Raw genomic sequence first — 68865 nt, forward strand, 5'->3', positions numbered from 1 at the left:
GTGTGAAGATTAACATGGTTAGTTTTGTGAACTAGCAACAACCAAAGCAAATACATTTTAAAATCGATCAAAGATGTGACAGCAGAATACCCAACAAATTACTGTTTCTTATTGAACTGGTCTCGTCTCTTAGTTTAAAATTATAATTCATAAAAAGAAATACAGTTGTCCTTCTAATTCAGTGGTTCTTAACCTGGGTTCCATCCAACCCTAGGGGTTCGTTGAGTCCATGGGCAATCCTGATCATTTGAATCAGGTGTGTTGCAGCAGGGAGACCTATAAAACAGGCCCTCGAGGACCAGAATTGCCCACCCCTGATGTAAGGGGTTCGGCAGAACACTCGCTGTGGAGGTCACCTGATTTATGATGTAAATTTGTGATGATGCATATCTAAACTGGTCTCAAGGAAACAGCACAAGTCACACTGATTTGCAGGTATGTAATTTGTTGTGAGTTCATTTAATGTGAGGGTTTTGTTGTTTGAACAAGGTGATGTTCATGCACGGCTCATTTTGTGCACCAGTAAAAAAAAATATATATATATATTGTCTTGAATTTGAAAACAATCATTTTATTTTTCAATTAACAGGTATTAGGTGAATCTGCATATGAAACTAGTGGGGTTCGGTACATCCAACAAGGTTAAGAACCACTGTTCTAATTACTGTAGTTAAAATGTTAAGGCTGTAACAAACTGGGTTAAAATGAATTTACTTAGGTGAGTCAATGGTGTTAAGCAATAGGCCTACTCATTTATGAGTGCAGTATACCAACCCAAGTGATTCATGAACAAAGATCAGAAACTATTCAGACCAAATCTTCTGGAGATCTTTTATTCAGGAGAAGCATAGCAAAAATTAGCATAATTTAAAGGGGCACAACCATGTGTTATTCCAGTTTATATATTCAAAAATATTTTCCTCTGGGAGCGATTTTATTCTTACTTAGTAGCAGAGTTCAAAGAGATCATGTGACGTCAGGTGAGTCACGTGATGTTTATAGCTGCAACGCCTTTTCCTGTCAAACAACTTGGGGAGATAAATTCACCATCTTGAAAGCCGCATTTGCGATTGTGACCACTGGTGACCTTCGGGTGAGTTAAATACTGACCAGACTTTCTTTAGTTTCGTTAGCGTTTCCCACAAATATTGAACTCGTTAGAATGCCGCCCGCAAACCTGAATGTTAGTTGGTGTTTTGCTAGCTGAAGGCTACTAAAGCAAGTTTACACTGAATAGGCAGTTCCGAAGAAATATTTCTACGTCACACTGTGATCAATACATATAAGCCAATATATTGATATACAATATATTGTGTACGTTTTCCCTCGGGGTTGATAAACGAGTTAAATCTGCAGTGTTCACATCACTTCTTAGCTAGCAAGTCACAGTAAGTTTTATAGCTTTGGGCGCGTTCGGAAATTACACTGCAGCGACCATTGTGTCATCCGACCATACGGAAACTGAATGCGTTGCTCAAATTTGCCGAACGGAAATTCACAATGCATAAAAAACGGTTTGCCGGTGTGCGCACTTGGCGCACCGACTGGCAACATGGTGCGCAATGCTGGCCGCGTTCGGAAATGAACTGGACCGGAACGCTGCATTCAGTTTCGTCACAAGCTTTAGAATTTTTCAACGTGCCCTTTGTATGGTCACGTAGGTTTTGTCTTAGTCAAGTACGTGGTACTTTTTTGTCCATAATCGTCAGGAAATTCCGTCTACGCTTTATTAGATTCACTCTATGTATCATATTAACTACTCAAATAAAAAAATGACAACGAATGTATCGCTCTGAATCGAACGAAGACTGAATTACATCATTCAGTCGGATCATTTCTGAGATTTGACATACCCAAATTGCAGTGTTTCCTGTTTTTTTTTTTTTTAACAGTTCTGGGAGGAATTTTTATAGTGGTCTTCCATACAATCAAACCCAATTGGAGCCCCCAGTTAAACAAAAAATCACAAACATCTTGCTTCTAAAACGGGTAATGTATTTTTCCTAATCCTTTTGTGAGTTAACATGTTGTAATACTGTGCTAATATTCATTGCTTATTTGATTTGACCAGATATTTGCCCATGCTGGTCCTGATCCAGTCATGGACATCTCCTTGTTTCTGGTTTTGGGCTATCTTGGCCTTGTCATGATTGCTCAAGGTGAGTGGTAGATCGCATTGAGGATTGTCAACATGAGCATTGTTCTCATTTTTTGTTTTCATGCAATTACAGCTAAAGATTGTTCCAGGCCTACATTAAGCAGCAACACAAACCTCAACGATGACGACTTGCTTAAAGATACATTTCCAGATGGGAGCAAAGCTAATCTTGTCTGCGCTTTGGGTTACCAGTGGAAGGGGGGGCTTCAATATGTCACATGTACAGATGGTGTGTGGAGTCCTGTGACCATAAAATGCGACAGTGAGTTTGAATTAATTATAAATGATATGAACGGAGACCATATTTGTCTATTAAGAATCCTGCATCCAAATTAGGGTTGCACATCTCTTCAATAGAAGACAATTTTATCTAAATCGATGGGATTCAAAAGCGATTCTTAAAGTTGAAAGATTTGATTCAGTGCAATTAGTTCAATTTTATATGGTACCACTCATTTCGAGATTGTATGTATGTGATGCTGAATTTCTCATTGTCATTTTATGACAAACATTTGAGCTGGGTTCAATTCGAGGTACACATCTTTAAAACGATTTGTATGATTCAAATGTTTTTTCCCTTTTACACCCCTAATATAATATATCAATACTTTATTGTTATATAATACTTGAATGGTTTTTGGGTTTTTTTAGAAATTTCCTGTGGTGCTGCAGAGGAAGTAGAGCATGGGATTGTTGGTTATCCAAATGGTGTTGACTTTGGTGCCCAATTATCCATCACTTGTAATAGAGGGTAAGAAAAATGACAAATCGTTCTAAACTTTGTGGCCTATCTTGCATTAATTGCTGTTTCATTGAATAGAGAAGCATTAGGTTTATACTGATACTGACTGATACTTTTTTGAGTAATTTGTGCTTGTGCTTAAGCGACTGTTTCTTTTAAATGTGATAGGCCGGGCATTTGTTTGCGTTTATCTGAAGTTGTCATACTTACAGTTACATATTGGTTGGTGCCGCTCAACGCACTTGTTTGTCGGATGGATCCTGGAGTAACCACCCACCCCGCTGTATTGGTAGTTGACTTGAGTTTCTTCACCTATCAAGACTGGTGCACGTGACAGTTTTTACTAGTTATCATTTTTCACTTGCAGCGGTGACCTGTGATCCTCCACCAAAAGTGGCTCAAGGCAATTTCAACCCTCTTATGGACGTCTACCAGTATGACGACATTGTACAATACTCCTGTGACCAAGGTTATGTTCTCAATGGATCCAAACTTCGACATTGTTCCGATGATGGACAATTCAAACCTGGTCCACCTGTTTGTGTCGGTGAGTGTTGCTTTGGTACCCACCCACTCCTTTCCCAAGATCATCAATAATCTGATGAGTTCTTCTTTCCCGCAGAGGTTAACTGTCGTGAGCTGGAGATTATAAATGCCGAGATGGTTTCAGGCGCTCGACCCCCGTACGGGTACATGGCGTCCGTGACGTTTGAGTGCATATCTGGATACGAGATGGTTGGCTCTTCCACCGTGACGTGTGACATCAACAGCCGCTGGTTACCGAAACTTCCAAGTTGTAAGCGTAAGTCATTTCCTGACCTCTTGGTGTGAAAGGAATCACACACTGAAATTCTTGAATGCAGTCTGTCGGACCAACTGTGTTTTGTTAACTCAGTTCAGTGTTTATAGTCGATAGATTGTTGCACTACCGCACCGTGTGAACTTTTACTGACACAAGAAAATCCCATTGTTGTCGCGTGACTTAAGTATACTGTTGAGTAAAAGATTTAAAAAGGAGGGCTGACCGTGTTGCTAAGGCAACAGTCAGTCTTTGACAGTCTTTTTCTTTGCTTCTAAAGGAAAAGAAAGTCCTAAACCGACTACGACGGTTACAACGGTTACAACCCCCAAGACCAAAATGACGCCAACAGGTATATGTTTGAATAGGATTCAAAAAGAGTCCTGATTGCTCTCCTGGCCAACTTTCTTGTACTTTCTTTAAACTTGGACCTCAATTGTAGACATTGTAGTAATCTCGCGACTTGTGTTCCCTCTCGCGGCGTTTTTCCAATATGAATGCGTTTTGAATTGGTTACTATTTGTCCGCCGCAGGAGGCTCACAGTTAGGAGGGTACCGGTTCGATTCCACCTCCGGCCCTCCCTATGTGGAAATTGCATGTTCTCCCCATTCCTGCGTGGGTTTTCTGCGGCCACTCCGGGGTTTCCTCCCACATCCCAAAAACGCGCTTGGCAGGCCAATTGAGCACTCCAAATTGTCCCTAGGTGCGAGTGCGACTGGTTGTTCGTGTCTGTGTGCCCTGCGTTTGGCTGGCAACCAGTCCAGGGTGTCCCCTGCCTACTGCTCGATGACTGCTGAGATAGGCTCCAGCGCACCCGCGACCCCCGTGGTTTGGAAAATGGATGGATTAATTTGTTCACCGCTAGATGGCACTAAATATCATACGTTGTTTCTTTTAAGTTTACAAACCTTGGCTTGAACATCTACCAAACATTTGAGTCAACAGAATTTTTTGGGGATATCTTGATTCAACCTGTATTTTATCATTTCAGCCTCTTCTGAACCAGATCCTGAAACGGGAAACAGTAAGTAGAGATAATGTCTTCTGAATTAAATTCTTCAAGTAGAGTAGACTACGTTTCTGGTAATCTGCTGGTTCGAACCTTTCTGACTTTTTTTTTTTTTTCTTCCCCCCCGCCTTCTAGAAAATGATGGTAGTCATTTGGGGATGTCTCTGGGTATTGCTTTTGCAGGTGAGTTTCAATCAGTGTAATAGCCACAACACTGTATTCTGTTATTCCATTAACTATCATATTTATATTGTGACTTTGCGAGTATAAAACATGTTATGCTTAATTCATGCAGAAACCAAGTACAGTAATTCCCTCGCGTTCACATACTTATTCTTGCAACTGGGAAGAGGTTTTGCAGTTCAAATGATGTACCGTGTATATATTTGTGATTTGTTGGATTGGTCATTGAGTCCGATCTGTTTTTCTTTCTTGGTCCTCAGTCATCATTGGATTAGCTATCGCCATTATCATTGGATGCTATTACTTTGGATGCCTTGCATTTATCAACAAAAAGAGCAAAAATGGGTAAACTGTCCTTTTGTAGACTCCAAACCTATCTGCAGGTGTGAGTGTAAGTGGTTGTTTGTCTATTTGTGCTATTTGGCTGGCGACCAGTTTGGGGTGTACCCCGCCTCTCGCCCAAAGACAGCTGGGATGGGCTCCAGCATGTCCGCAACCCTCGTGAGGAGAAGCATGAATGAATGAATTAATGTTCTTTTCTATAACCAAATATGCAGACTAACCACTTTATGGCTCTGGTCTTTTTGTGCAATTACAGGCTTTTGCTATTACGCTCTTTATACTGCCTTTCCTTTTTTTTTTTAGCTACTGTTTTTTAATGTAGGTTTTTGGTCTTGTGTGCCTTTCTGAATGGGCATAGAGGGCATCAGAGGGTGAATGGGTGATTTGGACCCCTTCTGTTAGTGACACAAGTGCTGAATGGCTCTTACCCGAAGTAGGCTGAATATGAAATAGAAGCTGCTGATGTTTTTTTTTTTTTTTTTTTTTAATATAAACAATACATTATGTAAAGTCAATGAAATGTTATAATCCCAGCCTAGAGGCAGTTGCTGGTAACGGTCGCAAAATATAAAAATGTAAAAAAAAATTTACATTTTGCATTAAGTTTGATGCAAACTTAAACTCGATCTGATTTGAGCTTAGTGTTTTCGAGGCACTCGAAGACACTTGGGTCACTGCTGTGGTTGCATTCTTTCTCTGAGCTTGAATACATTTCTCTGGGAGCCCTTTTCCCTCCGCCAACTTTTGCCAGCCCTTTTTATTTTTTCTGCACATGCACATATCTGTTGACTGCTCATTACTGGATTGCAGCTATCGGAAAGGCCACTCCGACCATGAGGCTACCACAGATGTGGAGGGAATGGTGCTCTCGGTAAGACACTAGGTGATGCTGAGGGCTTGGTTCCAAATTCGTCATTTTTTTTTTATTGTTTTACAGTATACTGAAAACAATTGTCTTTCACATTAAAATGTGAATATAAAGTTGAGAATTTCAATGGTTTAGGATGAAATTGTAAATGTATCGGCACCGTTTGAGTTGAGATTGTGTTACTTTAAAATGTACCAGTTGTTCCTGTTTCACATGGCTGCAGGCTGTTATTCCGCATGGTCTAATTTACCTGGTTCTATTCTTCACAGTGATGGCAGGACTCCTGCTGGCACAACATTGCTAGAAATGGGAAGAGGACTGTAACTGATGTCCGTGTCGAGTGGACGGCGAATTAGTTTCTCATGACAGATCAGTAACACGTTCCAGTTAGCACTATGCTCGAGTTTTGGTTTTTGTCAGCGCATTTGTGAAAACAATAATATACGTAAGAGTTCCCTTCACTTTTACTTCTAATTTTCCACTTACATTGTAATGCAGGCAGTGCATCATAGGTATGCCTAAATGGAAAATGAACTTCCCACGATCAGTACAATTTGACTCGGTGGTCGAAAGCGAATGTGCTCTTTGCTTCAAGCGTGTCAGATGTTCCCCAATAATCCCAATGGGATCTCTAAGATGGAAGGAGGAAGAAGTTTATTATTTATGTCTTTGTGCACTTCAAGTCTATTAATTTTGGCAATTATGACTGCCAAAGATTTGCATTGTCATAAACCTGCTGTGTGACAGCTGTGAGAGGTTTTGTTATGGCTAAAAAAAAAATGAATGTATTGTAAATTGCCACTAGTTAAACGTTACCTTTAAGCACTGTTTAATTTGTTTGCTCTGATTTAAAATAAGCTTTGATTTATAACTTATGTATTATGACTGCCAAAGATTTGTATTGTCATAAACCCGCTCATGAGAGGTTTTTGTCTTGGCTGAAAAAAAAAAAATGTAAATTGCCACTAGTTACCTTTTAAGCACTGTTCAATTTGTTGGGTTTTCCCCTATTTAAAATGTTTTAGAAGGTAAATTAAATAAAGTGTAAGAATAGCCATCATGTTTCTGGTGTTAATGTATGTTTTAAACTGGCCTGACTCTTGTCAAGACTTGGTTATATAGCTTGTGAATTATTTACAGTTAATATGAAACACAAAAACAGCAGAATACTATTGGCAAATTCATAATTGCAATGATTCTTAAGTGTGGCATTCAGAATGTGATTAAAAATTTAGACGCCACTTAGATTGTAATGCAATCTAATACCTGGGGTGATTTAACTATTGACCACAGTGCCACCTTGTGGACTAATACTTAACTGCTTGTTTCTTGGTCAATTTATCACAAACCAAATTACAGACGTCACTGGCAAACATAACTTTATTACTGTTTACACATTTGTTCAAATTGATTGTAGGAATAGCAGATTGGGTCGAATGAAGATTTAAAACATTGCTGAATCCAGTTTTCAATTATATTATTGGAGTCGTCCACGTCATTTGTGTGGATGAAGTTAACTTGGTCTGAATCAGTTAACAGAGTAATGACGTTTCCATTGGTTCAAGGTGCGACGAGATGTGTCCTTCACTGTAACCGATTTCAAATGGTGCTAGAAACGAGAGCAGACTCTGAGCGCCAGAAGAAACCGGTCAACCTTGGAGAAAGGACAAAGGGCTCCGGCTGCCAAAACATCACTGGCCATTTGATGCTGATTGAGTGGAACTTTTCCCGGCACTGCTGACTTTTCCTGGCAGGTGACTCACCTCCCACCCTAAGAACACTGATTTCAAATGGTGCTAGATGGATGACAATACTCTAAGCCACCATCTGAAGCCAGCTTCCAAGGGGGGCATTTCAGACAAGGAACATCCTAGAATGTGGTGAAAACAGTCACTCTTGAACCTTGAATTACAACAATGACAAAATAGCCAACTAACACCAAAAAGATTTATTTGCTTTATCGGACACACTTAAAGAGCAAACTAACAACCCTCTCAGCGGGAGGTGGTCTGTGTAAACCAAATAAATTCCCGCAGGCACCAGAAAGTGCAACTTTGAAGCTTTTTGTTAACCACCTATGGCTGTTTTCACAACAGATATATTTAAATGGGAGCTGCAGATGGACACTAGTGGCAAGAAATAGTAATAATACCATGATCTACCTCTTCAGTCCAGCCCAAAAGTATTGGAACAGCAAGGTAAATTCCTGTCTTATTTGTATAAGCTCAAAATTCCAGCTACTATTTACAAATTGAAATAAATGTTAAAAATAAAAGATGGATTTCTGAACCTAATATTTATGTTTTGATCTAAAATAGAAACTGACATTTTAGGGGGGGGGGGGTAGTCTGTGATTCCTTCCATTTGGGATGGGAGTCAACTTTACCTATAATCACAGAATTGCGACAGAGCAGGATAAAAAGTGAGAGCAGACGGGAGTGGGATCCTCAAGAAGGCAAATCAAGAAAATTAATGAGTGAAGCTTTCCAGTCTCTGCGATCACAAGGAAGTACAAATCAGTGGTTGGCAACAGGAGCCATGAGGCACACTCAATAACATAGTGAGAGAAGGCGGGGCCAGCCCAGGTATCGTCTGCACACCGAGTGGCTTGAAAATGCAAATCAACTCACCTCTTTCTAAAAGGACTACTGATAAACAATCCCTTCTGAAAACACACACCTACAAGCACTCTGTCTATTTTGTGTGCGTCCAGCGACGACTCCCTCAAATAGCTCTCGGTTTAAACACCGCTCAAAGTCAAACAAAGGAAGTAAAGCAAGTCAACCTAAAAAACATCCCCTATTTATTTTCACAGTAAGATGAAAGACAAAAGGTTACTTATCACGCATCAGATGGAACAGGCCAAGCCTTTTTCTTTTTGAGTTGTTTGCAAGGTCATATACACTATGCGTGTGTTTACATAATTGCCGCACAGATAACAATGTATATGTAAGGTGACCGGCTTCTTCGCCTGGCTGACTGTACACGACTATCACGCTCCGTTGTGCCTGCTTGATGTTTGTGTGCGACTGGACCTGTTGTGTAACGCTTATAAAACATTTAAAGAGACAGCAGGCCTTCGTAGCAAGGCCGGCGGTCAAAATTGGACCGTGGCAAATGCAAAATCCAGTTTATACAAATGCGTACCTAGTTCAAAGTTTAGAGTCGACTCTACTTTCTGGCCTTCTAGTTATGTATGACCACAATGACTTTGCAAACACAACTCAGCTGCCTAGATCTCATTCAAGTCAGGATTTAAACAAGGATACAAGAAACTGAAAGACAAACAATAGGTTTAAAATGTAGTATCATAAATTAGCAGGTTAACCCAAAAGCACATGACAATGATACCACCAGGGGCGGAGCTACATGGTGGCCAGGGCCAGCACCACATCCAGTAGAAGCTTTTGACACCTGTGATGGCGTGAAATAATGCAATAACGCAAGCAAAAACAGACCAGAGTTCAAAGCAATGTTTACAATTGTCAATATTTAAGCCATTTTAAAGTCATTGTGCTTTCTAGACATGATTTGAATGAATGAGACATTAACTGTAGTATGCAAAATGTTGTCGGCCATCAGTGACAATTGACGAGTGAATCAGTGTATGAGATAAGGTAGACTATAAGTAAAGCAGTGGCAAAGAAAATGGCATTATTTAATAATTTAATGTCAACAAAATGTTGCTTTTGTCTCTGCTTGTATTTTGAGCATGTTGGGCAAGATTCTGCATACGTGGGCACTTGATTTCATGAGACCTTCCCTGTGGATGGTATGCTCCTGACTTTTCAGTTCCAAAGGTGGTTATAAAAATGCAAACGGTATGGCCACTCAGGCCACCCCAGAGAAACATTCTCTGACTACGCCCCTGGACCACAGGCAAGCGTCTCTCAAACTTCAAAACCTGTCATTGAAAGAAGTGATTCTGGATCAATTGATGGCTGAACTCCATCAGGCACCCAATTGTGCTGCGCTACGCACCTCGGACAGCCAGCATGGCGACTCGGATCCAACAAGAGCGCCGTTTGGCACCGCGGCGTGTGATGCGGCAACGATTTTAGGAATTGAACAGGAGTGAAACCAAAGCAGAGTCAACAGGACAGCAGGGTAAACAGCTTCCCTTGCTTTCTCCGATTAGCTCCAGCGCTTTCTCTCCCTCATCCTGAGATGTGACATTTAGCCCCTCCCACGACTCCTCTCCATGATAGAGCGAGAGAGAGAGAGAGAGAGACAGAGAGAGAGGAAGAGAGAGCGAGCCAAACGAGGTGACGAGAAGTCCAGCCCAGAAAGAACTGCGTCACCACCGCCGCCTCGTCTAACTACGCAGGGGCGAATGCGTCTTAGAAAGAATTTCAGCAAATCCCAGCAGCCCTGCGAGGTGAAAACATGTCACATGACCACAGACACCAATCTGTTATCTAATTGCAGAGCGGGACCTCGACCGGTTTTTCATCCATGCTTGACTCCTTCCGCCTCTCCACTCGAGCGCTACCAACTTTGTCCTTCTTGTCAGACACACCCACGCGACGAAGGCGTGAACAAATATGGCGTCACCTGAGGCCGTACGAGAACAGATGTGACTGTAGTCACCTTCCAGATCATGTGGCAAAAAAAACAAAACCATGCTCCCACAGCCCGACAGTTCTCGATCAAACATCCCCGACCATGCTCGACCATTGTAGCTTCCAGAAGAGCGTGCCGTTTAACCCTTGGGTCGGCCCGATTTCAGTTGGAGCCGCATCCTATCAAAACAATTGTGGTACATCTTCAGCATCCATGTTGAAACTCGTGTGGCCGGCTCGCTGGAGCTACACAGCACGCACAAACACAAACACACATGCAGGCACATTTAGTAGCTGGTGACGGGAAGAACACATCACAACTACCAAGGAGAAGGAAGATGAGGAAGCCTCGTCTGGCCGAAACCACAACGTCCACTCCAGGTGGAAAACTCCATGACCGTGGGCTCCTGTTAACACAGCTTTTTGTTTTGTCCGGACATGAAAAAAAGTGACGTAGCAACTAATCCAAAAAAAAAAAAGCGATTTCTCTCTCCTGTGTCTGACTCGCTTGCCCTCGCTCCCTCCCTCGCAGCATCTCGCTGGCTTTATTTTCATCTGCTCACAACAGCCCGACTACAATTAGCCTGCCACTTTCAGCACAAATACACACAAAGTGATCAGACTCCACACAGATGCGTGCGCGCGTGCGCACAGCCTCGCTCGCGCACGCTCGCGCCGTTCCTCTTTCCGAGTGTGACGCAGCATTTAATTCTCAGTGCTTCTGTATCACTGTTAGCTGCTCCATCACACTGAGACAAAATCGCTAGCTGAGCAAGAGTACAAGATCTTTAAAGGGACCAAAACAGCACATTTTCCTGCTCTCTTCTCCATGACTTTGCTGTCCTTGTTCCCCCCTTTATCACCTCTTTGGATTGTCTCACTCTCTTTCTCTCTCTTTGCAAGAGACACATTCTGACGCTTCACTCTAAAGTAAGGCCGAGCCTCTTCCATCACCTGACAGCACCCGGCTTTTAAAGGGACATCACCAGCTTGGACAACAACAATAATAGATGTGGGCCCTTTAAATGTGGGATGTTGCTAATCGGTCACAGAAAATGTTGCCGTGTGACGCTTATCGAACGTATTCATTATTATCTTGTGTAATCATTGAAAGAAATTTCTGTTAGTCCTTCCGAACAATATAGAACAAATTAAATCAGAAATAAATTTCCATATACAACTTTAAATTTACATCATATATCCTATGTATACTTAGATTTGAAGTAAAGTTCTCATGGTATGAATTTCATCATATACGTCTTGTGCCAGTGCCACTTTTCAAAGCTCTTGGAAAGATGCCTATTTCACTGATACGCAAAAAGAAACAAAAGAAGGTAAACAAACAAACAAACAAACAAACAAACAAACAAACAAACAAACAAACAAACAAACAAACAAACAAACAAACAAGCATACATGCCTGTTTACCTGATCCTGTGTTAAATTCAAACCTCGTCTCATCTGTTGTCACCAGCTCCTGTCCCAAATATGCACACTGTCAATGAAAACAACAAGTATTAGCGACCCCCCCCCCCTCTACATACACCTCCTCATCCCCCCACTCCCTTTGCAGATTCCAGAGGAAAACGTGTTATTATTCCAAGACACGTCAAACAGTGCGCGGTGGATTTCAACACTTCCTCTGAGCACAGCACACTGCGGCCTCAAAGTCTTGAACTGGCCAAAATGACCCTTGTCCAGAAACAATGGCAGGTTCTGACGCACTTGTAAATTCTGGTGTTTTTATTTTAATGTCAGCAACTACTGCTAACTTTAAATGCTTAATGTTGAGAGAATCTCATAGTGACAAGCTTGTCTTGTTGTTATTATCCTACATATTTACCTTCTCAAGCAACAATGCATACGTATGATGGTTATAAAGTTTGTATGATGTTTATGTGATATTTCTACTGTATTTTTACATTTTATGTTCTTATGAAGCGCTTTGTTATGGCGAAAGCGCTATAAAAATAAAGTCCTATTACTATTCCTATCCCTTCTTTTGCTGTTTAGCTTTAATAATGCAATAGCTACTTTTGTTGTATTTTTACTGTGTTAAGTCGTTATTATTGGGCTATGACGTCACGTACTTTTTTTTAAACTGATGCCCAGTATTAAATGACGGCGCGCTCAAACAAATAAAATGATCCGATTCCCTTCATGCAAATTTGGGCTTGGTAAACGATATGAAGCAAACAGTGCCCCTTGGTGTTCGTTAAGCAAACTACACCCAGAAAGCTTTGTTTACGTCGGGAATAAAAAGTGCGTATGACATAGAAACCTCTGGATGGATGGAGTTGATCCAGGGCCTGTGCACTGCAGCATTTTGGTTCATCAATTCCTAAAATCGTATCTGAAATTCCAAAATTAATGATAAAATAATAAATCTGGAGGTAATTTATTAAAGTGTTTTTTTTAATCAAGCATTACATACCATACATTTGCTCAAAGCCTATTTAATGGTACGACAAGTAACTTTCTTTTGTCATATGCTCGTGTTGCGTATTTAGATAGAATGCAAACACGGCGCAAGTGCGATCAAATCAATATTGAACGTCAGGATCTGGTAACTTCTAACCGAGTCAATTAGTCAAGTCATATTTATACAGCAATTAATCATAAAGGTCTCGTGGGGCGTTAAAAAGTCACAATTGACAAATTTCATCTGTTGTTGTTGTTTTTAAATTCCAAACATATTAACCAAAGTAAATTGTGATAATAGTCGAGCATCAGTTCAGTCATTACGCAGTGCAGCGGTTCACCAACCTCTCACTCGTGAAGTAAATAGAAGTGCGCAACATCCTCCGGCAGCAAGCATCCGTCCAGCACCTCGTCATCTCAACCTGGAACGCGCTGTGCTTGCACACGTTGTGAAGGAAACAGCTGAGCGCCAATATATCGGCCTTGCTTTCCGGGTAAGGTAAGAAAAAAACACGCTGCCTACGACGCACTTCGTATTAGGCCATGCCTCATTTGGGTTGTTGCTTTCATAACACAGAAGGGCCATTCGAAGTCAATCATAAGTGAAACTACAATGACGTCATATTAATAGGGGAATGTACTGAACAGTAAATGCAAATTTTTTTTTACATTTGCTTCCTGCGCCGAACAAGTTTACATTTAGGAATTTGGGTTGGAATTACACAGCGGAAGGTAAAAAAAAAATCCTTATTTTAAAGGAGGTCACTTACCGAGAGCGCATCTTTCGCAATGGCGCCTCAAGAGTTACGACACCGCTTCCAGAATCTCCCATCCAGCTCCGGGTTGCCATTGAGGCCACCGTGGCTTGTCAAATAAACTCTACGCAACGACATTTTCACGGCAACACAAACAGGTCACGCCCATAGGAACACACCTCCGCTTTCTGATTGGACATTGCATCGAAATGCGTCGCACTCGTCACGTGCTTGTGACGTATGTGTTTACAAACAGGCAAAGAGCGGGCTGGATTTCACAAAGATGAAAAAGGGAGAGTATTCCTCACCTACTTCCGCTTTTGCTATGGCTTCGTTTCCGGCTTTCCATTTGGGTCAAAGAGAGCGCAAGTGTACATCATCTTCTCTCACTTATTTCCCCAGAATATGAAGGTAAACAACGATTTAAAATATTTTCTTCCTCTTGATAATAGCTTAGCACGTTTCTTTCATATTTCACTTGGTCATTCATGATTTTTTTTGTCTCTCACACACACGCGCGCACGCACCACACGACCCTCTGCACTGTCAGGCACCGCCCTTATCTATAACCTCCCTCATACAATTAAATTTAATTACTTTATTAGCGCGTAAGATACTTCCGACTTAGTTGTTGTAGATCAAGTGACTTGACCACTTTGTTGTTGTTTTTATATTCTATTTTTGTCACGTCTCGTCCCCAGTTTTGCTATGTGTCTAGGTTGCCATAGTTTCTGTTCGCGTCGCCCCTCCCCTCCTGTGTCACCTGTAATCGCGGTCACCTGTGTCGTGTTTCGTGTTTTGTATTTAAGTCCTGTCTGCGTGTCACTCCCGGTCGGGTCATTGTTGTTGTCGTACTGTCTTGCTGTCGGCATGTACTGCTGTTGTTTTGTTTCACGTCCCGGTCAGTAAATCAAGTTATTGTTTGTCAAGTCATGCCAGTTTGCCTTTTGAGTTCCTTTCAGTTAACCCTGGTCCAAGCTGCATTTGGTCGCCCTGCTCCATCCGGTCCATGACAAGTTTGTCTAAATATAAGAGGTAGCCGTTTGAACCATTTGAGTTTATTCTTGCATTTTCACGTGAGAGCGTGAAATGTATTTATTTTTAGTTGGACCCTTCATGAACAGCAGGGAGCGCCCTAACCTCACGTTCAAAGGTTACGTTCCTTCATTAGCATTTGGGTAAATGTGAATTGTTTTTAGTAATCAATCCATCCATTTTCTTTACTGTTTGCCTTAATTCAGGTGGTGAGCTTTGGGCCAGAGGCAGGACTGGACTGATTACCAACCAACCAACCCCGGGGCATATAAAAACAAATAATCCATCATCCTCACATTCACGCGATTACACCTATGTACAATGTTGTGTCTTCAATTAACGTGATATGGCTTTTTCCCCCCCTCAAACTAGGAGAAAAGTGACAAAAGCGCATGAAGAAGTTGCAAACTGAAGGTGAGACACTCAAACCCTTAACTTCAATATGAGGCATTGTGCTTGTGGGGTTTAGGAGCATTTTTCTATTTATTTTATGAAGGAGATGAATCAGCTTGTGTCATAGATTTGTGTTCCCAGAGCACCACATATTCAAAGGACACTCAATCACAGATTTGGTCAAAAGATGTGGTGATTGGCGCTATTCTCAAATAGCACTCAGCAGCCACTCCGCCAACTCTCGTATGTTCATATTGTTGCTGTAATTTTTCATTGTATATTTGTTGTGTGAGTATACAATTGTGTGCTGTGGAGAAACCAAATTTTGTAAATGATCACGATTGTGAGTCCAGCTGAATGAAGTCCAGGTTGTGCTGTGTTGGACAGCTTGGAATGGCTGGGAAAAAGACACATTGCCTTCCAAATTGTTTCCCCCTGCAGATGTTTGGAAACGCACAATGGCGGCATGCAGCAATGTGCAGGAAACAGATGTAATATCAACCAGAGTTTGTTGTTTATTAAAACTTTGGTGTCCGTGGAAACAAAGTAATAGTTGTTGGATTTTTGACTCTTAATCAGTTTATTTGTAAAACAATTTCCCTCAGGATTAAATACTGCAAAGGATTACACAACAGAGAATCATGAATCTCATTAATCCAGGGTGCACACAATAATCAATAATTTAGTCAATTTGGTGTCACATAAGATACCATATTGGTGTAGCATGCGTCAGTAGCTTTGCACATTTTTGGTAAAGCATGGTCCCTGATGAACAATTTATAAAGACAAGAAATGAACCCTAAAGTTAAAAAAGAAATGGCAAAGTGCAGAAGTTGTCATTGAGATTTAAAGGGGAAAAGCAGACTTCATTATGCGATCACATTTTCCTCAACAGCAGGAAATGATGGAAGAAACGCAGGACAGCAAATGGTTTTCATTTAATATTGCAACTCATTTGTTCCTAAATGCCAACATTTTAGGCTTATACTAAGTGACATGCGTGCAGCCTTTGCATGAACTGGAAGAGGCTCACAAAGGCGGCCGCGCCTTCCAACCTCAGGGTCTTGTTCCAACCTTATTTCCCTAATGTTATCTTAACGTAGAGGAGTTGAGAAGGGGCCTTCTTTGGCAAACAGAAACAAAACATGACGTATTTGGCAGCTGTTGCTACGCCGGGAGGAGGGACAGGACACAAAAAAGAACCAGCTGAGCTTTGTTGATAATCTGAGATTCCAATCCACATGTGCTAGGCCTAGTTGGATGAAGGACTGTAGGAGGGAAGAATGAGCAGGGAGGAGGCTGAAGGGTGGACTGAGCTCTGGGACCTTTGTGACGTTTCAAAAAAACATTTAAAGTGAGCAGATTTGGGGGGTTTTTCTATGTCCAGTGTTGTTTCCATCCATCCATCCCTTCATGAGCATGGCTCCACTGGTGTAGGAAAATATCTCTTCTATCGGATTGTTGCAATGGGAACAAAGAGATTGATCCCTAAATGCAGACTGCTTGAAGACAGTGATTGGCCAGACTCCATTAGAGAGTAATGTCACAAATATGAGTACGCAGAGCCAATGGAATGAGACACAAACGCTGACATGGGCGGAGTCGGGCCGCTGGAGACGACCTCATCTTGCACAGTTCAAGGTTGCATGTACTGCACATTCTTTCATGTTCACGGGGGATTTACACCTTTCAAATGTGTCCCATGTGGCGTCTGATCTGCTGTAAACAGGTGATGCATATACTGTATTCATACAAACGTGCTTCTCGGTCTGGTGGTTCAGCTCTGGCGTGAGGTGGGAGGGTGTTGGAGTTGGCTGACTTGAAATTCACTTGGGATATGAAAGAAATAAGTCAGACGCCTGCGACACTGGCAGAACAAGACTTGCAAGTGAGTGTGTATATATGAGGCAAGTTGGGAAACTAAGGATTGAGGTACTGTATATTGTGTGTGTATGTGTGTGTGTAGGGGGGGGGGGGGGGGGGGTCAGCTGGTGGAGTTTGTCACTGCCCCGCCTAAACAAATGTGTGAAGTGATGTCATCACTTATACAAGCCCACTGGTAATCCTATGGGCTTCAAGATTGTAAATACCAAGCATGTTAGAGAACTGATGTAAGTTTAGGCTTTGACAACTTCTTAGTGGCCTATGTGCCTTTACGAGGTTTTGTTCTTGTTTGTTCATTTGAGGGAATCATAATGATAATTATTTGGCAGGAGATGAATCAAGATGTAAAAAAAAATAATTTATAATCAGTGTGTAGTGAATGTTTCATCCAGTTTTACTCATCTCAACAGGCAATCTTCAAGCTTCAATGAAAAGAGTGCCTTCGCACACGAAGAAAAACAAGCACATCATAAAAAAAACATTTATTTGATTGTTTTGATCTAATTTAAAAAGTCTGCTTGTGAAACAAAAAAGACTGGAATGTGAGTAATAACACGATACAAAATTAAATCAGGTCAAATTGTTTTCCAGTTTAACATTCAAAACAGTAGTTTTCTTCTGTGTTGAAGCTCTTGCAACTAAAATGTAAGAAAAAAAAAAGTCACCCACGCGCACCACCATGTAATTTGTTTTCCTTGTTAAATGAGCCACGGCGTTCGTGTTTTCCAACAGCTTTCAAACCAAAACTAGCACGTTGAAACAAAACAACAGACTTGCTCATAGCATAAAAAAAAATTGCATCACACCGCTCATAAGAATACTGATTAAAAAAAAAAAAAACAGTATACACAATACAGTATAATGAATCGAAAATAACACTGATGAGTAGCTTTGCCAAGTTAGACATTTATACAGTCAGTTCGTCTTGTGAATTTCAACCTGTCTCTTAAGGCACATTGGCAACGTGACTCGTGATGAAAAATGATGAGGTTGAACTTCAGCGGAACAATATCTTTTGTACACGTTTACATTAGAATGGAAACTAGATCACATGAAGTCATGCATGCATACAGTTAGCCAAAGAAGCCAGCATGGGGTCGGGATGATACTCACACACTTTCACACATCTACATGCTCAATAATTCAAGGGAGTAAAGCTTCATCACTGACTGAGGCACATGTGTGTATGTGTCATATGTGGGGAGGGTGGAGGGCCCAACACGCCAGCTGATGGGTGTCGGCAGTGTGAAGCTGCCGCGGCTCTCACGGGACCCGGTGGAGGGTGAGTCATGCTAAAATGCATTCCGGCCCCGCCTGAAAGCGCTCGTCTCAAAACTCTAGCTCAAGTGCCGTCAACAAGTCAGGAAGTGAGCCGTCGTTAACGTCCACCACTGCCACTTTCATCATTATCCGACTAGTTTTCCTGATGCTTGTTGCAGGACCTCGCCAAAGAAGGGAAGATAGGAGGACATAGATGTCCTGATGACTACATAGTTGGTTCTGAATTGCGTTTTGGATTCTGTGTGTGTGCGTGTGTGAGGTTAAAGAGGGCTTCACATCTCAGTGTCTGCAGTCTTGGCGGCGGAGTGGCCGTTGGTGGGAGGAGACTCGGTCTTGGCGGCTTCGAGAGACTCCCCGTTCACGTTGGGTTTCTCTTGGGTTTCTGCCGGGGGGCTAAGCGGAGCCACGGACACGAGGGTGTTCCCCTGGTTCTCCTGATCCACTGGATAAGCCTCCTCTGCCTGCTAAGAGAGCAAAGAACATTAAACATTCCAAATTCATACGGTCATAGATTATTGTCAATATGATAAGTGTCTCTTTAATTGTGACACCACTAAAATATCAAACGGCTTTCGTCATGAATTAAGTATGCAAACTTCCACTTCACCACACTTGTCAAAGTTGGCGGAGGTGCATGCCGCCGCAGTCTCACTCATCAAACTACTCACCAACTTGACTCCCTTGGCGCCAGTCCGACGTTGACATTTGCAGTAACCAGCAATAATGGCGGCGGCAACCAGCAGACCGGTGATCAGAATCCCCACAAATACTGAGCGGCCTGATGAGGATGATGATGAGGACGTTGGTTGCTCCAAATTTGTTACTCCCAGCTGCGAATATAGAAGTGAATATTGCATATGAGACATTTGGATAGTTTTGGTGTGTCCAATGAGGAACACAAGCGGCAAGGTAAATCTGTTGACCAAGAACCACAATGGAACCTAGGAGCAATTATGAAGTCTCGGTTAGTCTTATCGCCAAGCATTTTGTTCTCGCTTACCTGTTCTTTCAATTCCCCGTGGAGTGCTGCAACCAGAGTGGCTGATTGGCCTTCACATGGAGAGGGAAAGCAGATTTTAGCCAACACATAGCAGAATTACAAAAATGAAGTCTCTGCTAATTCATCCCATAAATAGGCTACCCACCATCACTCCTGACCATTTGTATGTTATGTCCCTCTTGGTGGAGTTTGATATGACAATTTTCAATGAAGCACTGGAGTTTGCTTTGTTCGAGGATGTGCTTCGTCTCGACCTGAAAATGGAGAAATAAAATTGCAGATAAATTTCTGATTTGGATATTGGTTGAAGACTTCACAGATTTTTTGAGGTCCCTTGTTTGTGCGAATATCTTAAAGAATATTCACATTTGTTCCCCAGGGTGGATTTTGGGGCCAAAAGACAAATTCCCGGAATGTTCTCAGAGCACGAAGGCTCTTGTGTGCGTCACAAAAGTTGACCGCAGCTGTATGGAATACTTGCTGACTTTCCTCCGCCTAGTCCTGAATGATGATATCACCTCATTACGCAATCAAAACTTGGGATCACTCTTCATTTTCTATAATGTGATCCAGCCGTCTCTCTCTGCTCCCAGGGGACGCTTGTGAGCAAACCCCGACTCGCAACTAATTGGGACGGAGCCTGCAGCTGCACAATCCAGATTTTGTGAGGCATGGAGGAGAAAAACGAATGAGGGCTGAATTTGTGATCACTCCCATGGAAGCCACGCTCTTCTCCATCTGTCTGTGTCACATGTGGAGGATCACGTGTCTCTTGCACTCAGTTTGGCCTTGTGTGGCCTACTGGACTCTCGGTTTATGAGGAATTTGAAGTTCAGAAGGATGCAGTAGCCACTGATGCAATGCTCCACACCAGGAGGTTACAACTGGACCACCATTATAACCAAGAAGCAACTCGGGGTCCACTGCTTTGGCGAAATATTATTTTGTTTTGCACTGAAGGAGGATGGACCTACACAGGCTGCATGTCTACTTGGGGAATCTCAGCTACATTTGACATAATTTGGATGGGTAAATCAAGTCAAGTCAAATCAAGTTTATTTGTATAGCCCTAAATCACAAACAGTCTCAAAGGGCTTCACATAGCCAAAATTGACAATTATTCTCAAATGATTCACATAATTAGCTGGAAAATGATTAAAGTCTAGATGATAAATCTATTATATTTTTTTAAATGTTACAATTGTTTTCCTTTTCCAATTTTGCGGACCACCTACATTACCGCCACGGATCAGCAGAGGGCCGCGAACCACCAGTTGACAATATCTGCTCTACGCCTGTGATTTATGGTTTAGCAGTTTTTTAGAGAAATCGTTCCTGGAGTAAACTCATTCATCTGCTCTTCTATTACATGCTTCATGACCAAACCATTCTTTGGCAGCTTAGTCCATGTTTAGCTTTAAGTTGAATGCAGCAGATGAGTTCTTCAGCTGAGCATGTCCAGCCTTGTGAATGTTTCAGTAAAGAAGCCAAATGGGGGTCAACCGTTCACGTCTATGCAGCTAGATGCACATCGGAAAAGTGCCGTTCATCCTGAATAGCTTATTATTTTGCTGTGTCATATGACTGGATTCCATTGAAAATGTCATATGGGATCAAGCAATAACCTGTGATCAAATATTACGTCTATTTTTGCTTATAATGTGCCCTGTGCCTTGTCTATAAATCATCCGAATGTTTCGAAGAATCAACTGTTTATCAGATTCACCCCAGAACATGACATCACATGCTGTGACCTTTTCATTTGTTGGCATGTAATGAGGCTGAGTCAGACCGCTTTCTCTCCTCCTCAGTAAATAAAACAATAAACAAAAAAAAAGCATTGTAATCCTAAATTCAAAGAAGCTTGGGAAAAGTTAAGAACTAAAAAAGAACCGCACCCGTGTACCTCCTCCTTTTGCCTTATGGACACCAGACCAAGACAGGAAATATTAGTCCTTTTTCAGGTTAATGATTTACAATGCCTGAGGAATTTCCAAGAAATGCCTTGCAAAGGCTTCCGTTTTATAAGTGTCGCTGCATGAAACGAAAAGGGTTGATATGGTTGATAGCAAACCCTCATCTGATGTCTCAAATGATTATTTAATTCGTATTGTGAAAGAAATGAGTGCAGTGTACCCACACAGTCAGAATAGGCGACCATAGCCTTGACAGCTTTACTCTCGTCAATATCCTCCTTCCCGACACACATCACCATGGGCTGTAGAGACAAGAAGTGACATGAGATGACATCATCCACAAAAGTTTTAAACACATCTCAGATATGCGTTCACCTTTGCTGTAATGCGGTCAGACAAATCGTACGACCCCACGACTGCTGTGTCATCATCGCCAGGAGTGCTAACTGTGGTGCCCGAGGCGCCACCTTCTTGGTTGTCAGCAGTCTCTGAGGAAGGCGTATTTGCAGCAGCTGCCTCGGGGTCTCCTTCCGCCACCGGAACGGCACCTGAATCTGGAGCAGCAGTGGTCCCTGGTTGGGCATCCGAGTCCATTGCCATAGTCGTGACTGAGAGAACATGGATAAGTTAATTCATGCAGGCAAATGCATTTTTCCATCTAGTTTTGCTGCTTGTTCAGTGTCACTAGTGAGTTGAAATTTCAACTGCACAGTAGTTCATATTTGTAGTTATCATAACGCTTTACTCAGTCTTACTGGTTCCATTACAGTACCATATGAAATCTGGAACCAATAGAGCAGCAAAAGACAAAAACATGCTCATATAAATTTGTTTCAAAAGGACACATCAGACCCCTACCGACACTGTTATCTGCAGCCGGATCGGTTGCCGGTCCGTCTGTTGCGACATCATCTTGGCCCACTACATCATCTGCAAATTTAGAGAAAGAACAGCAGCTTTAAAATTTGGTGTGACTGACAAATTTGAGGCACAATCTTCAGACATTGTTGCTGCTGTAAACACTGGATTGCTCGTGGAATGTGGAGTGATGGTATAATCTGTGTGTCGTGGTAAACCAAAATTCTGGCGTGAGTGTCCTCAAACTAATCGGAAGACACATATAGACCTCTGTACCTGTGTAAACAAACAGTCAAAAGGTCATAACCTATTTGTTTGGGCATCGTTTGAAACAGCACTGGGATTAAGTTGGATGATCCAAAGACAGTGTGGAAGGAGCTGTTTTTTTCCCCTCCATAGGACAAATAGTATCTTTGCCAAATTATTTTCTCATCATTACTGCCACACTGAAGCCATATAAAAATGCAAGTAGTTTGTGTCTACCCTCACAGACCTTCCAGTTGTCACATGGAAGCCTGAAATCTATCCCATCTGATTGTGAGCACCAGGATTCCCCCTGGCCTGATCACCAGTCCATCATAGGCACGACACACACAGATTCACATTCAGATTCACATTCACACCCATATACATGTTCTACTAAGATAAATGCAGTCACTGGTGGAACTGAGGGGGGAGCAGGGAGGCACTACCCATCCCTTAAAATATGCTTTGACCTCCCAGGAGCCAGGTCAGATAATTGACTTTTGTCAGGAAACAAAAATCCTATCTCCACCAGTGAATATAGTACTTGGTATGATGCAGACCACACACACGATGGTCACTACTGGCAACATGAAGTAGATTTCCCGAGCTACGTGAAGCTCCCAGCCTGCCTTTTTTGATGTGGCATGCCACCAACCATAAGTAGAAGAGAGGATGGAGTGTAGACCCATGATAGCGTGTGGAAGCTTCCATGCAACCATTTTTTTTTTGTCTTGACAAAATAATAATGGAGTGATGGTACATTTGTCATAGGAGAACCAGGGTTTTGCTTTTACACTAACCCAAATGGTGTGTGGCAGTGGGATAAATACAGCAGGGTTCAGTGCAACAGGACTAAACAACGCTGGTGTGTGTGTGTGTGTGTGTGTGTGGGCCCTACCTCACAAACACGCCCTTCTGCACTTTTCAGCTCCTCAATACCTTTTTTTCATCCCAAATAACCAAATCTAACAGTGAATGATTAAAAGACACCCTTTCGGAAAAAAAAAATGGTCGAAGTACTGTAAAATAGTCCTACATGTGGGGCCCATGGTGGTTTTTGGGACATACATCAGGTTTAAAGCAGGGGTGTCAAACTCATTTTTTTCGCATTGTAGTCATAGCTTCTTTCGGAGGGCCATTATAACTGTCACCCCAAATAAATGTATGAACACCTCATATTATATACAATATAAGCTATGAAACAAACTCACAAATAACTCGTTTTCAAATTAGACTAGTAAAAACTGTTCAAATATTTAAAAAAAGATGAATTTAAAAAGTGACCACAATTTGCAATTTTACTAAAGAAAGAATTTGATGCACAATTTGTCCGCGGGCCACATAAAATGATGTGGCGGGCCGTATCTGACCCCCGGGGCCTTGAGTTTGATACTTGTGGTTTAAAGGTCTTTTTCAAAGAGCTGATACTTGATATTACTCAAGTGTAAGCTGATGTCACACTAAAATCATTTTGTTCCTATTAGTAATAATATTAGTAAAAGCACTATGGTTTGAAATAATGGTGACCTGTGACTTTGGTATGCTAACGCCCATGACACATCACAGCTTGTTTGACATTCCCAAGATGTACTTTACGTCAACCACATAAACAAAAAGAAAACCTAACGTGACTCCCACATGGATATTACTTATTGTATAAGACGACGATGCCCAGATCTTTCTATTCATCATCCAATGTGGAACCCGTGCGGTCCTTACCATTTCTACTACCCTCACACAAATATCCAAGGTGGGGAACCTCATGGAAATTCCCACAAAAACAAATACTGTCACACTCGATTAAAGGGCTGCTCTGAAAGACTATAGGGGACACCATCGGCATTTTGCACGTGGTGTCAAGAGAGAAAGCCAACTTCCTCTCTGAGGGCATTGGGTCGGGCAGTTTAGACTTGGGGTGGGAAAGGTGAGGCAGCAGAAAACTGAGAAAACTCTGACTTCATCCACAAGGGAGAAGCGTGAGCAGCTTTAAGGATTTTGGATTTGACCTCCACCCAGACAATATCGAGACAATGCCCTGGCTCTCTTTTCTGTGCCACACCCCGTGTTGCTTCCAGATGTCCAGAGAAGACCCTTGAGACGACCTTCCATGTCGGCTTGTAAATACTTCCTCAACTATACTAAGTCAGGAATCAATTATATATAACCATCAAGGTCATGTTGGTCAGTTTTTCATTTGGGCTCCTTCAAGTATCAAATAACCAAAACGGGTGAATCAAGTGAAGCCCACAGTAGCATCTTCACATCCTCTTTTGAATGACCAATCGGTCAGAAATCAAAGAGTTTTTGTGTTACACGATAAATCAAATAGAACCCATAATTCATCCCGTTTTAGAGGCTGCAACCACTACAAGTTTGGCTCTTTTTGAACTCGCCTCTCAAATAAAGCTGCCAGTCTCTAAAATGATTGTTGGTTAGCTTTACTTAGAAAGACAATATGTTTGACCATAACATGGGAATCCCGGCCGGGTTCCTAACAATTATCGTTTACTGCAAGTGGTTGTCTGCTTGATGTGTCTGCCTAGCAACTAAAAAGGCCAAAAATGATGTGAATTTTTCAGAGCGGATCTCTGCCAAGGCCTAACAACTGTCCTGTACGGGTCACAGTGATAAATGACCTCATCACACATTACCAAAATGATGGGGTTTTTTTTGGTCTATTTTACAGTTTTGAGAAGTATTTGTAGAACAAAATGTTTCCTACAAATGACAAATTTAACAATCTTTTTCAAGATTAGTATAGAAAAAACTATTTTCCAAGATAGGAAACCATTTCTAGAGTTATGCTATTATCATGAACAGCAGTATGACTTTTGTGATAATCTAATAAAATGCTGTGTGAGTACTGATGGTTAAACCAAGAAATACCAGAGCACATTTTTAGGGTGCTCATTGCAGCCCCATTACTGAACTTGTCACTACCCAACATCTTGGCACACTATGAAAAAAAGACACCCATAAAGATTCCTTAAATACTCGAACACCATTTGAATCCATGAATTGACAACTGTTTTTGTTCCGATACAGAAGGTTGGTAAAAGTTGACTTTTCCACCCAGTCCACACCCCTGGTGTTTTTAAACCAAACATAAGACCGTTTGGAGTTGGGGGAGTGGTGGGGGGCGAATGAAAGGAATTAACAACAACAGGTTTTGGAATGTATCCATGCACATCCTTGGGCAGGATGTGTCTGTCACAGCACTCCCACAGCCATGGGGTGACCTGCCGAGGCGAACACTGTGTGGGCAACAGATAACGCTCACTCATATTCAGAAATACAATTTCATGGCCTTGAAAATTATTTGTGTGTTGATTTTCCGTATTTGAGAATGTTCCTACAGACCCGCTTGACTGTAATCATAGCAATAGAATTTTGTTTAAAAAAAAAATTTCTTGGTTCTACAACATTAAGCTTCTAAAGTCCAAAGTCAGACCGAACCCCTAAGAAAGATATAAAAGTAAAGTTTTTTATTTTTTTTAAACTTATTCAACCCCCATACTTCACTCATTAAAATATCGCATGAAATTCAAAACCAGTGTCTGCCCACTTTGTAAGAGGACAAGAAGGTGGAAATGCCAGCTGTGTCAGAGTCGGCAGATGTGTGTGTGGACTGCTCCGTTCCAGCTGCTGCTCTTACATGAAACTAAGTTGGCGGGGGTGGTGAAGGTTGTAAAAAGACTCACAGACCCATAACGCCGAACGATCAGGTTGGGGATATGATTGTGGCTCTCAAGCTATTATAAGGAAAGGGGAGCGGGGACTACAGAAGAAAAACTTTCTAAAGCACATATGGAGGTCATACAGTGAGTATTTATAAGCTGGTAACCAATCTGAGCACCTTGTGTCGTCTTGGGGAAGAAGAAAAAAAAAAGTGCTTGGCCAGTCTCATTAAAAACTTTCCTCCCCTGAGGTAAGCCATCTTTGCTTTGCAAAGATAACCCTGCCCCAGCCAATATTAAGTGGAGATGACAGACTTCCTTTTCGTTGCTTCGCTGACTGACTGTAAGCTCAGTCATGGTGTTGGCTGTCCCACCAAATTGTCCCCCCAAAGTTGAGGTGAAACACGAGAAAAGAACGTTGTGTTGCTCTTTATTTGTCTTTACACTGCTTAAATCATGTGGTTGTGCTGCAGGGTGCTTGGGGAACAAAGAACAATAAGGCTCACCAGGACTGCAGTAATTGGAACAGGAAAGTTTAACCTTTATCGCAAAGTCTGCTATTCATTAGGCTTGTTTGACTGGGTAAATGTTGTTATTAGATGATTTACTTCTCCAAGTCAGACCCTTTTCCTGAATGACCATTGAGCTGGCTGTGATGGAGGATTTTTTGGGGGGATGGTAAATACATTTTGAGCTGGCATCACATGAACAAAGGAGATTGTCATATCTGCAAAGGCTGACGGATGAGGTAACAGAATGGACACTGATGGCTGGCACCATTTGTTTTATTGGGTTTGAGTTTTAACATGTTTAGCTCGCCGCAAGCAATGGCTTTCAGATAATTGGCACATTAACGGCGCACAGACTCCACGTTTAATTACTTTGCTGGATCAGGCTGGAACTTTGGATCCAAGCAAATCCACACCCCTGGCCTGACTTAAGATTGACTTATAACATAACAGACCCACGCCCTTCTGCATCTGACGCAAAGTTAACAATCAAAACAATTGAGCCAAAAGAATGTTGGTTAAGAGCAATGGCCTCATAAAATCAATAGTAATAATGTTTTAGAAATTCACTGAATGACACTCGACACTTTTTCACATTTGACTCGATGGTGTCATGATAAAATGATGATGGGACGATAAATGCGTTGAGAAATAAATACATGCCGGTGCTATAGTTGAAAGCGAATTGAGAGTCATATTTTCTCTTATATATTATTGTTTACAGCTTCATTTTGAAAGGCAAATACAACTACCAATTTCATTCAGTTTTGTGTCATCTGATTGTCCGTGGCTTACACCATCTTGCATGGTCACATGATACGCATTCACAGCACAAAGGACATACTGATCACTGGCAAGGGTATGCTAAAAGAATCACATGTGCTGCACACTTTGGAAACTCCCAACCCTCAGCCAATATCTTGGAACGGCGTGGTTCATTTAAATACTGATTGTCACCCCTTGCCTTCGACCTTGACTTCATTATAAAAGAGCGAGCTGTGGAAGATGATCAGCAGAACATGGTTCACCCCCACATCCTTCAACAGTTTGGGTTTTCCCCCTAAAACAAATGTAACGCTAAAGGAGGGGTCGAATGACATCATCCAAAACTGCCTTCAATTCTCCTACAAACTGCATAACTATGGAATGAGAGTTGTGCGATCCGCCCATCTGTGTGTTGGAGTCATGTTTGCGTGAGTAAACACAATCACGCTCAGCAATCAAGTTTACTACAATGTCCGCCAACTGAAGATGTGGCGGACATTGCAAGCTACTTGGAGTTGTTTGTTCTTGTGTGATTTTGTTTTCTGAGTGTACTTTGTGGTCGAGTCAGTCCGAGAGATGCATGCTCGCTGCTTCTTTGTGTGAACACAACAAAGTGATGTTCAAAATGAGTCGGTCAGCTGCCTCGCCCTTGAGGAGCTGATGACATCACCGCTACTAAATTTAATGTGGATTCAATTAAACCTCCTGATCCGCAGCAGATTAGCGGCAAAGAAGTCGCTTAACTTCAATTTAGACTGTGACCTCAAACACCAAGCCTTTGTAGCACTCTTGATGATACCAAAAAAATTATTTTGACTTTTCTTTCCGTGTCACATGCGCTTGCCTGTTGGCATGTTCACACTGGGCTGCCGAATAAAGCGCAGTGACAACAACGTTTCAGGTCTGTGTGATGGGAGCGACAGCAAAGACTGGAGGCTGGAATGGAGGCTTGAGGAGAGGCAGAGCGTAACTGGATTTTCATGTACTGGTATCTGTAAATTGAATTCTGATAAGCGGCTGATGTAGACCGTAAAAGTCATTATTCACCAAACGAGCAGCATGTTCAACCATCTCATAATCTTTTTGCTCTTCAAAGTTGACCCTGAGCTATTTTCATTACTCTGGCAGACTGGTCAAGAACACACCAGATTTTACGCAGTCTTTGAACTTAGACACGTTGAAATTTGGAGAGGCATGAAAGCCATGTAGTCATCACTATGCAATTAGTATTAAGCCCCTCACACACATGCCGCAAGCATGTGCACGCAAGGGCACCACAGGAGACAACGTATAATTATTCTCCTGAGCAGACTCTTTGTGTCCGGGGCCACCATTCTGCCAAACATCTTCACCAACCATACAATGTTTTCCAAAAAACATTTTACAAACAATTTAATTACTTCAGTCGATCCTCTTTACTCACTGTAACTGTGTTACAAACCATATCTCCTTAGAGGTTAAGTGCCTTACTCATGAAAGCAAACAAAATCCAGAATTCAGTTTAAACAAATTAAACCTGCCTGGTCGCCAAGGCAACAGAATGACCTGCCGCTTTGACTTATGTGAACCAAAGTAAAGATAACATAAACCCAAAATCCACATGCGTGAATGACAAGAGAAACAGAAGAAAGTGACATTCATGTAAGTATAATCCCAAAGCTACATTTTAAAATGAAATATTGTAATGAGTAACTTACTGCATAGCAGTACTGTGCAGAGCACCAGGACGATAGAGATGCCGTTCATCCTCCACATGGTCAGAGTGGGACGGGAGCACACGCAGGAGGTGATATTCTGAGTGAGCGAATGGGCAGGGAGATGGGTGTTTGCTGTGAGGTCTGAGGAAGCGGGACAGACTAGAAGATGAAGTTTGCCTTGTGGTGTCGCTCTTTATATGCCCTCTCTCTCTCTCTCTCTCTCTCTCTCTCTCTCTCTCTCTCTCTCTCTCTCTTCTACAATCGTGTGCTCTGTCCACACCCTTATTCAGTTGGGCTATTTCCCGTCAGTTCAACCGTCCCTGCTTCCGCCGGTGAACCCGCGAGATATTGTGTATATGTCCCAGATGAGCTTCAGACATAAATTAAGTTTGGTCAGAACCTCAAAATTCTTTATGAACAGAACATCCCCAGTGGTGCATCTGTAGAGCTATGGACGTATCAATAATGGTGTGGTTGATCCTAGCAGCTAGGCAGTTAATGCAAAATTGTGGCACCCTCTATCATTGAAGTTGCCCATCCCTGATCTAGAACCTGCAGATTCTTTTTAGGCTTTCAGAGTCACACAGGAAAAAAACCAGCATGTTGTTGCAACCAGGACTAAACTTATAGTACCACCAGAGGTGTAGCCAGATATATTTTTCTTTAAATATGCATGAACTCTAAATTAATTGTGGTTGAGTATTAAGGTGTCTAAGAATATCGCATCCATATAAAATTGGTAAAAAAGTTACAGGTGTCAAAGTCTTGCCCTCGGTGAGGGAGTGGCCAGAGTGACAATGGGTGGCCATGGCCACCACATAGCTCCGCCCCTGTACCACTAAGTTGGCAAAATCGGAATGTGCCAAGTCTTATGATTTATACAATAATCAATGTGTTGGGTTTTTTAAAGATTGAGAAGCAAAAAGTTAAGGACATCATGAGTATTTTTTTAAAGAATTAAAAAAAAATTACATCAAGTTAGTATGTGTAGAATTTTGAGGATTTTTTTATTGCATTTTGTAATAACAAAATGACGAAAATGGTTTTTAAATATCTTTTTCTGTACTTCATGCTTATTCAGTACCAGCTGTGTCGCCTCCTTTTTTTTCTTGGTGTTTTCACCATCCGCTTGTCTTCTAATTTGTCAGAGTACATTTAAGTCTTTGTTCATTCCTAGTTGGGTTCTCATCAGTTGCTGTGGGGTATGTGGAGTACATGCTTGTTCTTGTTGTTGTTCTTTTTTTTTTTAAAACTTGTGACCATCCACAATTTGTTGCTGCCCTTGTTGTTGTTTTACACACTAAAAGTTCTTCCTGTCATTAGACCTGGCTCCAGTTCCTGCAGATGGGTCCACCTTTTTATCACTTCCACCACACCATGCATCCTGACAAAATAGCTACAACTCCTGTTTCCAAACAAGTTATTTTTGGGTGGCAACACATTAGCATTAGCTGGCTACGTACAGAGTTTGCATAAAAGTGATTTTAGAGCCAATGAAAATTTCAGCAAATGGCGTCATTGGACAGTGATGGCTCCCTAAGCAACAAGACAGCAATGTTGGGAACACACCCCAAAATCTTATTTTGTTTCAAGGCCGCTTCAGCTTATATGTGGACACTTTTTAAATACTGTCAGAAAAAGTTCAGCGCTCATATGTAAATAGAAGCACAAAAAAACTTGGCATGTAAAAGCTCATACCGTCTCACACAACACTCGCCTTGGATTTTACTGACAGCAGTTAGATGAATTACAGTTTATGGTGAGTCACCCATTGAGTGTACGTTACAATTACTATGGCAGTATAGACACGCTTTGCTAATGCATGCACACAAACAAAGAATCACACTTATTACATGATTGCGCCACATCAGCAGCTAGCATGTGACAAAAGTTGACGTGTGCTCTGCTGCAGGCATGGGATGCAGGGTGTTCACCATTCATGTTCGCACAGATGTTTTGTTCCTGATATTCTGGCAGACCACATCTGGAAGTACTGCAAGCGCCCCCATACCCCCCCCCCCCCCCCCTCCACACACCCCGCCGCCTTTTTTTAAGAACAGCCTAGAGTCTAACAAAGCAACCATATGAGTCCCATCAAACTGGTGTCTGGAAACCAAACCCTGATTTTAAATGCTTTACGCATAATTTGAAAAGGTTTACATTTTGATAAAACATGAATGTAACTTGACTTGTTAGTTCAAATATAACACTTTGCTGATACTTTGCGGAGAACATGAGTGTGAGGGTACAAAGAATTCCATTCAGGGGTTTCTTGTGGATGAGGTCTTTTCTTCAATGTAGTACCAATGCTAACAACTCACTGCAGTATTAGTTAAAAATTATACTTGACTGGTTCTTCATCCGTCAATAATGTCAGTAACGAAATATGACTTATGCTTATAGTTGTTAAATGAGAGGTGACTTGAAAACCAGACCTCATGCAAACTGGACTGAAGGGAGAACACTACCATCCAAATATGGACTGGACTGTCAAAGATAAAAAATTAATATAAACCAGTTCAGGGCAGAAAGTTTTTTCCTAAAAACAGCATTTTTACAGTCTTAATAAAATGACTACTTGAGATGTTAATGAATATATATTTATCATGATACATTGCAAATAACTGTGAACACTTTGAACACTACAACAAAATAATTTTGTCTCGATTTAACAGACCTCAAACTGCATTGTGTGCCGAGTGTTCCGCACCCGAGGGAAAGCTGTGTGTGTGTGCATTGGGCGGTACTAGCTTGGATGGCGCCAAACCGAGTTGTGTCCTAATTTTATTTGAAGAGACTTGTTATTGTTGTTGTTCAAAACACTTGAGAACACCTTTAAATAAATGAGCAGGTCACCTTACTTTAATATGTATTGAATGGCCCTTGACTCATGCTATTTTATGTTACTCTAATTAATGTTAATTTCTCTCTAAAACATTCATCGTCTTTTTAAATAATTATTTTGAAAATTTACATCTAGAAAAAAAATCAAATAGGAGAAGCATGCAAAGATTTTAGAATTAGGTTTTCTTTTTACAGGATACCACAATTGTGAAATTACAGTTTTAGGTGACTCTACATTTTTCAAGTAGCTTGGCCAACACGGCAAACTTGTTTCGTTTATAGGCATCCCCACATCAAAACAATATCAATATTTATTCAATACAACTATTGTCACATCATTAACCACTATGATTGAAATATCCACAATGCCTACAGCTGACATCCCCTAAGTACGTAGATATAAAAAGGAAAGCTTGCATTCACTCACACGGGGCAATCTGGGTGGGGTCATCTTATTAACTCCCTCCTCCTCCCATATCCTAGGGTCATCATGCCTGGAGAGCTTGGGTCACACACCACATTCTTATCCACCAAGAAATGTTGCAGCTCTCAACTTCACTTCCACAATTTTAAAAATTGTCCGCACCACAATGGAAGCTATTTTGAACATGTTCCTATGAGTAATCCCTTCTGTTGCAGTGCCACGATGACAAAACTTCCTGTCCGATTATCATCGTGCTCGGTTTCATTCAGTCTAATGCGGTGACAAGTTTTAATGAGTAATGTGCATTTTCCCAGCAGGGGTCTCAGTGACCATTTGACTGAAGGAGAGATAAAGACGTTTGATACACTTCTACATGAGGTCCTCCTCCTCCTCCCCACCCTCATCATCCTGTTGACTTAGCCATCGATCACCACTCCTGCATCCAGTTCCTCTTCTGTTTCCTGCTTTTCTCCTCCAGTGTGACACATCTACGCAGAAAGGCCTCGCTGTGACCCCCAAGTCCCTGGAAGGCAAACATGGAAATGTATTTACATTCCTCGTTGACCTTGTGGCTGGAGCTGCGGCCGTGTGAAGTGCCAGTGTCCCACTATGGCCACGCTCTGCATTTGCGAGAGGTGTGTGGAAAGAGTTGTTGTTGAATCCGGAATATGTGCGGAAAAATCTGATTACGAGAACCATCCTGTTATGTTTTCTTATTAATCATTTCCTACTGAAAATGACCCCTCTGCTTTGTTGAAATGGATTTATGCATTAGGTGTGGTTTCATATGGGGGAAATTAAATAAGAAAATATGTGTTGACGTAAACAGTATACTTAAAACTATACTTGACTATTGATCAATTGTGTATATTGGGCTAACGTGTTTTCACATCGAAGGGCATTAGACTGTTTTAGTGAGAAAAAAAACTAAACTACAATTTAGCAATATCACTGACCGATGTGCTCACCAACTTTTGATTCCGTTATTGGCTCTGTCGTTATTTTCCAAAGTCAAAACACATGTTCACAAATGTCTTATTTTGATCAAACACAAATGATCAGCAATCAACTTTTATGAAGGACTGCAAAAATCTGAGAACAATAATTGTTGAAAGTCTGAAATCAGAGGATCTTGACAATTTTAAATTAAACAATGGCTAGAAACAATTACTCAATAATAAAATAGTTGATTAAATTGATAATAATTGGTTGTTGATGAATCAAACCTCGAATTAAAACGTTTTACCCTTTCCCAATCTAAAATGACTAATTGAGGACAAAAATGACAATTTTGACATAAAACCGCATAAACTAAGTCGACTAGTCATGTGGCTCTTAAATTCCGGGATATTTGCAAAAGTAATCACAGGACCAAGTTGCTTGGAGATATTCGACCTTAAGTCTATGATTTTCTTTCTAATCTCTCCTTCGCTGGTTCACGTTTGGTGTGCTTCAAGGCGTTCTGACAGTCACAAAAGAAATACAACACAATAAATCAGCGCGGTACTTTCATTCCAACTTCTTAAATACGGGAGGGAGAAAAAAGTATCCACAAACACTCTTTTTTATTGACTCAGAGACATGTTTTTAAAACAACACCCAAAATTCCTTTTGCATCTTCAGAGACTTCCCTTCTTAAGGGACAATACTGCGCATAAAACATCCAATCTGTCAAGGGACACAAATGATTGCAAAGTCACCTAAAATCGTTTTGGAGTGCTTTGTACACAAATTGGTTCTGATTAGTTAGAGGTTGCACACGTTGAAGTGATTCATGCTCAAAGATAAAATGGCTATAAAGTGGTGACGAATTCTCAACCACAATCCGCAGATGTTATAAATCCCTTACACCGATTTCGTCACAGGCCGTATTGATGTATTGACGCTGACGTGCAGAGGATCAGAACAAAGCAAGACAAATTCAAATGAAAATTTGTTACAAATTTGTCTATCTTGCAAAGCATTACATTGTCGTTTAGGTATATAGAGCTTGTGGTTTGCAGCTGTAAATCTTCCCTTGCGTGCTTATTCTCGACAGTAGTCTAAAATAAACGAATGAACACGAGATGGCGATGTCAAGTCAGACTTTTGAAACTCCCTACCTCTTGGAAAATTTCTACGTGACACAACTCTGCCCTCTTGTGGCGAGAAAAAAAAACAATCAGTGGCAAAAGGATGAAATCAAACCATGAACAGAAATACTAAGTCCAAATCATGTTGAGTTGACATGAACACGAAAAAACAATAGCAAGCAGTACATGGTGAAATAAATTAATAATAAACAATGTAAATTCAATAAACCGATAAAAACTCTGATTTAAAAATCACACATTTTTTCACAATTTAAGAAATTAAAATCTTGAGTAAGTGGATAGAAAGTGTTTCATGAAAACATTAAGAAATACTCAAATGCGATCACATATTTTGTGCATGTGTTACACTATTCATGCTTACGAAAAGCACGCTTAACATTTGAATTCGGTCTCTGCTGGCTCATACTTGAGCAATAAATAAAATAAACGTTGATGGCAGATTGCACCTTCACTTGGGAACCAGCCCACGGGATTGTGGGTAAATTGGAGATGTAAGATTGTGAGGGCTGCAAGAAGCAGTGTGAGTGCCCGACTGCTTGCTTGATCTTGGTCGACTAAAGGACGAAAGTCATGAGAAACAGTTAAATGAATTAACTAGCATGGCCATGCCAAAGCAAGTAAGCAAATGGCGAAGTGTGTTTCTTTGACCTACCCAGACTTTGGTTTCCTGATGCTTCCACTTATACTGGCGACAAGTGAAAGGCTACTATCAAACCCCGATGCATCCACCTCCAGATCCTCCTCATCCTTCAGAGCATCCTTCAAAGCTGCCACCACCTTTGGGGCGATTACTGGCTGCTGGTAGTTTTTGGTGGTTCGACACGGGAGATCCATTTCGAGCAAGAGGATGTTTTCAGCCTGACAATGTGACAAAAGCCAAAGCAGGTACATGAGGGAGAATTTTGCACTCACCGAGTTTGAGTCATGTTGAAAAAAATATAAGGATTGAAAGAGGGGTGTAAAGTACAGTTACTTTGTATCTCATATCAAGGCTGAGCATCATGACCATGCGGGCATGGTGACTAAGAGGTCTTCTGAATCCAATGGCAGACTGAGGCCTGTTCATCATCCGACGATCACTGAGCACAAATGTGTAGCTATAAGCTAAACAGTTGATGAAGTGAAAACTGTGTATTGCATCATGGGACGTACTGCTCAATGCGTGTGATGGGCTTCATCTTCCAGTATTCATCCTCTTCGTCAAAATAAGCTCTGGTGATTATTTTCTTCTTGTCTTCTGGTGGAATAAAATTATCAATCATCTGAGACCTAAAAGAAGAAAACAATCAAACATGGACCATGAGGAAAAAGGATATCAGCATCATGCAACGTCACGAGTCCAAGTATGCATGAGGAAGAATATAATTGGTCCATACTTGAGTTTTAGGTCCCGGGTAAGTTCATTTTGGGCCTGTTCTAGCTGCTGGCGCACACTGATGTGTGCCTCCTGGATGTCATGGATTTCTGCCTTCACAGCCTCCAGTTTGGCAAACAACTGGAGGGCAAGATCGAACGCAGGACTCCTCAATTGCACAGATTTCACAAACTAGAAAGTAGAACCATAGAGTAACTTAATGTACCTTTTTCACTTTCTTGGTTTTAATGTCAACTTCCTGCTGAAGAGAAGAGTAGGTCTCCTTTAGCTCCAGATTCTCCTCGTCTCGACTTTCCACCTGCTGACGCATCTCTCGCTCTCTCGATTTCTAGAAAAACAAAGGGGTTGTTTCTGTTGAGAAAAGGAGATGCTCCTGGACACCTGAAAATGTCTGGACTGAGAAGATGCAAGGTAGGAAGAATTGAATTTTTAACTAGTGAGGTATTCATACGTACCTGTTCATCGATTTCTTGTCTTTTCAACTCCAGCATCCTCTGCTGCTCGTTTGTATGATCCACAATGTTCTTCCCCCCAACAAGTAGTTTACTCTCCATTGTCTGCAAGGCAAAAAACAGGTGTCCTTTACTTTTGTGACAAATATTACATTTATAACTGGCATCAAATACACTCTTGACTACATTCGATTTCATTCAAGTGAAAGAAACATGGCATTCTGATTAATGTTGATTTTGTGGAATCAATCTCAGGGGGCGGTCATTTTGTCACATTCTGTCAACTGAAATTGACGTCACGTGAGCGCACCCAGGTAACGACCAATCACAGCTCAAGTTGTGAAGGTCACATGACCAAACCCAGAAAACAGGTGATCTGTGAATATTACCTTAATTTTGGTTGCCAGAAGCTCTCCCTCCTTCTGCTCCCTTTTCAGGTCAGCCATTTTCTTCTCCTTCTCTTCAAGTAGTTGAACTTTCTCCTCTGCCACCAGGCTGTGATCCTCCATGATGGCTTTTCTCTCTCTCTCCAGCATTTCCTGCTGCTCCTGCCAATAATCCCCTTTGGTGTCCTCATTGTCATCTTCGTCATCATCATCTGTATTCTGCTCTTCCAGATCCTCTCCAGTCCTCCTCTTTCTCCTTCTGCTTTTCCTTCCAATACGCATCGCCAGTTGTGCCTTCAGTCTTACAATCTCCTCCTGAAATTTCCTGAGCTGGGCATCTTTGGGGTCCTCATTGATGCACGGTGTGTTCTTGATGTTCTTTGCTCTGCTGGAGTAGTGCAGTGTGGTTAAAGTCTCTTCCACGTTGTAAGATGCCGGGCCAATGTTGGCAACCATGACAGTGCGAGCGTTGCCTCCAAGAGAGTCCTGCAAAAGTCGGGTGAGTTTAGAATCTCTGTAAGGGATGTGGCTGCTCTTACCGTCCACCAGAGCCGATATGACATTCCCTAAGGCAGAAAGTGACAGGTTGATTTTCGTAGCTTCTTTCAGCCGCTCCCCCTGAGCCCCGGTCTTGGTCTGCCTTTCACTACCGGCTAGATCCACCAGATTGAGTTTGCCAACTCGGATGTGGTTCTCCCCATCCGGCCCCAGTTCACTGCATTCTACAGTGATGACAAAGATGGCGTGAGAACGGGAGCTGTATTCGTTCATGTTGGTCGAGCCCACTGAGCGATTCTGATTGCCCACGTTCATAATATTTTCAATCTCCTCTTTACTCCTGGTGACAAAGGAGGACAGATTTTTCACATAAACACCCATGTCCGGCTTCTCTCTCAGCTCAAGTTGCCGCGATTGGGCCTTGGAAAGTAAATCTCTGATCTCTTCTTGATAAATCTCCAGATAGGATGCTCGCACCAGGTACTGCTGATTCTGAGATCTTGAAATGTGAGTGAAGATGTGGTCAAACGAGTTGGGGATAACTCCTCTCCTTTCTGGATCATTTCTTGTACCTTCCATGGTGTATGTTTTCCCTGTGCCAGTTTGTCCATAAGCAAAGATGGTTCCATTAAATCCTTGTAGAACGGAATCCACAAGCGGCCTAAAGCTCTCATTGTAGAGTTCGATTTGCTTTGACTTCCAGTTGTAGACCGAATCAAACGTAAACACTTTTGAGGACTTGCAAGATGAAGAGTCTCTCGGGTTCTTGACAATAATTTGTCTCAATTTGACATCAACTGAGACCACACTGTCAAACGTGGCCGCCCGTTCTTTCTCATTCATAGGACGACAACGCACCACTACTTTTATAGACTCCGAGTTAGTGGACATTTTGAACGGAGGGGATGGTCAACACGTGCAGGTTAGCAAGCTGTATCATATGCCCTGCTAGTGAAATCTCACCAGCCGTAAGCACAGATCAGAACCTGCTGAAGAAACAAAGAAAACTTGTCATATGTAAAAACTGTTATTAGCAACAGTCAAGCTAAAATAATAATAATAATAATAATAATAATAATAATAATAATAATAATAATAATAATAATAATAATAATAAAACAGTAAAGATGGTCTTGGTGTCACTACAATCAACAAATTGCTCACTGAGTCAGTGTATCATATAAATACATTTTGTCCAAATTTTATATTTTGCCTTTTTTAACGATAAACTTCAGGATGTTAAATGGAGCAATTCCAAGCGACCTCAACATATAAAATTTACTCTATGGTTTTACCACTTGGGACCAATTACTTGGACTTTTTCTATTGCTCCCAGAGTACACTTTAGAAAATTTAAGGCCTATAATTAAAAGTTTTGTGAGAGATCTTTTCAGTAGATGGGTCACACCGCATAAACAATGCATGCACACTATCTTGCATTGAGCTTTACAACGCACCAATAAATAATTTGGCTCACAAAAGATTTGAAACTTACCTGAACGTGTAGGTAAAATTGTACTGCTTTTAGTCTATATTTGCGTGTCATTGTTTATTATTCGCACGAAATTTTAAAAGTCACCGGCAATAAACCTTCCCAACAAGGTTTACATTGTCCGCAATCTATCACGTGACCCCATAGGTATTTGGCCATTCATTTGACGAAACCAGTCAACCGTGTCAAATGTTATCGCGGGCGTTTCTGACGTTCGGCTTTCTTTCTAAAAAAAAACGTCAGTACATCAGCGTTGTTACTTGTTACCATAGCAACACCGACGGGGGGGGGGGATTCGACTCTTAGTTACAGCGAAATGTACATTTTAAAAAGCTGATTCATCGATCACTTCTGGTTTGAATCCCTAATTTCAGGAACGATAGATAAGCTAGATCGATGGGTTTTTTTTTCGTGTGGGGATAAAGTAGGTGCCCGTTTGAATAAAGTTTTTATTTTATTACCCCCAACAAGTAATTTGAACACTCATATTTTAGCATCAACACAACTAACAGGATCTATAGTTCTATAAGGAGACTACGTATAGTCTCTTTCAATGAAAAGCTTCTGCTTGCCACTTTTCTTATTGTCATCTCATCAATTTAGTAGTAGTAGTAGTTGTAGTAGTTTTAGTTCATAGTAATGTAATTGTGATTCAACTTAGAGCAGCTCCTACACACTAGTTTGTTTTGAACAATAGAAAAAGTATGGATGGATGGATGGATGGATGGATGGATGGATGGATGGATGGATGGATGGATGGATGGATGGATGGATGGATGGATGGAAGAAAGGAAGGAAAAGTACAAATTGTAGAGCCGTGGCTCTGCCATTGATTGCTTTTCCTTAATCTCTTGAGGAATGCGTCTGCTGCACGTCATTTTCCGGGAAAATAAACGCGAGTCTATCTGAGTAATGTAGGTATTTTGCAGCAATACACTATATAACTAATGTTTGTCATATTCAGTATCAATTTAAATTCGATTTTGCAATTTAAATTCGCCATTCAAATATAATTTCCCTCTAAAATGGATTATACATCCTGTTGTTCACTAAATACGCGTATTACTAGTCAAACTTTAGGTTTGTTCGCGTTGCTTATGTTATGGTTTGCCTGTTATAGATAAACCATCTGATAGTCATATGCCGAGCCACGGTTGCCAGATAACAGAGAAAGATGCTTTTAAAGTATCGTTGTCAGCATTCACAAACTACCAAAAATAAGAATGTATTTTAAGATAATCAGATGCATGGAGTATATTTAATTATTTTTAAATGCAGACCGTCACTTTTAACTGTAAACTGCCTTTCATGTTCACTCAGTTGGGGGATGTGGCAGTCGGATGTGGCAACTCAGACGCGGACCATTGTGGCAATGAGCCAGTGGCTAACAGTATCGGATTAGCTAAGGAACGAAGCTGCATTTTTTTTTTTACGTAACTTTTTTTTGTTAAATAACTTGGGGAAGGGTATGTATCCAATGCAGAGGTTCTAAACGCCTGAAATGTTTCTTATTCGTTTGGTGATATGGTGAATGTATCCGATTATTCGGTTCTGCAACAAGGAAAAAGCTGCGATAAGACTTGTAGCCTAGGTTACCTGTGTGTTTGCTATTGCTTGGTCGATTTTGTCGTCTCATGGTGGGGCTGTAGTTTATTTTAGCTTGCGTCTGTTCGTCGATCCGGCAAGTTAAAGGATTGTTACTAACTTTAATATGATGCCGTACCGTACGAACCAATTGCGTGCCGTGCTAGTAGAATCAACATTTACGGATCAATGACGCTAGCAAGTTGTTACCGTTTAATGATCTTATTTTATGAAGATGCCCGTAATTTATAACTATCAGTGCTTTGTGCTGTCACCAGATTTATTGCAGTCATTGCTTGCAACATTGCTGTGGTTTTGCAGTACTTTGGCTTTCCATTGCAATCGGTTGAAACTGAACCACAACCAAAATATACCCTTTTAATGACAATGTTTATTGCTGGCTACCATGTCATCACATATTGCAGCATTGGCCGTCATTAACATCTGTTGTTGTTTTTGCCAACAGGTTCTGATGTCGATGGTTCTGTTGGTAGGATTTCCCTGACACCTTGCTTGAAAAACAGAAGGAACTGTGTATCATACTGAGTGTGTAATCCTCTGGTCCACATCATGTCCAAAAGCAAGAGTTCGGAGTCAGTGAAAGTAGTGGTCCGTTGTCGCCCCATGAATGAGAAAGAACTGGCAGCCACATATGAGTGTGTGGTGTCTGTTGATGTCAAATTTGGTCAAATTATTGTCCGGAACCCCAGGGAAGCTTCTGCTGGTGAACTGCCCAAAGTTTTCACATTTGATTCAGTCTATGACTGCAATTCAAAGCAACTAGATTTATATGATGAAACCTTTAGGCCCCTTGTGGATTCCGTTCTCCAAGGATTTAACGGAACCATCTTTGCTTATGGACAAACAGGCACAGGGAAAACATACACCATGGAGGGTGTAAAAAATGACCCAGAAAGGAGAGGAGTTATCCCCAACTCATTTGACCACGTCTTCACTCACATTTCAAGATCTCAGAATCAGCAGTACCTGGTGCGAGCATCATATCTGGAGATCTATCAAGAGGAAATCAGAGATTTACTCTCCAAGGACCAAGCTCGACGTTTGGAGTTGAGAGAGAGGCCGGACACTGGCGTTTATGTTAAGGACCTGTCATCATTTGTCACCAAGAGTGTGCGGGAAATCGAAAATGTCATGAACGTGGGCAATCAGAATCGCTCAGTGGGCTCGACCAACATGAACGAACACAGCTCCCGTTCTCACGCCATCTTTGTCATCACTGTAGAATGCAGTGAACTGGGGCCGGATGGGGAGAACCACATCCGAGTTGGCAAACTCAATCTGGTGGATCTAGCCGGTAGTGAAAGGCAGACCAAGACCGGGGCTCAGGGGGAGCGGCTGAAAGAAGCTACGAAAATCAACCTGTCACTTTCTGCTTTAGGGAATGTCATATCGGCTCTGGTGGACGGTAGGAGCAGCCACATCCCTTACAGAGATTCTAAACTCACCCGACTTTTGCAGGACTCTCTTGGAGGCAACGCTCGCACTGTCATGGTCGCCAACATTGGCCCGGCATCTTACAACGTGGAAGAGACTTTAACCACGCTACGCTACTCAAACAGGGCAAAGAACATCAAGAATAAGCCCCGTGTTAATGAGGACCCCAAAGATGCTTTGCTCAGAAAGTTTCAAGAGGAGATTGCAAAACTGAAGGCGCAACTCGAGAGGCGTACAGGAAAGAAAAACAAGAGGAGGCATAAGAGGAGGGGCGATTGTAGCAGTGGCGACGGTCACGAAGAAGCCAGCGGAGAGGAAGATGAAGTGGACGACAACAGAATTGATTATTGGCGGGAGCAGCAGGAGAAGCTGGAGAGGGAGAGGAAAGCCATCATGGAGGATCACAGTCTGGTGGCTGAAGAGAAAGCTCAACTCCTGAAGGAGAAGCAGAAGAAAATGGAAGACCTTAAGAAAGAGCAGGAAGCAGGAGACATGTTGTCAGCCAAAGTTCGGGTAAGTGGACATGGACTCATTCAATCCATTCTCCGGTGTAATGAGGCGTTGCAGTTGATTTCATTTTTTTTTTTCCCCCTTTTTTACTTCTTCCAGGCCATGGAAAGTAAACTTTTAGTTGGAGGGAAGAACATTGTAGATCATACCAATGAGCAGCAGAAGATGCTGGAGCTGAAAAGACAGGAAATTGCTGAACAAGTAAGAACAATAAATTTGACTTTATCGGCTTCCATTAAGGATCATGTGAGGTCTCGATAGAAGCTTAAGCCACCTGTGTCCTGTAGCATGACGTCTGCATCTTCTTTTTCATGCTAAATTGAAAATGTGGAATCTGGAATACGCTGGGTTAGGGTTAATGGGTCGGTTAATTTTTTTCTGTTTCTAGAAACGGAAAGAGCGAGAGATGCAACAACAAATGGAGTGTCGAGATGAGGAAACTCTGGAGCTGAAGGAGACGTACAGTTCTTTGCAACAGGAAGTCGACATTAAAACCAAGAAACTGAAAAAGGTAGCCACTGCAGCGTTGATTCCAAGAATGATTCAGGTCAACCTTTCTTGGCTTCTTTGTTTTTCTCTCCAGTTGTTTGCCAAACTGCAGGCAGTGAAGGCAGAAATCCACGACATCCAGGAAGCGCACATCAATGAGCGCCAGGAGCTGGAGCAGACCCAGAATGAGCTCACCAGAGACCTTAAACTCAAGTATGAAGTCTGCACTTGCCCATGCAACTTCTACTTTCTCATTGTCTAATTCTTTGCATTGTAGGCATCTGATCATTGAGAATTTCATTCCATTCGAAGAGAAGAACAAAATAGTCAACAGGGCTTTCTTCGACGACGAGGATGAATACTGGAAGATGAGGCCCATCACACATATTGAGGAGTGAGTTATCGCATTAGATAGCATGCACACATTAACAGCCTGTCTCCACTTGAATAAAGAAAATGTAATTATGTACAAGGGAGTATTTGTTTCGTCTCATTGTATGTTTGTTTGTTTTCAGTGAACATCAGATGATGAGCAGGCCTCAGTCCGCTATTGGTTTCCGAAGGCCTCTCAGTAACCATGCTCGGATGGCCATGAAGGATAGCCCTGACGTGAGATATAAAGTAAGTTGTTCATTTAAATGAGAATATTAGCTTAAAAACACGCGTATATTTGGGAACGAGCGTCGTTAGAATCCACAATACAGAAATGTAACCCAACAAAAAATGACTTTTGCACAAATTTCTCAAATTGTGTCATAGTTGGCACCAAACATGTTCCCGGTTTGTTTTTGTCTCATCCGCCAGGCTGAGAACATCCTTCTGTTGGGCATGGAAATGCCATCGCGGACCACCAAAGATTATCAGCAGCCAGTTATCGCCCCAAAGGTAGCAGCGGCTCTGGAAGACGCGCTGAAGAATGAGTCCGATCTTCAGGTTGACGCCTCTGGATTTAATAGCAGCTTTGCACCTCCCGCCAGTGCCAGTGGAAGTCTCAGGAAACCAAAATCGGCGTAAGTTGGACAAACAAGCAACACTTCATTCATTCAAATGTCTTCACGTTGAGATTTCATTGATCAAATTGGTTTCTTGTCATTCAGTCGACCAAGAACAGGCAAGCAGTCAAACACTTGGACTTCTTCGTTCAATGTTCACAATCCACCCTCTCCAATTTACCCACAATCCCGTGGGCTGGTCCCCAAGTGAAAGCTGCGGCCTGCTACCCACCTCTGCTGTGCAGCTCAAAAGAGGATGCTTTTTATCCTGCCCAAGGTAACACTATTGTGAAATCTGCAAAAGACACAAGAAAGTATAAACATTAATGCTGCTTTGTAGGGAAAAAATGAATTGTTACCACTATTTGCTACTATCAGATGCTTTTTAATCTTTGAGTATATTTAAAGAACGTTCGTCACAACACAAGGACTCGTGGCCACGGTGTGCAACAGTCTACTGAACTTGGCCAACTTTAAAGTTCTTAATGTAAAGAAACCAAATGCCAATTTGTCCTAAGAGTTCAAATATCACTTGCTCGGCACATTCCACAGAATAATGAATCGAGGTGAGGCCAGTTGTGTTCCACACAGTTAGTCATGCGCTATGGGTGACGTCCAGCTGAAAGAGCCCACTTGGGTCAGCCATCCCGGTAAGCACGAAGGTGGTCTCGATGCAAGTGATGAACGTCAAAGTGAAAGCAAAGAGGGGCGTACAATAGATATTGCAACTGAAAGCTTCCCAGGTCAATATTGTTCCAAATGACCAATATGTACCCCATGATGAAAAATGCACTTTTTACAGTGGACACACTAATTGGTCAGCAAGCTGTGATGCGTGTCAACATGGACTTTGTGTTCAAATACTTTTTGTAGAATTTTCCGACACAACATTGACACTTGTCTCACCCACTGACAAGTGCCATTGCAATGAGATAAATATTCAATTAACCTGTCTGAGGTTATAACGCTGTTTGAAGCATGTTCATAAAATGATGTTTTTGCTAAATATAAATACTAGCATTCATCATGTTACATATTTTAAAGCTAAAACAAACACTATTGAGCTAAGTTTGAATTATAATTCTGTTTATGCTCGTCAGAAGCAAAACATTGTGGAGACTGCTGTTCCCTGTTTGCTAAGTTAAGCATTTCCCTCTTTCATATTCCTCCAGACATTCCAACAGGTTAAGAGTCAGAGGTGGAACTGTAATCGATTGTCGTCTAGTTGATGTATAAATGTGAAGAGGATGTAATCATTTTTCCAGGTTAGCTTGCTGCAAGTCTTCACTTGTCACTTTACTAATACTGTATACAAAAGTTACCTGATGATATCTTTTTGTATTGTTCACAATGTTGGCAATGAAAATGAGTCATAAAAATGAGTAGTGAACACAATACTAATCACTGCTTTCAAGAAATGTTTTTACGATACTTGTATTGCGTAGAACTCTCACAAATGTCAGATTTAGTCAGTTTATAAAAAATGAGCATCAATTGAAAACTGGAATGAGTTTTGTCAGCTTTTGACATACCAGAATTTCAGTAGTTGGTACCAATACCTGGTGATTTTCCACGATTTTCGATACTGATTCGGTACCACGGTAAAAAAACAAAACAGAATCCACTTACTTTTAAAATCACTCAACCCTCACCATGTGCCCAAATGTAATTTTGCATATTTGAGCCTTTGCGCACTTTGTCTGTGTTTGACATTAAATACGTTTGCTAACCGTATCGCGTCATAATGACGGACATTTTTATTTGAGCTGTGTTTAAGGAATTTATTTCCAGAACAGTTGTGGCTGACCCCCAATAATGGAACTATTTACTTTAGTCGAATCCACTTTATTACAGCAGTCAATAATACAGCTCAAATTACAAAAACCAACAACCTATTTATTCACACCATTCCTGGTGCATTATACAAAAATGATCATATAGTACATTCAGCAGCAAATCAAAACTGCACATCGATCAAACAAGATGGGACTGTTGAATAGAGTCTACACCAGGGATCACCAACATGTTGCCCACGAAAATCGGGCAGCCCCCAAGCACCAAGGTAGCCCAGGGGCCTCTTGTAAAAATGGCTCACCAGTGAATGGGACATTATGACTTCCTAGGAATGCTGTAGAAATGATTCATAGAAATAGTGTGGCGAGTTGATATTCAAATCATCATTGCTGATTATTATGACAACATATTTAAGATCATTTGAGCACATTTGTTAATTCTAAAAATTTGTTTCAAAATGGCGGCCCATGAATTAGTAGCCAAGAAGTAGCTCTCAGTTGGTGACCCCTGGTCTACCATTAGCTAGGGCTAGATGATGTCAGGCATGCTGTCCTGCTGTCTGCAGGGCGGGTAGGTGGGGGGTTGTCTTCAAGTCTCTGCTGCCTGGTTGCTCACTTGTTTCTGTAGTACAAGAGGAACCTCTTCAAAGGCTCAGGCAGCGGAAGGCTGAGGATCCTCTCTCGCAACACGTTGACAGCAGGCTGAACTCGGAGAAGTTCTCCGGTCTCCCTCTCCTCCTCCTCCTCTTCCTCCTGCTCCTCTTCAACCTCTTCCTCCACCATCTCCTCATCTGCCATCAAGCCTCGAGCTACCCTCCTGCACCGCCTGACCTCCCTCCGGCCCGCCTCCTCGTCCTCGGCTCTCCCTCCCTGGTTATTGTTACTGTCCAAAGACGCAGGGCTCATAGCGCTGCCGACCACCTGGCGGGTGGCCAGGACGAGGGCGTTGCAGCGACGCCGGTGCACGCGGCGGCGTTTGAAGCGAGGGCCGTATTTGTGAAGCCCGGCCACGGCCAGACCCCTGCCCACGCTAAACGAGGAGCCGCGGGTGCGAGATTGGCATTCTCCTGCGTCACTGGTCGCTCGCAGCGTATGGCGGATGCAGAAACGAGCGAGCTCCTGTAATGTCCGTACCTCATACTTTGCTGCAAAATTGAAACAAGAGTAAAAGTAGACGGTCAAGGTAAGCCAACTCATTTTAGCCAATTGTATGACATGTTACTGAGCAAACCTTATAATTCTTGTTTTTTTCATTATTAATTTAAAAAACAATCCTGTTTCCTGAATCTATAAGCACTTCAGTTGATTTAAATCAAATTACTTTGTTAGACCCCCAAAATCTGGTGTTATTGCTGACATTAAGAGCTGGTTGTGAAGGAAATTATTTATAAAAGTGACGTGAAAAAACTAGTGAGGCCGGTTGAAATTGTACATTGCCACGTTCTATTGATAACCAGATCACGTGACTTACGCAGTGGAACAGTCTTGGGTTTGCCATTCACGTTGTGTTTGGGCTGAATGAGAGGAGCAAAGGACACAGAAATGATCTTTTTGGTCTCCCAGCTGTTTGGTCCTGTGCGGGTGATCTTGGTCAGCTGCAAAAAGAAGGAATTCGTCATATGTGTGCGGGCCGATGTATATTCACACACATGACGGTAGTCTATGTTCCTAAGGTTAACATCCATACACTAACCTTTTCCTCAAGCGGCATGACCAGGATGCCGCCAACCTTAATTAGGTTCTTCACATATTTCTCGTGATCCTTCTGCACCCCGGCCCCACAGTAAACTCTGTCGTACTGACGGCTCTCCGGAGAGATCTCCAGACAGTTGCCCACCACAAAAGATGGCTCGCAGAACTCAAATCTGTTTGGAGGCAAAGCAAGGGTAAATAGCAACCTTTCAGCCAAAGCTTCCTGCTATTCAGGTTCACAATCATGGCAATTGATTTGCAGTGTTTAAAGTCTAGACAGTGTCATAAAACTATTCTGATACTCACTTGTCAAAACTGTCACTGGTTTTGATGAAAGAATCAAGCTTTTGGTAGGCATACTCGATGACGTCAGCATGCAACTCAATCCCATGATTCACTCCAAATGGTCCTGGGACAATTCAAACACATAATATGTACTGTATAAACTGTGCCAGTAATGACTTTTGTTTTTTAAAGAAGCAAAAATGGATACACTTTTCTACAAAAATGTTGCACATAGCTCATATTGTTCATGAAACAAACGTTTAGAATTCCAGGCTCCAGGTTGTTGCTTCTTTCTAAAATGCTGCCTAATTCACACAACAATAACAGATGAAGCTTCATTCGGATGTTGCAAATATAGTCAATCACCTACCCAGTATGAGCCCCACCATAGTACTGAGATAGCCCGTCCCACTGCCAAGATTTAGGAAAGAGACACGAGGGTGAAGGTCCAAAGCCTCCATCACTTCAGAGTAGATACATGGAGCTGACAGGTGAATGTTCCCATGCCGCCAAGCCAAATCCTAAATTTCAAGAAACATTAAGCAAGTCAACTTTCTTGTAACTACAAATATGTGAATCTACCAGGCCCTGGTCACAAAACGTAAACACTTAATTCAAATGAGTAACTTATATATAATGTTCCGAATGGACTCTTCTTTACTCAATTTTTCTGCTGACTTCTCTTTAAGGGCCATTGATGTCAGACCACAGTACTTTCTCCCCTACTCTCATGTTTACTGCACTTGATTTTTGTTTGCTTGCTTTTGCAGAGTTTCAACTTTGCTCACCTTGTAGGCGTTCTCCCTGTACTCATCGAGGTAATAGTCGGCGCGGTCAACGGCACGAAAAGCCCGCTCCACCAAGTCTGAGCGGATGTAGTAGGCCTCTTTCAGATTGTCAATCAAGTCATCATTGTCCTCGCCGGCACTCACAGCTCCACCCATGATGCCTAAAGGTGACGAAACACATGCAGTGAGTCCAATGTAGGAATCTAGGAATTAGATTTGGAGGTTTTTACAGAGAAAAGATAAACATCTTGCATAGGTTTTTAAAAGCATTTGGACTTCACTTCTGATGGCAACTTATTTCGTTTGCATGCAACATAACAAACAGCTCATAGCAGCTTCACCATGTTAGCTTTGAAATTTGGGCTCCATGAACTGACTCTCCCCCACCATGTTCTTACCTAACATTCATTCTACACGTTTATTAGAGGTTTCGGGTCCTCTTGGGGTTGAAATTCTGCTTTTGGCAGCATAACGCAAGTACGGGTAGGTGTGAATGAATGCAAGCCTTTGTGCTACCGAGCGGTGTTAAAAACAACAGCAGAGCTCCGGACCAAACAGGACCAAAAGATCACAGGCTGACCGCAAAGCCATAAAACACAAAAAGGAATTTGAATAGACCCGTTTGGTTGCGCATATGGATGCAGACACGAAGTGCGACACCGCCATCCGCGTGTATAAAATCTAGCGTCGATTATTTAAATGAAAAATCGGTGGAATGGAAAAGTGGGGCCACGGCGCGGCGCTGTGACCAAATCGTCTCGCGGTATCACATAAAGTCAGTAGGCTACGGGATCTACTTCCCTACAAAGCTCTTCCATTAGAGCAGTAAATCGTCGATTCATTCAAGTAGCTTTCAGGTTGATTGCTAGAAAGACGTGTAAAAATCACAATGCATACGTTTACGCGAGCTTCCATTTTTGTCCTCACTTATACACCACTTTAACAGCAAATTTGACGCGAACTGGTTGTTTACAATCAAGATCGCCATAAATGAATCATTCAGCATAACTGCGTTCAAACGAGAGGGCCAAAACAAACCAACGTCGTCGTCTTCGCCAGTAGGGGGAGGGGAGAAACAATGGAGACGCAAAGAAAACATCCATTTAACTGCTTACAAACTACGTTAGGCCATACGGACCTTGATGGGCCGCTGATGGAGCTTTTCAGCTTGTGGTCTCTTCAATAGCCAGCCTCTTGTTCGCGGATCTAGTTAAAAACACACCAACTGCAGGATGTAAACATTGGGCCGGCTGACGCTTTGACGTCAGACGTAAATCAAGCGATGACGCGAATGTAGTCAGCAAGTACACGTTCACAGACTTTGCAGACAGAGCCAAGAAATTTAGCGACTGTGTTCTCGCAAAGTCGCACACGTCATTTCTGTAGTCCCACTTGTTTTCTTCTTTTCATGGCTAGGTTTGCCACATCACACTGGCGAATGCATGCTCCGTGCCTCCTCTGCAAAATAGTGTTGGCTCGTGAGTGAACGATTCGTTCAAACGAACTAATCTTTTCAGTGAACAAGAGTGAACGAATCTCTTCCTAAAGTGATTCGTTCTTTTTTCAGTTCATATGACTTCAACCAGTAGGTGTCGGTAATGCGCGTTGAAGCTGGTGCCATCTCGCCGTAAAACAAAACGAAGAAGAAAATGACGTAACTTCCTCTTCACGAATGAGTCATGATTTGCATTTCCCGTTCACCAACTGAACGGATGTGAGTGAACGAGTCAGTGATTTGCATTTCCAGTTCATCGCGAGAACGGATCAGTGAGGGAATGAATCCTGACTTTCCCGTTCGCGAACGAGTCTACCTTCCCGGGCATCAACGGATACCGTCTGTGAACATGTTGCGTCTCCTGGTGTGAACTATGTAAGCCAGAATGTAGATTTACGATTTGCCAAGGAAGGGAAGAACCACTCACTGAAACACCACTTCTTTTATGCAAGATTTCTCCAAGCTAACGGCTAACTTTATTGCATGAATTGATGCGCCGTTATGCAACAGCAGGGAGATTATGCTTCTCTTTGGGTAATCTTGAGTTTATAACACCTATAGTAGTTTTTAAATAACGTGTATGCATATATATATATGCCTAAATATATCTACTGCAATTTCACATTGGATTGCTGGTTTGAAATTTACTTTTATTATTATTATTATTATTTTTAAATAAACATTTATGTTAAAACTTGTCTGGTGTTTCAGTCCTTGTTTTTATATTCGCCAATTAAAACATAAAAATTAGACATTTAGTTAACTGCTTTATATGTGTAGGTACACTTCATGGACACTTCAATAGGTACACTACACGAGGTAAAAAATAAATAAATAAGAGGTTAATTGCACAATATAAGCACCTCTGAGTCCTTATCTCATACTTGGGATCGAACCATGTACTTACCGAGCAAAAGCCCTTATGACTAACCAGTCAGCTATCGCGACCTGGTGGCCGATGGCCGTCTGCACTGTTTTGTACTAGTGATGTGCATTCCAGTTAACAATCTTTAGAATCATTTACACTACACTTTATTTGTTTTTTGTTTTTTTTTTACCTCGTGTAGTGCACCTATTGTAGTGTCCATGAGGTGTACCTAATCACAGGCCACTTCAATAGGGAAAAAGCTTAAGTGAAAGTGAAAAGTGCCACACTCGCCCTCACCCCCACCTCCTGATTGGCTGTTTGAGCTGTGACGTCACTTGGACACTCCATTAGGTACACAGCCATTTTCAAGTGTACCTAATAACAGGCCACTTTATTAGGGCAATATCATGGTCAAAGGTCACATGTGTCAAACTCTAGTCCTCGGGGCCACGTTCCAACATGTTTTCCAAGTGACCCTCGTTAAGCGCAGGTGCGTGAAAAGTTTTAGCTTCTTTCACGTTCAAAAGGAGCTAAAAGTTTTCACGCACCTGCACTTAACGAGGGAATCTCACGGACACTCCATTAGGTACACCGCCATTTTCAAGTGCACCTAATAACAGGCCACTTTATTAGGGAAATATCATGGTCAAAGGTCACATGTGTCAAGCTCTAGTCCTCGGGGCCACGTTCCAACATGTTTTCCAAGTGACACTTGTTAAGCGCAGGTGCGTGAAAAGTTTTAGCTTCTTTCACGTTCAAAAGGAGCTAAAAGTTTTCACGCACCTGCACTTAACGAGGGAATCTCACGGACACTCCATTAGGTACACCGCCATTTTCAAGTGCACCTAATAACAGGCCACTTTATTAGGGAAATATCATGGTCAAAGGTCACGTGTCAAGCTCTAGTCCTCGGGGCTGCGTTCCAACATGTTTTCCAAGTGACCCTCGTTAAGCGCAGGTGCGTGAAAAGTTTTAGCTTCTTTCACGTTCAAAAGGAGCTAAAAGTTTTCACGCACCTGCACTTAACGAGGGAATCTCACGGACACTCCATTAGGTACACCGCCATTTTCAAGTGCACCTAATAACAGGCCACTTTATTAGGGAAATATCATGGTCAAAGGTCACATGTGTCAAGCTCTAGTCCTCGGGGCCACGTTCCAACATGTTTTCCAAGTGACACTAGTTAAGCGCAGGTGCGTGAAAAGTTTTAGCTTCTTTCACGTTCAAAAGGAGCTAAAAGTTTTCACGCACCTGCACTTAACGAGGGAATCTCACGGACACTCCATTAGGTACACCGCCATTTTCAAGTGCACCTAATAACAGGCCACTTTATTAGGGAAATATCATGGTCAAAGGTCACGTGTCAAGCTCTAGTCCTCGGGGCTGCGTTCCAACATGTTTTCCAAGTGACCCTCGTTAAGCGCAGGTGCGTGAAAAGTTTTAGCTTCTTTCACGTTCAAAAGGAGCTAAAAGTTTTCACGCACCTGCACTTAACGAGGGAATCTCACGGACACTCCATTAGGTACACCGCCATTTTCAAGTGCACCTAATAACAGGCCACTTTATTAGGGAAATATCATGGTCAAAGGTCACATGTGTCAAGCTCTAGTCCTCAGGGCCGCGTTCCAACATGTTTTCCAAGTGACCCTCGTTAAACGCAGGTGCGTGAAAAGTTTTAGCTTCTTTCACGTTCAAAAGGAGCTAAAAGTTTTCACGCACCTGCACTTAACGAGGGAATCTCACGGACACTCCATTAGGTACACCGCCATTTTCAAGTGCACCTAATAACAGGCCACTTTATTAGGGAAATATCATGGTCAAAGGTCACGTGTCAAGCTCTAGTCCTCAGGGCCGCGTTCCAACATGTTTTCCAAGTGACCCTCGTTAAGCGCAGGTGCGTGAAAAGTTTTAGCTTCTTTCACGTTCAAAAGGAGCTAAAAGTTTTCACGCACCTGCACTTAACGAGGGAATCTCACGGACACTCCAGTAGGTACACCGCCATTTTCAAGTGCACCTAATAACAGGCCACTTTATTAGGGAAATATCATGGTCAAAGGTCACAGGTGTCAAGCTCTAGTCCTCGGGGCTGCGTTCCAACATGTTTTCCAAGATTCCCTCGTTCCCTGGTTTAAGTAAAAACTGCCACACCCGCCCTCACCCCCACTTTCTGATTGGCTGTTTGATCTGTGACGTCACTTGGACACTCCATTAGGTACACCGCCATTTTCAGGTGTACCTAATAACAGGCCACTTCATTAGGGAAAAATCATGGCCAAAACTGAACTGAAAGTGAAAAGTGCCACACCCGCCCTCACCCCACCTCCTGAATGGCTGGTTGATCTGTGACGTCACTCGTACACTCCATTAGGTACACCACCATTTTCAGGTGTACCTAATAACTTTATGTATTTTTTGTACGTGTCAAGAATGTGTATTTGACTACTTGCTCTTTATTTTGGGGGACACCAACACATTTGACACAACGTAAAACACATATACATATTGTCATATAAGGCAGTCAACCAAATGTTAGATTTTTGTTTTCATGCCCAAAAAAATAAAAACAAGGAATAAAACACCAGACAAGTTTTAACAGGTTTTAATGTTTATTGAAATAATAATAATAAAAGTAAATTTCAAACCAGCAATCTAATGTGAAATTGCAGTAGATATATTAGATAACAATATTTAAGCGTATATATGCATACACGTTATTTAAGAACTACTATAAGTGCTATAAAATCAAGATTACCCAAAGAGAAGCATAATCTCCCCGTTGTTGCATAACGGCGCATCCCCTTCATGCAATAAAGTTCGCCGTTAGCTTGGCGAAAACGCGCATAAAAGAAGTGGTGTTTCAGTGAGTGTTTCTTTCTTTCCTTGACAAATCGTTAATCTACATTCTGGTTTACATAGTTCACGCCAGGAGGGAGACGCAACACGTTCACTGACTGATCCGTTGATGCACGGGAAGGAAGGCAGTTGACGCATTGACTCGTTCGCGAACGGGAAAGTCAGGATTCCTTCCCTCACTGATCCGTTCTCGCGATGAACTGGAAATGCAAATCACTCACTCACTGACTCGTTCACTCACATCCGTTCAGTTGGTGAACGGGGAATGCAAATCACGACTCATTCGTGAAGAGGAAGATAAGTCATTTTCTTCTTCGTTTTGTTTTACGGCAAGGTGGCACCAGCTTCAATGCGCACCACCGACACCTACTGGTTGAAGTCATATGAACTGAAAAAAGAACGAATCACTTTAGGAAGTGATTCGTTCACTCTCGTTCACTAAAAATATTCGTAAAATACTCACGAGCCAACACTGTTTTGTACTTACCCAACGAGCGCGGAACGAAATATTAAACGGATAAGAATGACTTGAAGTGAAAGCGGGGTTCGTTTGAACAAATCTTTTGAGTGAACTGATTCTAAAGATTCAGTTTACTTAAAAGAACTGGAATGCACATCACTACTGCAAAATCCCTTTCAGTAGAAAGGCGATTGGAAATAAAGGGGTCACGTGACCGGGCCACGTGATATAACTGCAACCAATCACAAACAGTACAGTAGTTACGCTGTTCATTATTTTTTTTAAATGCACATTGTTTGAATCGAGAGACAAATTGCTTAACATCTTTGATAACTGTTTTATTTTTGATAGTAGTGCCAGTATTCAAAACCAATGTTACAAAAATGTACTGAACATTTGTTGACTTTTCACTTGGTTATGTTGGAAATATGAATAGTCAAATAATCAGTAACCATTAACACACAGAAAGTTATAAAAGATGAAACAGTTGATTTGCTAATACTTTCATCAAGGCCATGAAATGAGGTTTCTTTTGTTCATTCAGGGGAAGTAGCGCTGTGAGGCAGTTTTGAGATTAGACTGTACGAGATCAGGCAAAGCTCTGAGGGGTCACCATGAACTCGTCCCTTGCAAGAAAAATGATGTCTTCTTTTATGTAAATGATCCACGCATGGCAAACTTACTTGCTTTTCCACCAGAGGTCAGTACAGTCCAGCATGAATACTGCAACTGCATTAAAACAATATGAGGTCCCATATTGTTGAGTAATAGTCATAAAATTGTCATGGCTACTGCTTATGCATAAATGATCTCAGCCACAATTGGTAATTAACTTGTGATCATATTGAAATGCTAAACGAGTTTATGTCAACCATTGAGTTAAAAGCTCCCGGTTGCCTTTCCAAATCATTTGGATCTATTTTACAGTAAAGTGTCGATAAATACACTCTTCCTGTTCAGAACACAAACAAAACACAAAATAGCAAAAGGACAGAATGTTCCTTGTCTATGATTCTTTATTTGCGTGTTTCAGAGAGAACATTTAAAATGATTCATACGCCCACAATAACAGACATCACTTCTCTGGGTTAGAACACTGACACGGGAACATGTACACGAGTACACAAACACACAATCACAAATTTGGCCAAACTACAGTGTCTTACTTCAAAATAAATAAAAAATAAATAAAAAAAGGCAATCATATTTTAAAACCAGAAAGAAAAAAAAATACCCCGAGGACACACAGCCAAGACCTGTCCCACTTTATAAAATGGTGCAATAGCAAAGTAACAACCACGCCTACAAAAGTAACAAAATGTACCATACAATCTATCATTGTGGAAGTGCTTGTACAGTAGGTTTGGAAGTTTTGCACTTATTTCAAAGGATATCAATATCAATGCCTAGAAAATCACCAGTAAAAATAGCTCATCTCTGTAAAAACGTGCTAGCAGGACAAGCCTTGGCTGCGGATGCATTTTCTTTTGTCAGAAACTATTTTGCAACCAATTGTCTGCATTACAACAACTATAACACTGTTTCCTCTTAATAGAAATATGTACAGACGTCCACTCGTTTCAAAATAATGCCCTGCACACTGATGCAGTATATATCAAGGGGTGATGTTTTTGTTTCGTTTGTTTTTGTTATTCCTTCACAGCGACTGTCCGTGCAGTTTGGTACCTGAATCAACAGATGAGATCACAGTTCTTTTTTTTTTTTTTTGCCTGAACAAAATGTTTGCTTGTATGTGACTGTTTGTTAAAACACCCCCTCAAGTAAAGACATCCATTCCAAACTGTGTAGCAGTGTAAACATACCATTATTTTTGAATGGGTGGCATGAGAAAGGCACACATGATAAGACCACACATCTTGATACTACAGCGGGAGGGAGGGAATTGGGGCTTGTAGGGGGCTCTTTTGGTTTTAGTCAGCTTAACAAAATGTGCCACACAAACGTTGTCATTTTGCTCCAACACTGTGATGAGAACCTCAAAATAAACCAGAATGCAGATCCCACTTTTTATTTCACTTTTGAAATCACTGCTGGATTTTGTCCAGGCTGGTTTCCCTGAAAGTAACACTGGTACCCTCAAAAAAGGGAGGGAGGGAGGGAGGGAGGTCAAAATGGTTGACCCTGGCCGCTTTGTTTTTTAAGGACATTCCCACTTTTCTAACAGTAATAATGCAACTCGTGACTCCATCCTCCGGGCAATTTCATGTAAATAAGCAAACATACAATCTGTGGGCACAGACTCAGCACCCTTAGGCTACTGCGGCTGACATTTTTTTCTGGAGAATGTTACACTTTTTCAGTGATAATCATTAACATACCTTGCTAGACAATTTCATCAAGCAGTTTAAAAGGGGTCATGCCATATCAAATACATTGGGAAAATATTCACAGTCTTGGACAGTACTCTTGTGCATTTCAAGAGCGAGAGAGACTATGCTATATTTTGGTAAGCAAATGCATCCAAACAAGACATGAAACAAGAGAAGGGCGGGGGGGGTTAGGTCAGGAAAAAGCTTTCACATTCTTTTGAGTGATGGACTCATATTTATGCAACAAACACTTTCAAACGAGAAATCTTGGTATCCTGGCAAATCAATTTCCCACTCCCACACATAACTATGCGCCTTCTTGCTTTAGTGCCCCAGCTGACTGCTGACCTGTGGTGTCACTGCTGAGAGACAAACTCGGCTAGAAGCCAATCTATTTATTTATTTATCGGAGGGGGCCGGGATGGGGGGGAGGGGGGGGCACAGAATCAAGAAGGAGGCTTGTTTTTGGACCAAACAGGGTTCAAATGCTGGCATTTTCAACAGTTCTTTAGAAAGTGCACATGGAAGTTTCATTCTACGTTGGCTAGAAGCACACTGACAACATGCCTTTGACATCAGTTACACACGGGGATCACACCACAGAAAGCTGCGACAGACCATTCAGAAGGCAGATTTAACACCAAAAGTCTCCTACTTGCTCGTTTCAACATTAAAGAAAGGACCAGCTGTTGGTTACCAGTAACAATACAAAAACTGCACAAACGTAGCCAAACACTATGTGCAGAACATTATTCAGAGCCATCATTGTTGATTTCTCCTCCCCTTTTCATTTTCCCATTTTTTTTTCCTTGAACTCTACAGGAATTTACATGACACCTAAAGAGCCAAACATGGACTATCAATCCCAGATGTTGTTCTTTTCACATCTCTGAATTAAAGACAGACAAAAGAAAGTAAACGCGGGCGGAGTGGTAACACTTTTTTTGAATACTGTAACGCATAACATTTCCCAATTGCCTTCAACTCGAGCAAGCGTTGTATTTAAAGCCACAGTTGAGCAGGTCTTAGTGTAACTGCCTCCTATAATAACAGCCCTCACATCTCGTCTCGACAGCGAGCGACGCTTTGATAAGGAGTAGAAGCTCATGTCCACAATTACACTGGAAAAATATATGTATGTTTATATTCATATATATAGCATTTCTCAAATCTATTTATACAGAATGAATATATAGTGTACTTATGGCCATCTTGGCAGAGAAATAAAGGCATCTGAAACAATCACCATTCTCTTGATGCCGTGGTCTTCCCATGACCAGACATTGGAACATTGCAAAAATGCCAAGAATCTGGAAATAAAGAGAATTTTCTCCCCCCATTTCTTTTACTGGCACTTTGTGCATCACAAAATTAAAGATCTACAGTAAGGCTACAAGGGTGTGTATTTTTGTCAAACGGAGGCCATCCAAAGTTTGCTTTGTGTGTTTGAAAATGAACCTCGATAATACAGCTCCACAGATGCATGACTGAGCTGGGATCAAAGCGGAAAAAAAAAAAGTTTCCGAATGCATTATGTGAGCTTATACTGGACGTTACTGTACAAAGGTTGGGGTAAGTGATCTTGGCTGCTACAAAATGCTTGGGGAGGTCACTTTTCAGTTTCGTTTTGCTGTTTGTTCTTTTTTTGTTGTTGTCTCTTTTGTTTTACAGAAGCAAACATGAGCTGGCATAAACAATACAGAGAACAGATAGCAACACAACCGTGGTTGCTTTCACTTTGTCAAATCAGCTGCTGGCATACCTACGCAATCAAACAATACCTGTGCTGATTTTTTTGTCTTTATTTCAATATGATCGGTGGATCTTTAAGACTACTCAGACTCATCATGGTCACATCACGCACATAAATAACAAAATAAATATACAGCCATCAGTCAATTACTTTCATATTGAATAAATAATAAATACATATTTTCTCAATTATTTGTTTTTTTTCCAGTAGTGTGTTTTGGAACATATCGGTACCAGAAAGAACATAAACAAAAGGAAGAAATAATTAAAAACAAAAAAAATATGCAAAAGGTGTCTTTTTGTTATAAAACATTTGTTTTAAAAAGTACTAAAAAAAATACGCCTTGTCGTTTATCTATAAAGATTCTCAAAATATCAATGAAAGACATCTGCAAATCGCTTCCATATTAATCGGTAAAGATGCATTCTGTTTGTGTTACAAAGTCAATAAATAAATTGCTTCAAATAAATAAACCTCAATAACATAAATGTCAATAAGTTACAATTTAAGTACACAAATTTAAATAATTCATATATGACAATAATCATTGTACCACAAAACTATTCATTGAAATGAAGTGCAATTCCTATGTTGATATAAATACTATTGATATGACTAAATGAAAATGTGTGCACGCACTATGACTACGGGCATGTCTGTTTTTTGTTTCTTTTTAAAACCAATTTTCAATGGTTTCAAAGCAAAGTTGTTAATCTGCTGCTGGAATCAATCAGCCATTGGAAAGAACACAAGCTTAGCTGGTCCTGGATCAGCTGCGTTCACAAAACGGGATCAACATAGCGTCGAACCCTTTGGTGCGCTAATAACGCAAAGCAAACACACAATGACTTTAGTGCATGCTTCATATTGCTGAGTTGTGTTGGTGTATGTGCGTGTATGTGTGTGTGTGCGTGCGTGCGCTGGGCTATTAAGAGCTGGTGAACACACACATACTTGCCACAGTGAATGCTACGGAAATAAAGTTTGACTCCTCTTCCTTTCCCGAGTTCGCCATCCTCGAGCGATCAAAGCCAAAATAAAGAAACAAAAACCAACAAACAAACCAAAAATAATCATCTGGGCAACAGTGAACTTGTCCTCAAGCACATCTATCTCAGGGCACACAAGAGATATATGAGTAACCACACGGCATACTGAACGCCTCAGATACAGTAGCTCATCGTAGCCTTCGCCATCCTGCCTGAAGGATTCCTTTCCTCTTCGCATCTTCACTGATCCCAGAAGCAGCATGGTGGGGATTTTGGTCCGCGTCCTCTTCTGCTCATAGATGCTCCCTGGGTTGTGTTTATTTAAATAACCTGAATTCCCTTTGTGTTGTTTTTGATTTCTATTATTTGATGTATTTCAATAATATCCCTGTGACTCCGTCACGCTCGCTAGGGCGGCTTGGCTCTTCGGCGTGCGCGCGTCTCAGACTTTGATGCCCTTCACAGCTTTGTTGATGCTCTCCAGTAGAGCCTTGTTCTCGGGGCTCTGGAAGCAGTCTTTGTTGGTGTACATGTCGGTCAGGGTGCTCACATAGCTGTCGAAGTTCTGCTCCGTGATGGGCTCCTGCTGTGGCGCAAACGACAACCAGTCGCAACTGAGACTGAGGCCAAACTAACGGCAGCGAATCGACCTTCGCTAACTCATGAGCTCAAGCCTGCGCAGGTGCGAATGCGTGTGTCGTACGTGTACGGTACGTGTGCGTTTGCGCTCAAGAACTCACCATGTGCGGCACACGTATGTTAGCCAGGCTGCGGATCAGGGCCCGGCTCAGCCCGGACAGCTCCATGAAAAGAGCCTCGTTCTGCTCCTCGATCATCTTGTTCTCATGCTCGATGCTCTTCAAATTCTTTTCCATAGAAGTGATCTGCAACGCAAATAGTTAGCTTCATTATTCTACATGCACATTTTGCCCTTTGCTGTCAACTGAAAATGCCTTCAACACATAGTAAGGTGTTTGGTGCATTGAATCAGTGTTCATTTTGCGACTGTCTGACTTTGTGAGCAGTCACTGAACGCACCTCGAGTCGTGGAGGCGGAGTTTAACTCAACCGGCCATAGAAATAGCCACCATAATAACTCATATTTCATATGAAATGAGACCGCCATAGTGCCAAACGTAATATACAATCATATAAATGTGTCACTGTGGAAAGCATGAAATAGCATAATATGTCTCATTTAAAAACAACAGAGACACACACCTGGGTTTGCAGGTTGACTACGTCTGCCTCCATTTCATTGTTGGACTCGTTGAGGTCATTAATCTCTTTGTTGAGCTGCTTGATGTCCTCGTCATTGTCCAAAACTAAATGGACAAAATGAGATCAGCTCAAAATCCCTTATAGGAAGTGAATTTGCTTAAAACATTTTTTTTTTTTTTACACATAACCATCTTACCATCACTGGCTCTGAACTTGGTGCTCAGATAGTCCTCTGTGGGAAACTTGGCCTTTTTCTTAGCATACAACGCCCTGGGGCACCCTGAGAGGCTGCACGACGCACACATTTATAAGTAACCACCATGTGTGCTAGAATATAATGCGACAGTTGTTATCTAAATTCAAACCAAAATACTTTCTTACCCGAGGTCAACTTGTAGCATTTATTTGCGTGTAGCTCACCTGCGGTGTGTGAGGAAGCTGCCGTTGGCGTGTCCAGAGCCGTCACATCCCGGGGTTGGACACGTGGGTCCTTCAGTCTTGAAGGCCTTCCAGTTGAAGGGCGTGCCGTTCAGGAGACCCTCCTTCTGTCTGCGGGCCGCGAGCGGGCACCCGTAGGCGCTACGATGCGTGGCGTACTTCCCGCTGATGTGTCCAAGGCTGTCACAGCCCGGCACCGGACATCTGCAAATCGGAAGGGGAAGGGGGAAAAAAAAAAGAGGGGGAGAAAGACAGATGTGGGGAAAGTGTTGAAGGGAAAAGAGCGAGGAGGTACAAAGGTTAGATAAGAAGAATCAAACAACATGAACAAAAGACTGAAGTAACACCCCCCCCAAAAATTCCTCAGTTGAGTGGTTTACATTATACGATACAAACAATAACATTACTGGCAAAATGAGCTACGCATGTATTTCTTATGTAGTGCTCTACATTACTTGACTTTGACAGTCACTATGTGCAGCTCAATGTCTTTCCCCCGTGAGTCAGGGCCTGCCTGACTGACGCAGTCACGTGGACAGGTCGCTACCTCTGCATATGATTCACAGTGACTTTCCTTGCTCTGCCTTCATTGCATTTCACGTTAAGTCTTGCTAAAAGCAGACATTAAGGCTTTCTTTACGAACTTTAAAAGCTCCGAGTCCTCCTGGTTGTCCTTGGTAGGAGTTTTAATTCCACTTTTCTTGGCACGCGGGCACCCAGAGAGACTGAAAACAGAAAGTATGGAGTTGATAACATAAGGTTGAGAAAGGGCTGGTCAAGTGATTTCTTAGAGATAAAAAGAGAGAGAGAAAGAGATGTTCTTCAACCAAATCACAAACCAATCAAGTGCCAGATATGGACGAAATCATAGAATTATAGTAATATGTGTGTGTGTGTGTGTGTGTGTGGTCCCTGTCTAAATCTACCATGAACTGTCACTGAGCCTCTCTGACTGACTGTGTGTGTGCAAGGTTAATGTCTGTGCAAGTGGCTGCATGAGCCTTTCGTTGTTGATGTGTTACCTTCGATGGGAGGCGTAGTTTCCCGTGATATGACCTGAGCCGTCACATCCTGGGGTGGGGCATCTGGCGGAAAAATAATAATTGCCATTGACGATGAGAGGAAGGTTGCTACAGTTTACAGCGTGTCACACTTTTTTCAAGGGCTTGCTATTGCACATTTACAGCGACAGCAATTGAAATCAAAGCAAGAGTCATCCAAGCTCGGATTAGCAAACAATCAAAGACAAGCAGAATCAAAGCTGCGTGGCGGCAAGTGTCAGTAGCAGTGAAGGTGTAGCGCAGACATACTTGAGTTCAGGGGTGTGTGCTGCCATGAGGGACCGGAGGCTCTTATCAGCGAGAGGACACCCAGATAGACTGAAGGGACGGTTGGGGGAGGAGAGTGAGTGAAGGACAGGCAGAAGAAGAGGATGAAGACAGAGGAGAAGGTACGAGGGGAAAAAAGACGTGAGTGAAGGGGAATCAAGATTGCGAGGCATACCAAGGTCATTTAGGAAAAAGAGGACAGGCGGCAAGGAGTAAATCACTTATGCATATCCAAGTGTCGCTGGCCGTCTTTGCCACTTGGTGCTACGCGGCGGACATTGCTAACTCTGGAGTGAAAGCATCAAATAATCTGTGCTTTGAATTCAGTGGACACTGTTTCGGCAGCATCTCGTGGACTTTTATTGTTATTCTTAATGCCAATGTCAGGGGCAAAAATTAATTAGCGCTGCTTTCGCCTTCAACCATTTAAGAAAATTTGGTATAGGCTTAGGGACACAAATAAATTGCGCACTGTGGATTTTGCTGTAACAATCACGTCTTAAATACGTTGTAATTATGACCATAAAAAAGAAATGTATCTGTTTTATAATAACGAATCACAGCAGTTCTGTTCTTTCTATAACGTTATTGTTGGAATGTCAAAATGTCATTTAAAATACAAGTTATTATTGCTAATACAGTTCACTTTAATCACTATGGGTACACTATTACGAGTGATAAACTGCCAACTGCATTTTACCACTTTTTTTAATGGTTCTATGTGCTGTCCATGTAGACAGCTAGCAAAACATGGTTCCTTGCGCTTAAGTCTAGCTCAGCGGTCCTCAAACTTTTTCAACAAATATCTCAAATATGTACATACGTCACTTGATTTTGAAAATGAATGTATTTGTATTGGAAATGGATTTGTACGCCAACCAGTGATTCTTTCATGTGCCACTAGGAGGTGCCCAGTCACTACTAATGGTACTCATACCACGCTTTTGAGAATCACTGAAAAGTGCCCCATCGTTTTTATGTATTTATTTTTTTCAAGCAAAATATTTGCTCCACGTACCTGCGATGAGATGCATAGTTGCCAGTGATGTGGCCACTGCCATCACACCCCGGTGTCGGACATCTGGACAGAAACCAAGACTTAAACAAGGAAACCTTTTGCCATTTTTTTTTTTTTTTTTTTTACAGAATAGACCAATGCACTGAGCCTACAGTATGCGCACATGGAAACTGCCTCAGCGTGCCTACTGGGACTCTCCATCGTCTTGATACTTACGAAAGCAGCTCCTTCTTGCTGTCCTTCGGCTGGAACTTGACCTTGAAATTTGGAGTGGTGACTTCTCCAGGGTACTTCCTGTCCTCCATTAAGTCTTGCATCATGTCACTGTCCTCTGGGTCAGATGACACATATGACTGCCCGGCGTGATCCATCTGGAAAATGTGGAAATCAAATTTAATAGGATAGTTATTACCTCGGTCATCCTTGTTGATGTGTGTGGCTTGAGCTGCTACAGTTCTCTATTAACATATTTGGAGGATTAGATAAATCCAGGATAATTTGTGAGATTTTAAAACCTGATTTGTCTGCAAATGTTACCGTGTACAGGTACCATTTTGAGTCTATAGAAATTTTTGAAACTTTTCTAATTACGGTGCACCCGCTCTTTTGAGTTGAATAACTTTTTGGGTGAAAAGGATTTGTCTCAATGCACCGTATTGCCATTAAAATCAAGCCCTTTATATTTCTTTTGAAAAAGTTCAAAGCGGTAGGATTAGCATACGGAAAGGATGGTGCAATGCACCTGACACACCACCTCTGGTACTCGGTGCAATGTTTTAACAGAGCAGTAACTTCTTCTGTGACATAAATGAACAATAGAAAGAGGAAAGGGCTACAGGAAATAAACAAGTTGAGTTTTTTTTGTTCATCCCTCTTCTGGGATTTCGTTATGTTGCAACGACGCCTCTTTGATCAACGGTGTAGGGAATACTGCCAGATTTTTATGATTTTTTTTTTTTGCACAGTAGCAGCATACTGACCTCGTCCATTTCCTCCTCCCTTTGGCGGTTGTGTTTGGTAAAATCCAGAGGCCCCTCCCACTCCTCCTGCTTGTAGCTCTGAAGGTTGGGTGATGTCATCCCACTGCTTCCCCCGTGATGCAGAGAGGAAGACGAGGAGGAAGAAGGGTCTGGGGAACGGACCTCCGGGCTGGTGCCAGACAGGCTGCCTTCATGTTTGATGGGCTTCTTCATACTCAGGTCCAGAGTACCATTTTCATCCACCTCAATGTCCATTTCCTGGGGAATATTCAGAAGTGACCTTGTATTCTTATGCAACAAATGTCAACGTGACAATGAAGCAACTTTGGCTTTGTAAAGCTTCTCTTTTTATTTCACTTAAATAAGTTGAATATATTGAGTCAGTGACTAAAAGTGGGTCTGTTTCTGATCTGTGTCCAGTTCTGGTTAAGGGAAGAGATTGTGTTGTTTTGTTTGATTTCTTGTAAAATGGCAATGTGCATATAGGCTAATCAGAGGCAAAAAAAAAAAAAAAAAACCCCATAAAGGATGGAGGAGAAGATGAAATGGGTAGTGTTCCCAGAAATGCCCATATTGACGCGTTCACTGTTCCATTATTGATTTTTAGCTGGCTCGGACTCAGGTTCCACGTATGTCCTTGTTGATGTGAGCCACTGTACAACATACAAAGCCAGGTCATGTGACACTGAGACAACAGCAGTTTGTCATACATTCACATATTTATAAATATATATGTCCAAGACATGGAATGAAAAAATGATGAAACACTCACTGTGAAAGAAAAATGCTTTAGGAGTCACAATATAGGCCAAAGTGGCATTCCAATTACACTTTCTGTGTGCTGAGAGAAGGTAAACAGTATCACAGGATATCGACCGAGTGCAGAAAAAAACTGTAGCACAGAAGGGAGGACTAAAAATAAAATGAAAGAAAGAATGGAGGGAGTTGAGAGATCTGTGCTTCAGATTCTTCACTCCCCCAAAAAATGGCTACCTGGTCGTGTAAAAGTAATCCAGCAAACTGGCCGTGAGCCAAACTCAACAGCCACATGAGAAGCGTGTGGGATGTAAGGATGAAAGGGAACGGGATAGGTGATGCAAGTGCATCTCAACCGCCGCTGTTGCTGTGAGTCAGCGCCCGATTTGACGATACGCAACTGGTGGGACGACACAAACGTGAAGAAGAGAAAGGAGAGCGTTGTGCCCTGCTGTGTCTCGTGCTACAATGCGCGAGTAATTGCTGAGATTTGAGGAGAGATGAAAGGAGTGATCTTTACGATGATGACATACCTTGTAAATAATGGATTTTTGATCCTCGCCTAAGAAGTAGGTCGCAACAAGATTCAAATGCGAGTGACATACCTTGTTTTGTGGTTTGGTGCTGAGGTTCTCGGGTTTCTCCCAGCACCGTGTGGACAGGTTGAGGATGGCGGTGGCAGCCATGTGGGCGGCTTCGGCATCATGCGAGTAGTCGTAGGCCAAGGAGGACGGTTTGCCGTAAGCGTGGAGGCTGAGGCTGGGCGATGTCGATTTGGGGAATGAGGGCTTACCTGCAAGAAAAAAGGATGTCATCAAAATGTGTGACATTTGTGTAATGAATAATCGTAACAATCGGGGGCATGGATGGGATTTGGGGGAGGGCCAAGAAAGAAAGTCCCTGTAGAATTCTTATTTGAAATCAACATTGAAGAAACTGTTGTTCATCTAAAATGCTAATCACTCACCAAAACTTAGTATAGCGACTAAGTCCCTCAATTAATATGTATGATATTTCCTTTTAGCTTTTACTTTGAGCAAACAACAAATTTTTTACAGTGTGACTTAAAGCGTGCTCCATGCAAGCGAAGGCTCTTTTTTACTGAGATTTTTGTCACTAAGTGATGAAAATTGAGGTAATGGATTGTGGTTTCTATGCCCTGCCCGTTCCCCCAGTGTGTCCATGGTAACTGTTAAAAACTAAAAATACAGCTTTTGTATCAGGCCAAGCGTCTTACTTTTGAAGGCTTTGGGTGAGGTTTCGCTGGTGGGCATCTTTGGCGCAAGCGTACGCTTCCCGAATACTTGAGCATCAAAGCTTGCATAATCAAAGGACACCTTGGAGTACTTCTCCAGCTCCTTGGCCAGGTTGGCGCGGGGTGTGCTTGGTGCCATGTTGGGCCTGTAGCTACCAAACTGGGGCATCTCCAGTTGCTTTACGAAGCACATGGGCCTGGGAGGACGACAAGGAGCGAGTGTCAGGGTAAAACACTAACGAAAGAAGGAAGTGGAGTAGAAGATCGCACAAACACAAAAAAAACAAAAACAAATGAGAGAATAAGAGAGGGAGGTGCAGCGAGACAGTGAAAGAGGCAAGATAGGAGCAACAGTGTACTTAGTGGGAGTGCTGCTGGATTAAAAGCGCTCTTATCAGCGGAGGGCACATTTGCATGTCGTACAGCACGGAATTTATGAGCTTTAAGCCCTCTCGTTTTCCTAAAGAGCCAGCGCTTTTGTCAGACCTGTTGGCGTAAATCCACCGATAGAACCCAACGAGGCAGAAGGGGGGAGTAAAGAGGAGGGGAAAACAGAAGAGGGGAGTGGCAAAACACAGAGGGAGGCAGCATTGGGGTGGGGTCACCTTCCTCTTTTTTTGCTGTCTTTTCCTCCATCCCCCTCTTTATCTCTGAGACCCCCGTGTTCCTCCTCCTCTCCATTCAATATCACATGTGGTCTGCCATCACATGCCAATTAATAATAAGCTAGTGGTCTGCCATCACACGCCAATTAATAATAAACTACCGGACGTAGCCTGAAGTCATGATGCTGTCAGGGAAGTCCTCATACAGAATGCAAATAAAGACACGGCCTAACAAGACCATTTTTATCGAAGCATTTATCACAGGGGGTTTGATCTTTTTTTTGCTTAAATATACATTAACATGAGTTCCACGTGAACGTGGATTGAATGTTGAGTGCTTCAGTTCCATGCAAGGCACACCTCTCAGCTGTCTTCTCACCAAGGGAAGACTCGACTTTAATGTGACCCCCAACAATGCCCCTATAGCTTGAATAATTAGCATCTTCAATGCATTATTAATTAAAATACCAATGAGGAAGAGCACGGACTTAGCATAATACAGATGTCTCATTTGCGCTAATCATCATTCTTTTGGCCATAATGAGGGCGCCTAGCCAGCTGGGGAGATTAACGGTGAGAAAGAGACGTCCGTGTTAACACAGTGGCGCTAATGATTGGACCACCAGAGTGGATGCTTGAAGAGTTTCTGGAATCCAACTATCCACAAGCCAGGTCCTAAGCTCACGAGGATCCCGGCAACCGACGTCACGATTGCCACCGAGATGAACAGATGAACGGAGAGTTTGGATGAAAACACTCAGGGATGTAACCACAGAATTAAAGGTGAGTAAAAGTTTCGATAAAAGCTCTTCTATGGAATATTATTACAAATTAATTGGCTAGCTAGGCTCTGCTCTACTAATTTACATATAAACTTGTGATTGCCTATAATTAATGTTACCTCCAGCAAAAATATGCATATAAAAAATGCATTACTGCTTTGTATTTAAATAATTAGATAAAACCAAGTCCATAGCAGCACATTCCCAATCAATTTTACAAATAATTATCAATTTGTGTGATCAGTTTGATGATGTGTTGTGACATCATTGGCCACACACCTGAGCACTCTGTCATTGGGACTTCCTTTGAGGAGGTCGCAGCCAGGCTGAGAAAGCTGCTTGTCTTGGCTCTTGGACAGCTTCTCCGCCGCTGCAATGGGACATCCCGAAAGACTTGAGAGGTTGGAGGAGGAGAAAGATTCGTGTTTAGCAAGAGAATGCTGACCACGTAAATCTGCATCATACTGATGTGGACTGACACAACTGCTGTCCTGCTAAATATATGAGCTTGCATATCACAAAAAGGAGGAAAACTCTGTTTACGTCTAACAAAAAAATAACTGATGTAAGCATATATGCAGCGCTGTTATCTATGCTTACCTGCGGTGTGTGTTACGGTTGCTGTTAACATGGCCCTGACCGGTGCAGCCAGGAGTTGGACACTTCAGCACATTCTCATGCATGGCCAGAACTGAAGAGACATATTCACAATGACACGTAGCCTTTTTAAAACAAGTCTCTGCAACTATACGTATTACTCAAGAGACTTCGTGAGGAAGGAGGATTCCAACACTATTTGGTGGTTATGTTTCACCTTATTTTAGTTTTAAATAGTATTGCAATATTATAACACACAACAGCACGGAGGAGAGAACTGAAAAAAAAATTAAAACATAGTACCTACAAGAGTGGTGACAGCCACATGGAGTTATTAGCTGAATACAATTTTTGTTTCCTCTATTCCATTAGTTACAGAAAAAATATAATAAAATTACAGTTACATTTATTATATTTTTGTATTATTTTACACAATTCCATGTTTAATGCAAGGAGAGAGACGCTGGCAGTTGATTTGCGAGAAGCTAACTGGTTAAATTGTCGCAATTTACTGTAGCTCAATTGGCCGCCATTGCAAAGTTTTGATTGGCCATCCACGCAAATGACTAGAGGCTGGTTTAAAAGTGACTCGAGGAACAGATGGCAACTATTTGGATCATATTAGCTTCAGAATTTAATTCATTCTTAATAACAAACGTGAGAGCTTTCAAAATCATGCTGGTTACTTATGGGGTAGCTAGCGGGCTAGCCCTACATGCCCGTACATGGTTCATTAATATTATCAGAAGAGTATCCCATCACAAATCACCCACAATGACATATCTGCAACACTGCGTATTCCTCCAATCACACTAAACTGCTTTCGAGCGTTCCCTCTTTGATTGTTTGATTTCATCTCGGAGGAAACTCACTTTCAGGGGGGA

At 41.9% G+C, this 68865-nt stretch overlaps 6 protein-coding genes and 2 long non-coding RNA genes across 28 annotated transcripts in view; 3 read left to right on the plus strand and 5 right to left on the minus strand.

Annotated features, from left to right (window-relative positions):
• Positions 1-311: 311 nt before the first annotated feature.
• Positions 312-7159, plus strand: LOC125987871 (membrane cofactor protein). Of its 7 annotated transcripts, XM_049752431.1 has the most exons (14): positions 927-1093; positions 1893-1989; positions 2072-2159; positions 2232-2420; positions 2810-2909; positions 3113-3189; positions 3268-3447; positions 3523-3702; positions 3980-4051; positions 4692-4724; positions 4845-4892; positions 5153-5237; positions 6045-6105; positions 6372-7159. In XM_049752431.1, the coding sequence occupies exons 3-14, from the start codon at positions 2102-2104 to the stop codon at positions 6372-6374; spliced, it is 1086 nt and encodes a 361-aa protein (XP_049608388.1). In that variant the 5' UTR covers positions 927-1093; positions 1893-1989; positions 2072-2101; the 3' UTR covers positions 6375-7159. The 7 variants fall into 7 exon arrangements, with proteins under 7 accessions (XP_049608387.1, XP_049608388.1, XP_049608389.1 ...); XM_049752430.1 differs by lacking the exons at positions 927-1093; positions 6372-7159 and adding an exon at positions 312-435 and having other exon boundaries at positions 6045-6271; XM_049752432.1 differs by lacking the exon at positions 6045-6105.
• Positions 7160-7464: 305 nt separating this feature from the next.
• Positions 7465-13579, minus strand: LOC125987892 (uncharacterized). The gene is made up of 3 exons (XR_007488179.1): positions 13431-13579; positions 12946-13017; positions 7465-12159 (listed from the first exon to the last, which is right to left on the minus strand). It is a non-coding gene; the product is annotated as an uncharacterized lncRNA (long non-coding RNA).
• LOC125987888 (uncharacterized) lies at positions 13428-15818 on the plus strand. Of its 6 annotated transcripts, none has more exons than XR_011088287.1 (5): positions 13428-13584; positions 14097-14251; positions 14793-14875; positions 14946-14993; positions 15082-15818. It is a non-coding gene; the product is annotated as an uncharacterized lncRNA (long non-coding RNA). The 6 variants fall into 6 exon arrangements; XR_011088283.1 differs by having other exon boundaries at positions 13429-13584; positions 13844-14251; XR_011088286.1 differs by having other exon boundaries at positions 13431-13579; positions 13844-14251.
• A 1801-nt stretch (positions 15819-17619) lies between these two features.
• On the minus strand, positions 17620-29277 carry cd34 (CD34 molecule). Its single transcript, XM_049752439.2, has 8 exons — positions 29102-29277; positions 22208-22279; positions 21725-21957; positions 21574-21651; positions 19579-19687; positions 19434-19483; positions 19102-19263; positions 17620-18894 (listed from the first exon to the last, which is right to left on the minus strand). The coding sequence occupies exons 1-8, from the start codon at positions 29157-29159 to the stop codon at positions 18706-18708; spliced, it is 951 nt and encodes a 316-aa protein (XP_049608396.1). The 5' UTR covers positions 29160-29277; the 3' UTR covers positions 17620-18705.
• A 5293-nt stretch (positions 29278-34570) lies between these two features.
• LOC125987859 (kinesin-like protein KIF3B) lies at positions 34571-38908 on the minus strand. 2 transcript variants are annotated; one of them, XM_049752409.2, is made up of 9 exons: positions 38669-38908; positions 36679-38159; positions 36293-36394; positions 36043-36165; positions 35839-35957; positions 35615-35731; positions 35436-35541; positions 35115-35320; positions 34571-35016 (listed from the first exon to the last, which is right to left on the minus strand). In XM_049752409.2, the coding sequence occupies exons 2-9, from the start codon at positions 38062-38064 to the stop codon at positions 34911-34913; spliced, it is 2265 nt and encodes a 754-aa protein (XP_049608366.1). In that variant the 5' UTR covers positions 38065-38159; positions 38669-38908; the 3' UTR covers positions 34571-34910. The 2 variants fall into 2 exon arrangements, with proteins under 2 accessions (XP_049608366.1, XP_049608365.1); XM_049752408.2 differs by having other exon boundaries at positions 36679-38162.
• Positions 38909-39455: 547 nt separating this feature from the next.
• On the plus strand, positions 39456-45096 carry LOC125987858 (kinesin-like protein KIF3B). Of its 3 annotated transcripts, XR_007488163.1 has the most exons (10): positions 39979-40131; positions 40716-42217; positions 42314-42415; positions 42603-42725; positions 42798-42916; positions 42981-43097; positions 43219-43324; positions 43508-43713; positions 43801-43972; positions 44868-45096. XR_007488163.1 is itself a non-coding variant. In XM_049752406.2 (9 exons), the coding sequence occupies exons 2-9, from the start codon at positions 40820-40822 to the stop codon at positions 43904-43906; spliced, it is 2277 nt and encodes a 758-aa protein (XP_049608363.1). In that variant the 5' UTR covers positions 39456-39579; positions 40716-40819; the 3' UTR covers positions 43907-45096. The 3 variants fall into 3 exon arrangements, 2 of the variants coding, with proteins under 2 accessions (XP_049608363.1, XP_049608362.1); XM_049752406.2 differs by lacking the exon at positions 39979-40131 and adding an exon at positions 39456-39579 and having other exon boundaries at positions 43801-45096; XM_049752405.1 differs by having other exon boundaries at positions 43801-45096.
• A 423-nt stretch (positions 45097-45519) lies between these two features.
• LOC125987869 (protein-L-isoaspartate O-methyltransferase domain-containing protein 2) lies at positions 45520-49742 on the minus strand. Of its 2 annotated transcripts, none has more exons than XM_049752428.2 (7): positions 49392-49742; positions 48254-48414; positions 47836-47986; positions 47487-47589; positions 47182-47353; positions 46960-47083; positions 45520-46633 (listed from the first exon to the last, which is right to left on the minus strand). In XM_049752428.2, exons 2-7 carry the CDS (start codon positions 48407-48409, stop codon positions 46101-46103), a joined length of 1239 nt encoding a protein of 412 aa, XP_049608385.1. In that variant the 5' UTR covers positions 48410-48414; positions 49392-49742; the 3' UTR covers positions 45520-46100. The 2 variants fall into 2 exon arrangements, with proteins under 2 accessions (XP_049608385.1, XP_049608384.1); XM_049752427.2 differs by lacking the exon at positions 49392-49742 and adding an exon at positions 48652-49010.
• Positions 49743-54927: 5185 nt separating this feature from the next.
• Positions 54928-68865, minus strand: part of myt1b (myelin transcription factor 1b) — a 68275-nt gene continuing 54337 nt past the window's right edge. For all 6 annotated transcript variants that reach the window (XM_049752389.2, XM_049752390.1, XM_049752387.2 and 3 more), the window contains 16 exons: positions 68854-68865; positions 67985-68075; positions 67664-67777; positions 65980-66194; positions 65348-65535; positions 63987-64244; positions 63223-63377; positions 63007-63069; positions 61971-62039; positions 61683-61745; positions 61305-61385; positions 60643-60864; positions 60419-60510; positions 60223-60326; positions 59742-59885; positions 54928-59584 (listed from right to left, as the gene is read on the minus strand). The exon at positions 68854-68865 is cut by the window's right edge and continues 123 nt beyond it. In XM_049752389.2, coding sequence (XP_049608346.1) covers positions 59444-59584; positions 59742-59885; positions 60223-60326; positions 60419-60510; positions 60643-60864; positions 61305-61385; positions 61683-61745; positions 61971-62039; positions 63007-63069; positions 63223-63377; positions 63987-64244; positions 65348-65535; positions 65980-66194; positions 67664-67777; positions 67985-68075; positions 68854-68865 — 2012 coding nt within the window. In that variant the 3' untranslated portion in view covers positions 54928-59443. The remainder of the gene's footprint in view (positions 59585-59741; positions 59886-60222; positions 60327-60418; positions 60511-60642; positions 60865-61304; positions 61386-61682; positions 61746-61970; positions 62040-63006; positions 63070-63222; positions 63378-63986; positions 64245-65347; positions 65536-65979; positions 66195-67663; positions 67778-67984; positions 68076-68853) is intronic.

This window comes from Syngnathus scovelli, chromosome 2, assembly GCF_024217435.2.
Source record: "Syngnathus scovelli strain Florida chromosome 2, RoL_Ssco_1.2, whole genome shotgun sequence".
NCBI classification, from domain to species: Eukaryota; Metazoa; Chordata; class Actinopteri; order Syngnathiformes; family Syngnathidae; genus Syngnathus; species Syngnathus scovelli.

What these genes read in the sequence shown, in the direction of transcription:
- LOC125987858 (XM_049752406.2), top strand. Translation starts at nt 40,820, where the DNA reads ATGTCCAAAAGCAAGAGTTCGGAGTCAGTGAAAGTAGTGGTCCGTTGT. An exon ending in GACAGGAAATTGCTGAACAA is followed by an intron (nt 42,416 to 42,602) that starts GTAAGAACAATA and finishes TTCTGTTTCTAG; the next exon opens with AAACGGAAAGAGCGAGAGAT. An exon ending in CTCAGGAAACCAAAATCGGC is followed by an intron (nt 43,714 to 43,800) that starts GTAAGTTGGACA and finishes CTTGTCATTCAG; the next exon opens with TCGACCAAGAACAGGCAAGC.
- LOC125987859 (XM_049752409.2), bottom strand. Translation starts at nt 38,064, where the DNA reads ATGTCCACTAACTCGGAGTCTATAAAAGTAGTGGTGCGTTGTCGTCCT. An exon ending in GACAAGAAATCGATGAACAG is followed by an intron (nt 36,166 to 36,292) that starts GTACGTATGAAT and finishes TTGTTTTTCTAG; the next exon opens with AAATCGAGAGAGCGAGAGAT. An exon ending in CCCATCACACGCATTGAGCA is followed by an intron (nt 35,542 to 35,614) that starts GTACGTCCCATG and finishes ATTTGTGCTCAG; the next exon opens with TGATCGTCGGATGATGAACA.
- LOC125987871 (XM_049752430.1), top strand. Translation starts at nt 2,102, where the DNA reads ATGGACATCTCCTTGTTTCTGGTTTTGGGCTATCTTGGCCTTGTCATG. An exon ending in CCTTGTCATGATTGCTCAAG is followed by an intron (nt 2,160 to 2,231) that starts GTGAGTGGTAGA and finishes ATGCAATTACAG; the next exon opens with CTAAAGATTGTTCCAGGCCT. An exon ending in TGGTCCACCTGTTTGTGTCG is followed by an intron (nt 3,448 to 3,522) that starts GTGAGTGTTGCT and finishes TCTTTCCCGCAG; the next exon opens with AGGTTAACTGTCGTGAGCTG.
- cd34 (XM_049752439.2), bottom strand. Translation starts at nt 29,159, where the DNA reads ATGTGGAGGATGAACGGCATCTCTATCGTCCTGGTGCTCTGCACAGTA. An exon ending in CTGACCGCATTACAGCAAAG is followed by an intron (nt 21,652 to 21,724) that starts GTGAACGCATAT and finishes TTGTCTCTACAG; the next exon opens with CCCATGGTGATGTGTGTCGG. An exon ending in ACGGGGAATTGAAAGAACAG is followed by an intron (nt 19,264 to 19,433) that starts GTAAGCGAGAAC and finishes CTATATTCGCAG; the next exon opens with CTGGGAGTAACAAATTTGGA.
- LOC125987869 (XM_049752427.2), bottom strand. An exon ending in ACCAGTGACAGTTTTGACAA is followed by an intron (nt 47,354 to 47,486) that starts GTGAGTATCAGA and finishes GCCTCCAAACAG; the next exon opens with ATTTGAGTTCTGCGAGCCAT. An exon ending in ACCCAAGACTGTTCCACTGC is followed by an intron (nt 46,634 to 46,959) that starts GTAAGTCACGTG and finishes TCAATTTTGCAG; the next exon opens with CAAAGTATGAGGTACGGACA.